Below are 72,089 nucleotides of genomic sequence, written 5' to 3'. Positions count from 1 at the left end.
TTTGTACACGTTAACTAGCCATTATTTATACTTCTACCTTTTCTATACGTTAGTTGTCTGTAAGAGATTGCCTTGTGTGATAAGACCGCTCTTTGTACTTTTTTGTATGTAATTGTGAAACTATTTAAATATATCCTAAAGTGTATAACAAAGAATGTTAAATAAATAAGTTAAATAAAAAAATAACTCTTGGCTACTACTGCTCGAAGTGAGCTACAAAAAGGGTTGTAAATATAAATGAAAGGAATAAAATAATTTGAGAAAGAAAAAGGTTAGAAATCAAATAGTAAAATATGTAAAAATAGTCCCCAAAAAAAACCAGATGTAAAAACCTTTCTAAGGCTTTTACTCATATAAGCAATCAACTTGCATAAAAACATAGGATGTAATATAAATTAGTTTATATTCTTTTATTTTATTTAATAACCCCTTTTTTGTTCACCATAGGATAAATAAAGGAAAAAAAAGAAACAATTAATATGGGACAAGGTGGTCTTATCGCTCGAGGCAATCTCTACTAGATAACCTTTGGACGGAGATGAGAGATATGAAGAAGAAGGCAGTTCTTGGTGTACATATAAGTACATACATTACTGTACAGACGCGGGGTGAACACCAACTGCAAGGGATACCTTCCGCCAAAGATATAGTAAGATATAACATAATCAGCACGCTTAACAAACTTGTTAGCAATCGCAGTGTAGTAAAAACAAAGCAGACGCAAACTTGTTTATGAGCAGGGACAATCCTTTATAATTAACACAAAAAGTTTTGATTATATATATATAAATATACATATTCACATATATATGTGTGTATGGGAATTTTATAAAGTAAAGAATGAAAATAACTTAGAGTTACAATTGTGTGAAGAGAGAAAAGTGTTTTCGTAGCCTGAATTGCGAAGAATTGTTAACACGTTCACTGCGGGCCCAATTTTGAAGAACTTTCAGCTGGTGCGGCTGAGGTCGAATCAGCCTCAAGCTGAACTTCCTAGTAGTGCGGTTGAGGCCTTTTCTGCCTCATGTTCATCGATATTTTTTTACAATATTGAGTCAATGCTTCGCAGACATAAAGAAAGCTATATTTGTCTTTGTCATACCTCATACGGTTGAGTGTAAACAGCTGCCGCACTAGAGAGAAAACACGAGTTTTACGCCGCACCAGTGCAAAGTCTACCATGAGGGTGTATCGACCTCAAGCCGCAGTGAACGTGTTAAATATATCAATTAGAAGTTCGACGCTAGTTGAAAAGAAAAATAGTAATGTGTTCCTTTCGACGTAAATGTAGCCCAGTTCGGTTTGGATTTCAGCCAAAATGGAAACCGCACAGGAGAACGCTCACAGACCGGAACATAAAAGATTTTGACCTCATTAATTTTTTCCTTTGTGACGCGACAAGTATAATGCAAATCTTTTACTCAAAGCATTCAATGTTTATGATTTTTTTTTGTGTTTTATAATTAAAATATTTATCACGATTTTTCATATTAATCTCGCGTGAAATAAGCCGGGCAAAACATATTTATAGGGATGTAACACCATCACCTCGTGCTCAATTACGAATAATGATAAATTTTAAAAAAATGTCAAAAGATAAAACGTAACTATAAAAAAAGATAGATGAAAACTTCGAGAATCTTGGATAAGGTAAGTGGTTTCAAATATATCTTATATCGGTTCCGAATGCCGGTTAGGCACTAAGATCAGCGAGGAAGCTATAGCCTTGCTTATCGAAAATGATGAGATGCGACCAGAGTTTCTTAGGTTATGCAGAAAAATTGTGATTAACGTAATAAAAAGAAATAAGAGTTAATAATCTAAGAAAAATGTAAATATAATAAAATTAACATAAGCATAATAATAAGTATATAAATAAAATACGTAAAAAAAAAAAAACTGAAAAATGAGGAGATGAATGAAAGGCATCGGAAAAGAGGGAAAATGTAATGAAAGAGCAAGACAGATGAAATGTAGAATGAAAGGAAGTAATGAAAGATCTTAAGATGCACGGTAGAAGAGCGAAAAATAAAAATATAAGTGAGAAGTGAGAAAATTATTAAAAAGAAATAAAAGTCGCCAACCCAGAAATAAGTTAGGGGTACGAGAAGCCTCCAATAGCGGGGGCCATTTAAATAATAATAAAATATGTCTATAAGTGACCCATTTAGATAACTTAGCAAAGAAATCTATAGTAAATTAAGTTACAATCGCAAATGTGAAGTTACACAAGAAATAAATCCAATAAAGAGAATTAACGTTTTTTTTTCCATAAAAAGAAAACAAGATTTCTCGCCGCAATTGAATTGGAAAATGTGGGTCACATTATACAAGTCGGCGATATCAAAAGGAGTTGGAAGTATTCTTTTGTTCCATTATTATTGTAGCAAAACGCTACATTTTAATATTTCGGTCGCAAATCGCAATGTCAACGTGTATTTCTACAATTCACGTCTTTAGAGATATCAACTGAATTACTATTAATTCTTGTATAAAGATTTTAATTACTTTATATTTTAGTTGTCATATTTTAACTATTTGAGTTAAACGCTATGAATATGGTAGATATTTTAAAATTAGAACTGAAGGTTTCTCGCGGTTGCATTTAAGTAATTAAACAGTTTTATTTAGTTCGACCCGTACGGAATTTGTTTATTTGGGTCAAAATTAGAAATTGAAATTTAAGCACCTTCCCGTTGTCAGATTGATCTGAAATTTGGTACACACATTTAATTTAGATGACAATACAATATAATAAAACCAATAACATTATAAATCTAAGATGGCCGCCGATACAAAATGCCGGATTACATATTTTTCCTTAACCCTCTCAATATGGGTATCAAATGAAAGGGCTACACTAGTAAAACACGATGATTATGTCAAAATTTAAAATTCAAGATGGACGCCGTTCCAATATGGCGGAGTAGGTACATATTTTTCCACAACCACCACAATATGGATATCAAAAAACCGTCTAATTTAAAAGTTTTTTAAATGTATTTATATGTTTACTCAGTTGCAACCGCACACAAAGTATATAAGTTAGTATATAAGATAAAGTAGATATAAAAGCCGTATAGATTTACACATTAGTGGAAGTTAGTCAAGGAGAAAATAATTACTACTTCTTCTTTTAGCCGATGGACGCATACTACAAGGCTTCAGCCTGCTCCAAAAATTGCCTCGATGACTGATCCTGCCCTCCTCGTATCGAGCTACTGGAGAGAGCTTGCCCTGTCTGCGTCTACCGGCTTGTGATCGCCCCTCGTGAACCTTTGGACCTCAACAGCTTTGACTTGTATAAAATAGTACAGAAAATTTAAAAAAAAGCAACAAAAATTGAAAATATTGAAATCGCTTATAACTGTATATTATTACGTATTTACCCAACGACATCTTGGACATGTACTAAGTTTTTAAAAATAAATAGATATATTGTATATGTTAGTGATATTGATATATTCTCGTGCTCTCTCGTATCTTTTAAAAAACAATTTCGTTCGTAAGTATTGAGTACATAAAATACAATTTAAACCATAATATAAATATATAAACCATAGTCTTTGATCCCTGTTTAGTAATGTTTTTATTTGTTTTTCCATTGTTTGACTATAAATCATTATATGTTCTCAGTGAGATAGTTATAAGGTAACAACTGTAACTAATTTTATATTTCTTAGCTTCTAAGTTTTTACTTTCTTACTGCCTTTTGTCACTGTTTATCTCCAATAAAGTAAATAAATAAATGAACACACGTTCAAAATATTTTCTGCCATCTTAAATTTGTCGTCTGTTTTAACAGATTAAAAAATTATAAGAACGCTTGTTTTATCTAAATACCTATATTATATTATAAAAACCTGAAAAAGTGTTCAATAAAAATGTTACGTATATCACGTACTGTACATATTACAAAAAATGTATTCACTTTATTTTCGTATTATTTACTCTCTCTTTTATTATCCGTCTCAATCTCTTACTCGTTTCTCTTTTCCTTGTTTTAACAAACGGAAAGAGAGGTCGGTGATCTAAAAAAAATTTTCAGCCACTTCCAGCTATCTTGATTATGTCATCTGCCACCAGCTTAAAACAAACCCAAGGTTGAACACAAAATACTAACAATAAGTTTAAGCTACTTCTCCCACAATGCCACCAGACATTCATATATTTTAAACAAAAAACAATTTTTATTATGTTCATGTGTATGTAGGCATTTAAATATATATATATATATATATATATATATATATATATGAGCAGGGGCGGCTCTAGCTCGTGTAGCGCCCGTGTACAATGAAACTCTGACGCCCCCTGGTCCTGACCTCCCCCCCCCCCCGCGGCTATAACTATTAACTTTGCCGTCGTAATAAGAAAGTTTTTTCATATTCCAACAAGCTATTTTATAAGTAAGTATAGCTTACAGTGTTGTATTAATTACGGCCTTTTTTCTGGAGCCGCCGTTCAGAGGACGGCGCCCGTATGCATTGCACACCCTGCACTATAGGTTAAACCGCCCCTGGATATGAGGTGGCAAGGCGGAGTGCGCCTAGCCTAAAGCCTTCTTTAAAGTACCTCGGGGGCCTCGGATCGGGACGCTACAAACTAAAATCACCGGATTAGAAAGCCGCCGAGCTTTTAGATAGCTTCGATGAAAGTTCCATGGAGTGACTAAGGTCAAGGGCCCCAACAAGGAGACCTCGGCTTATGCAGTCATTCATCGATAACACCAGTATCCGGCTATAAATATTGACAGATATGATAGGTAGTGTAGTAGTTACATGGGTAGTGTGCGCTCTACGAAGCCGCCATTAGTCGATTTTATCTTTTTTGACTCAGTCAATTTTATTCTAGTTTTTATATTTAGCCCTTTTAACATTATTTGTTCAACTAATTGACGTGAATGTATATAAGTGAATTACAATATGTACAAATGAATAAGCTCTATCAGAAATAGAACAGGAAAAACCAAATGTGAGCGTATCTCACATGAATTTCCAGACGAAACAAAGATAAGTCTCCGCTTTCCGCGTATGTTTTGTGTGCGGATTTTGTGAAAATCTCTTTGACTTTATTTGTTCGGTAACAACAAGACGTACACAAACAGAAAGTTGGTCGCTCCACAAACAAGGGTCGGCGTAGACAAAACCCTTGCTTTTTCACTTGATTACCTAAAGTTCCATTTTCGGCTGCGTGTGCAACGCTAGCTGCCGGTGATCCGAAAATCAAATTCGAAATTTAAATCTCTTCATTTTTGAAATTCGAATAATCTCTCGACCCTGTTTAACCGTTGCGCCGTTCAGATAACCTAAAAACTATTTATCGTTCTAGAATCGAAAATATCAAATTAAACAAAAATTCTCAATAAAATTAAAATGTAACTCCGGATTTTTGAATTTATATTCATTCGAATATTAATTTTTAGACGTTGGAAAATGATAACATAACTAATTGAATAAATATTTCACGAGAGTCCTCCAGTGGTTTGAGTCAATATAGACCAGAGATTCTCAAAGTGGTCGATTTCGACGCGTTGGTGTCAACATAAGCGAAAACTAAATTTAAGGTCGCTTAAAAAATATTAAAAATTTAGACGGTTTGTTAGAACAGAAAGGCATTATTTTATTTTTTATTTTTACTAATTTTCTTCACAATATCTTTCATTCCTTTCCATATATCACCTCACTTCCTTCGCCTTCGCCTCAGAGTTCTACAATTTCACGTTTATTATTTTTATCGTATGTTTAACAATTTTTTTTTTAATAATTGTTATTTACTCGTATTTTCTTACTATCTATATCGTACTTAATTTTCTTTTTTATTATTCTCATTATTAATGTTCTTTTTACTTTTTGTTTATTTATAGGTTTTTATTGTTTTTACTATTACCTTTTCACAGAACTCTAGGAAGATCAGAGATCAGAGAATTCTGGAACTTTAAAGTTTAGAGGCTTGAAATATAATAAAAAAATCCTTTTTCCGATTAGAGGTATGCTAAGATAAATTTTAAGTTAATTTCACCAACAATCGAAATAGCTCTAAATATAAAACTTAACCAGAATATATTTTTTGACATATTAAAGTTGTAAGCAATGGATTTTATAAAAAAATCTATTTTAGTAGCTCTTTTTTTATTAATTCTAATTAGTATCGCTAGTGTTTTTTTTACTTTATTTTTTTTTTTCGCTTTTGATACGGATCTTTCTTCTCCCAGCTGCGAGGCACGACAGCGTTTTTACAATTTTACTTACACAATTGTCTCTTATGGGTAAATACAGCTAAAATTTATACATATTAACAATACAATTTCGATGTTTTACTCAATTATATATTAGTTGGTACATTATTTTATTTTAAGTCGCTGCCCAAGCGCTACAGACCGTTAAATGCCTTGAAATTTAGGACAATGTGCCGGGCCGACTCATCAAAAGATTCTGCTGTAGATTTTTTCTTGAGAAGGTCCGGTAAGTTAAACGGAGGTATATTAAGCTTTTCACATAAGGTCACGTGGTGTTTTAGTGGCTAGCTGTCATTTCTTACATAGCTATTTATACAGTATCCCACATTGAACAAAAGGTCGAAAAATAAATTTCCTGTTTCATAATTTGTTACATATTTTAAAACACATTCAAGAAATAAGACACGAAGACGTTTTCAGGTTAAATAAACATCCAAATCACGAGTTAAATACCGCAAACGTATCAAATGTGTACTCGAGTACTTATACCCTTTCAATACGAAGGACCTTTAATCACTCTGAAATGGGGATTCCCAAACTAGTTCATATTGGATCCAAATCAGTTTTACAAGGATCGACATACACGAACACTGATTTTGGGTTTATACGACCTTTAAATATTATTCTCTATTAATTAAGAGAAGCACTTAAATATTAAAGATAGTGTACATATAGTGTTATGTGGATCAACTTATAAGAAATTTAATTGTTGTTTAATATACCTTATATAGGTATTTATATTAGTGGGATAGGAAAGTAATGTCGCTTACTTAAGTTAAATTCACACGACTACACTTTTTAACAAGTTTCAACAACCTTTAGCCATCTAATTTACAAATTTTAAATGCCAGAGCAGTATTATATCAATCGGTTTTTTTTAAAATATATCGACAGAAATGACAATTCTTTCCGGTCATCTTAATATATAAATATAAATATATACAAATATATCTTTTTAATATAAAATAATGCGGATTAAAACAACACTCAATAGTAGTACAGGGTAAGATAAGATCCTCAGGCAAGAAAATTTAGTAAAGCAGTAAATATAGTAAGAAAGAAATATGAAAATGATGCTAGTGAAAAGAAATACTATATTAAAAACGAGTCAGTGCTGTGATACCAAAATAAACCTGTGATATAAGAGTAAAGATGAAGGAAGCAAGGCGATAAAAGGCAGATGATTAAGCAATAAAAAGATAATGTAAAGCATGAAAGAATTTGTAAATAAGAAATAAAACTTTTAATTGCAAAAAATTATTTATGATGTTGATAATGATAATGTTCCTGTTCCACACAGGCAGGAGGAACATGGTGTCCACAAAAAGGGAGACCATTTAAAAGTACGGTCTTATTAGAAATATATGAAGGAGCGCTATTTCAAGTTATCAATATGAATATATATTTAAAAATTTGTTTAAATTATCAATTTTAACACCATAGGTTTCTTAACAAAGGTCTTTAAATAACATATTTTTATTTTACTTCTTTTAATAACTACACAACTGATATATACTGAATAATAGGTTAATTATTTTTATTTAATTTTTAATTGGGATTATTGCTAAGTTCACAAACTTAATCTTTTATAATGTTATCAAATTGTAAGGCTTTTACTTTACACTACTTAAAATGCTTTAAAGTGGTTTTTTGACAGGACTGCTATATGTCATTGTATTGATTTATCATAAAACTATTACATAATAAAATTGAAATTTAAAATAAACTTTAAATGACGTTTTATAAGACCTTTTCTGATCTCAAAATAAAACAATATAGCGTTGCTTCTGAAAACAAAGAAACAACAGTAAACAAATGTATTTTCTTTATAAATACATTATAGAAAATAGTTATATTATTCTATCTAAGCATACTACATTGTTTTTAATGTGTTTAGTTAAATATTTTTATTGCACACAGGAAACTACTTGCTTTAACAGCAAACTTTATATATTTAATGGAATCAGGCGTTACCTTGCGGAAGTCCATCATAAGTAAGAAAAGGACCAATTTTTAGCCACTTCCGCACATGCAGTGGTAGTCGTGCAACAAAGTGCACCGCCCGCCAGCCCGCTGATAAATACGTATGCGGCAAACAATACGAATCACACAACCGCCACCGCCAAATTACTCAACACGTGTTTCACCTCTCCACGGGACATCTTAAGGAGTTATGTCACACCGATTAGTGCCAAACACAGAGTCATCAAAAACAGAGACTTTGTTGCACGACTACCACTGCATGTGCGAAAGTGGCTAAATATTGGTCCTTTTGTTACTTAACACTTTATATCACTATTTGTGTAAAGAGCAACTGTTGAATATCTCACCGGCTCTCAGCAGAACTGTCATCCGAGCTGATGGTAGCTTCCTGTAGGAACAACAATGCCGACATTTGATGTTAATTGACGATTCGAAAGTGCCTCTAACAGCCTATATGAATAAAGAATATTTTTATTATAATTTAATAGAATCACTTGCTAGATAGTTTGAGTATCCCTGATATATATATTTAAGAACCACACGTATTTATTTAAGAATCATAAAAATAATTTTCATTTTACGTAATAATAATAATTCATGTTAAAATTAATTACTAAAAGTGATTTTAACCTTTATGAGGATCGTGTTATGTTAACATAATTTCTACGCGTGTGTATACGTTCAAAATATATTACATTTTTAAATAAATGCTAGCCTATTGTTAAAAAGGTTATATGGCAGATAAATCATTAAATTGTTACCACAATACAATGTTACATTATTAAACAAATATTCTTTGAAGTTTTCTTTTCATTTACGAAACGGAAAACAAGCGGAAACAGGGAACATAACAAGGAAAGTAATGTATTATTTAGGAAATTTATATACATGTCACGTAGCCTGTGGTATGTTGGAAGGAAAATGTAGAATGTTACGAACATTCATTGCTGATATTGAATTCAACGCGCCTTTAAATTATAACTCCAGTTAATAGTTTATTTATTTACTTTATTCGAGATAAACAGTAACAAAAGGCAGTAAGAAAGTACAAACTTCTAATATATGAAATTCTCGTGTTCGAACTTGAACTCCTCTGAAACGGCTCGACCGATTATTACCAAATTTTATATGCGTATTCAGTAGATCTGAGAATCGGCTACTATCTATTTTTCATACCCCTAAGTGATAAGGGTGGTCCACCCCTAAATTATTTTTTTTATTTTTTAGACAACTTTTTTGGTTTTTATTTTATTATGATACAGCATACAAAAATACATACAAACTTAAATTTTCACCCCTCTACGATCAACCCTTATTTTTTTTTGTTAATTAAAACCCTATTTTTTTTTTGCAAAACAACGTTTGCGAGAACAACTAGTAGAAATATAAAGTTAGTTACAATCGTTACCTTACAACTATCTCGCTAAGAACATTTAATGATTTAAAATCAAACAATGAGATTACAAATAAAAACATTACTAAACAATACTGCATATCACACCGCAATAATTACGATTCACAGCAAGTTGATACAAATATAGCATTACTATGTTTAAACTAGGGTATATACTACTAGCAACATCGGGAGATGGTCGATCCTGGTTGTAAAAGGCTCGTGGCTCCAACCTTTTAGCCCGGGGTCACTTAAGTTGAACTAAGATATCCCCTGCCTGTCGTAAAAGGAGTCTTAAAAAGCATTGGGTTCACAGGCATTGAATGTGGGGCCTTCATCTTCCAATCATTGCCAACCTGAGAAATACATACCGGTTCAGAATGAAGATTGACGAAGAAACAATGGCTTTTACTAATGAGAGATGAAGATGCAAGGCCTACATTCCTAAAACTGTGTAGAAAAACTGTAAAAGATATAATAAAACGAAACAGGACGAGAAAAAATTGTAAAATAAATAAAAAAATTATTGTAAACAAAATAAAACTAAGTAATAAGGTTACGGAAGAAAGGAATCGGAAAAGTCGGAAATGGAATGAAAGGGTAAGACAGAAGAAATGTGGAAAGTAAGAAAAAGAATGAGAGAACTTAAGATAAATGGATGTGGTGTAAAATAAGATGTGAACAAAATTATTAAACGACAAGAAATGACCCTGTCCTTCCACAAGATAGAGGAACAAGAGGCGCCTATTAACGGGGCCATAAAACACCTGAGAAATGCAGAAATTTGAAGTGGTCTAGTATTGTTGCGATACAGCGAGGATGTCAGTGGAGACTCAAACCAGGACTTGTGTTAGTTCTGAAGGAGATCCGGTGGCCTCTTCAAAGGTAGAGAAGACGACTAACGTCATAATTTTAGTTGCCAGAAATTCCACATAACCATATTCTTTCCCCAGAAGTCAGGGTATCTAGTGTACCTAGAAGATTTCCCCAAAAAAAGAATAGGTGGTGTAATAATCACAGTTGTCAAAATGCTTTCGCTTATCTGTCAATCCATCGGTCTGCGCATGCGCATAAACTAAGGACGCGCGGCGTATGTTTTGTAAAATTAATGTAATATAGTATTTAATTCAATATTCCATCAAGCACTAAATTTAATACAAATTTATAATCAATAACACATATGTCACTTGACGCCGTTCGCCATTATTATATCTCATAATATTTTTCGGCGTGCGACGCGGTTTTGACAGCCGCCTACAAATCATACGCCGCGCGTCCTTACATTTTGCGCATGCGCAGACCGATGGATTGACAGATAAGCGAAAGGATTTTGACAGCTGTGATTATTTCGCTACAGATCTGTACCAATCTACCTTAAACAAGTGCAAGTAGTTTAAAATGTGGTGAATGAAAAGTAAGTGGAAGTTGCCAAATACGGTCAATTACATTCAGATACAAGCCGCAAATTATATCGTTAAAAATTCGACTGATGTTTCGCAAACATTGTATTCGCCTGGCTCCGTGCGATTTTTGGCTATGCAGTAAACTCAAAAGGCCAATGCCGGAAAGCCTTTTCGACTTAAAGAAGTTATTGAAGGCTCTACCGGAAAAAGACTATACTTACTTTTTCCAGGACTATAAATGTACCTACCTAGTACCGACTTTACTTCTCCTTTGTAATACAAGCTATTCTCCTGAATACCCACCCTCTCGTTATTAGGATGATAAGGAATCGTCGCGCATTTAAAGCGAAGGCTCGATAGCTATTGGTTGACAGGATTTCATTATTTATTATATTTATAATATATTATGTAGTAACCATTAGTATATTTATATAAAGTGTTTTTAATTGATTATCTTCCTTTTCAATTTGAATTTACTTTTTTATATTTTATTTATCGTGTTTTATTATACTATTTTCACCTACTTTTATTACTTTATCTATGCACAGCCTAACGATTAACTGGTAGAGAATGCCTTCGGCTTTAAGTTCGCTGTTATAAAAAAAATATAAAAAGTTTTTAAATAAATAATTGGATAAACATCGTTGGTAAAAGTGCGTTTTATTAGACTGGAATTAATCTTAACGTGAAATCGATTTAAAAATTACAATAATCTAAACTATTTTAATTATAATTGCTTTATATTTATTAAAAATTTTGTAAAGTGACCACAAAAAGCCGTCTAAGATTGTTGTGGATTCTTTACAAATTAGAAAGCGTTTTGAATCCTCGTAGATTTAAAATGGATTCTATCACGTGCACAGTGGTATTAATGTTCGTATGTAGATAGTATATAGCAGTTTCTGTAGATATAGAATATAAGAGTCATTATTTAAGAGAACCTTTTCGGATTTGGTTAACAATAATACATGGGACGTGTTTAGTCAAGAACCATCAATCACACAGAAACAGGAAATTGCGATGCCGGATTTATATTTGTTATTAAAACTCTAACCTGAAGTATTATTTATTATGGCATTTCGAATATAAATTCTGCAAAATTCTATTATTAAATATCTTTGGTTATTGTGATCGGAACACACACACACACATATATATATATATATGTGTGTGTGTGTGTATGTGTATATATAGTGTTTCCTCATATGCCCCACGACCGACAGGAGTCATTTTTAATTTAGTTGACCGCCATCTTTGAAGGCTCTATCTTAGGTACACAGACTATTTTTATAAAATAATTAATTTCACACATTTTATTTCTCTGTTTGCTTTTTCATTTTTTTCTCTTTCTCAATATCATTCGTTCATTCGTCTTGTATTATTCACAAATCGTTTATTATTCAACACCTAACTACCAGAATACTACAATGTTTACATTTTATTCTGTTTTTCTATATAAATTTTATTGTTAAATGCCGCAATTACAAAATAAACTCTATACGATTTTAAACCTTTCTATTTGATATATAAATTATATATGTTATATAGGAGGCTGTAAGAATATTAGAAAGGCTTTAGTGGGACTTGGCAATAAAAAGGTTGGATTCCGGCTCAGAGGATTAGCAGGTTTATGTTGGAGTTGACAGGCTGCATATCAGAGCAGATGGTTGCAAGAACTTTAAGGTTCTGTAGTGCTAGTACCTCTATTTCAAGGTGGACAGGCGAATTTGTTTTAGCTGCATGTTTACCGAGATATTTTGACAAGAACATATAGAATCTTTTAAAGAAATCTCAAGTCTAATGAAGTATTTTAGTAATCAATTGTGTCGTTGTCGATTGGGACTAAAAAATCTATTTCTATAATACCTACAGGATGATCGGTTATGTGTTTATATTTTATAAGGGTCAACATATCTGATTAGTCAATAACAATCTTTGAAGCTTTAACACGTGTTTTCAATCAACCTGTATGACGTGATAACTCAGAAATGTTTCATTAATTTATTATTTCTACTAAAGCGATAGGTCGATAATTTCTTACAGTACAAACTGCCTGTACACAGATATAAAAAAAACATAACTTTTTAAATATGGTTATTCGAATTTTAAAAATTGTTTCTTACTTTGTTACAATATGCAGTTCTTTTTTTTTTCGTATGCATTGATTTTTGGATTGTTTGTACCGTCATTAGTTGAATTCTAATAAAAACTTTAAAATCTATTTCTAATCATCCTGTAGATTTATGCGTTGAAAATAGTCAACATATATTTTTGTATGAATATAACACAGACATATTAGCAGTATCGCTAACATGCTTTTAAAATAAATCAAAAACAAATTTAATTAACATTTATTGTAATTATTTTTAGAGCAAATACTTATACAAATCGAGCTGGGTTTTTAGCCCATCTGTTCCCTAGAGTACTAACCTGGTTCCACAACATTTACTTGATTAAAAATTTAACTTCACATCTCTGTTAAATTTTTATAATATTTTTGCAGATAGGTTAAAAATGATACAGGTGTTATTTTCAATTATTGCAATGTATATTATATGTATGTATATATATATATATATATATATATATATATATATATATATATATATATATATATATACACACACATATGTCAACATATAAAGACGCGACACGAGTTTAACCCTTTTTTCGCTTTTATATGTGTGCGTGTGTGCGTGTGTACGTGTGCGCGTGTGTGCGTGTGTGTGCGTGTGTACTCTCATTGTGTGTTGCAAGTGATATGGTCACTTACGACGGGCCTCATAAGATGGGTGAAAGTCACCCAGAGAGCGATAGAGAAGAATCAAACCAGAAATGAAGAACCAAGCAGAAGAACCAAGATTACTAACGAAGATTGAAAAATTGAACAGAAGTCGGGGCACATCGCTCAGGCTGGCATGTCTGCTGTGGCCGAAGGTCTTCGAGACAACTATATATATGTATATATACATATATAGAGAGAGAGAGGCAAACAGAGAGGGTATAGTAGTTCAAAAAGAGCTCTCATTTTTTGTTTTGTCACAAAAAGAAGTGTAACCTTTTAGCGTTTAATCTCAATTAAATATGGTTTCAATATGTTTGCACATAACCAATCTATACTGCTGTATACTAATAGCAAACTAAATTTTCCGTTTTAGTAATTTTACAAAATAAAGCTGTTAATTTATTGTTGCGATGCGATTCAACTATTGAATTACAAATTAGGAAGCCATTAAAATGATAGAATCAGTACAAAGCCTTACGTATCGATTGCAGCTCTAAAACATACAATCCTTGAAAATCTACCCTCTATTCTAACATGAAACGTGTAGTATTTTCCAATTAAATCAAACATTTATCACGGCGACTAGGAACCGGAAGATTTTTTTTTAATTCTCAACAGGCCAGTAAGTTCTGGCAATGCAAATGCCGCTGGAACAGATAATAAACAGTAATTTATGTGTTAGAAGTTGTGCTGCTAGGTGGTCTAGACTTTGTGCAGCTTCATAGAAATTGAGTCCGTGGAAACAGAGGTCCACGGACTAAAAATTTTACGCTGGGGATCGTACCTCAGTTACGACGAAGGCGTCCACACGCGGAGAACTATATCCGTGTAGGTGTATAGTGTAGTGAGTGGGGTGTAGTGTATGTAGCACGAAGACTACTCGGTGGTCGGGAGAGACATAGGCCTCTCCGGACCGCCCTCGCTTGAACGTGGGTTAGGCGGACGCGGCCGCCGTGTCATGTGTAAATGAGTAGTGCATGACATGTGCATCGAGATCACCGGGGCTCGATGTGAGGCGTGTGTCCTGGCGTTGATACAGGGGAGTGGATGTTATTTAAATTCCGCTTTAAGGGCGGCGAGAAGGACTCGAAGGATCGGAGGCTTTGCGGAATTTCGTGACAAGGATGCAGACCTCGTCGAGGTCTACATTGGCTTGGTATCGTGCGAGGGCTTTAAGTTCATTTTAATATATAATAGTTCGAATTTTGAAAACGTTTTTTCTTTTTTGTTATTTAAGATACTAGTGATTTTTATAGGGTGATATATACATTTTTCTTCTTTTCTTGGACTTCTCCATAGATCACGACTATAACTGGTGATGCACTGCCCGTATTCATCGATTTCTCGCGAAATCATGCTGTCGGAACCTACCTACGAAAATTAGTAATATATATTAAGACAGAAAATAGAATCAGATATACACATTCAGCTGACAGTCAATCATACTGTATATAAGATATTTATATATACGTATCAACGGAGTATTATCAGAGGGTTTGGTATGAGTAAATAACATAATTTTCTCTCGAGTCATTTGTGTTAACAATCGAACGGAATGAGAGCATTTGGACCATGCCTTATCTATATCCACAGCCAGTCACGCATAGATTCAGCCTGTCAGGGCCGGGATAGTTTATGACAGGATAGAAATGGATTAAAAGGAATATATCCTTCGAATGTACGGCTGTAATGATAGCTTCATATTACTTCGGAACCGAATGTTCCGTTTCAATTGTAGATCAATGAAGATTACGTCTTATTAGTTTAGTTATAGAAGTCATATTCGCAAATCAAAAATAAGTATATATGTAAGCATTTATGTTAGTAAAAATAAACAATAGATGGGAATCTTGACTCAATTATTTCCGTATGATAGGAAACGAGGCTTTTATAATCATTGGAAAGTAGTATATATATACATATACACACACACACACATACATATATTTATATATGTATATATATATATATATATTCGATGCTTTTATAACTGGACTTAAGTTTTGCTTGGAATTATTTGACGATATTTTTGTTATTTTATGAACATCGTTTGTCCTATTTAAAGATAAAAGAGATTTGTATCTCATATATCTATAAATCACAAAAAAATAGTTAAATTGAATGTTGTTTAGTTATATGTAAAGATAAGACAAATTTAAATTATTCAATTTAAATTATTTGTAAGGTGCTATAGTTTTGGAGAAGAAACAGAAAGAAACTCCACAACAACACATCTGTTAATAAAGTTTAACACAGATTTATACATATACACTTATATCATAAATATCCTAATGAAATCAATATAATCAGACGACATCACTGTCAAGGATTCATGTCATTTAAATATTCGTTTATTAAATAATATGCCTTTTACGCCGTGTTACGAATTTTATAAATGGTAGTCCAATAATGATTTGCGAAATTAAAAAAATCGCAATTTTAGTATAGCCAGTTTTTCACGGCTCCTTATAAATACACTTTGGACCTCTCTTCCAAAATATTATTATATATATGTCACAGTCAAATTATTGATTTCTTTAAACCGTATAGATATACAATATATGTCTTTGGAAGTTACACTAGATATAAACTATGTTACCCTCTCATATAGAAGCGAAATATAATTACATGATGTATTTAAATGTCAATGTAAATATCATACATACAATATATTTACCTTTTAGAACAGAAGTAGGATCTAAAATACTACAATATGTATAATATTTATATAAACATTAATATGTGCTTGTGTTTGTGTGTGTGAAGTATTGCATAAAATTTGCAACGTCGTGGGACCTGGTTTTTCATTCACTTAATTCTATAGAACGAAAGAGTATCGAGAATTAAATGCTATGTTATCTGGATTGTAAATATCCTATCTAATAAAATAGATCAAAAACTTTACAAATGATAATAGTGAAAATGATGTAGTTTACAGTTAAAAGAGTAATTTATATATGAAATATGTCATGTTTTATTTCGTAATTCTAAAATTAGCGTCAGAAAATTAAGATTTTTGACAAGAAGCATAAGTATTGAATAGTTTGTGCGCTTGTATATCTATTTTGGATAGGTTCCTCAAAATTTCTAACAGGACTGTTGGGAAAGGGCCTCCGGGATCTGAAGACCTTGACGAGCTCATCTGCTCATGTTATGAGGAACATCATACCTTACGTCAACAAGTTCGCCTCCATTCTAGAAACTTTTTTATTGCCCCTAATATTTGTTGCCAGTCGTGTCATCATCATCACATATATTGTTTGCGTGTGTGCGTGCATACGTGCATGCTTGCATGCGTGTGTGCTTACGTGTGTGTGCGTGTGCGTGCGCGTGTGATCATGTGCATGTGTGTGTGCATACGTACGTGCTTGCGTGCGTGTGTGCTTGCATGCGTGTATGGGTGCGTATGCGTGCGTGTGCGTGTGTGTGTATGAGTGTGCATATACATGTGTGCTTATGTGTGTGTATGATGACATTTTATATAAAATTCGTGCGTTCATTATTGACTTATATAAAGATAAAACACGAGGTTGATGAAACAAAAGAAGGTACTTTCTATATTAAACGGTAATAAAACGACTTAATAAGGCAATTTTGATCGAAGGTAATCAACCGACCGCTTACAAAAGGGCTACAATAAAGTCGAAATGTCTTACCGGTTCCGCTCTATTTAACAGATATCCTTTTGTAAGAATTACGCATTTTGCGGGTAATAAGCGTGGTTAAACCGTATATATTTAAAAAAAGAATTATTCTTAAATTCTATTGTTTTTTTTTTGTTACGTTTCATCTGTATCCTTTCAACATATTACTGGCCACTTTCAGCATGGTGCTCATCATCCATGAGGCTCAGAGACTAAAGAATCATCAGTCATCCTTGTCCGTCAAACAGCAGACACCCTCGGGCTGTATAACAAACTCCATCATGAGGCATCAATATCACGTCACACACGTGCGTGTATTGCACGGACGAGACTCAAGATGCGATCGCAAGATTCATCGATGTGGCGAATAAAACAACTACCACGCAGATACTGGCACACAACCTGAGGATAGCAATATGGAGTAGGTATGAGAAAGTGGTCGCATGACACGTAATTTTAAACTGCACATTGTTAAGGCGTCGTTAAAATAAATTGTAACATGCGAAAACGTAAGAAAAAATACGGACAGTAATATCTGTAGAATATAGAATATAGAATATATATATATATAAATAATATATATATACAATGATAATATTTTCCACACGATAAGCATATGACAAGCTATGAAACATTTGGTCAAAAATACCGCAATGTCTGAAGATGCCTCTCTATGCCACCGTTAATAACAGAGACACCAAAAACAATTGTGTTTGGCACTAATCGGTGTAACATAACTCCTGAAGATGTCCCGTGCAGGGGTGAAAAACGTGTTGAGTAATTTAACGGTGGCATTTATCAGCGGGCTGGCGAGCGGTGCACTTTGTTGCACGATTACCACTGCATGTGCGGAGGTGGCTAAATATTGGTCCTTTTCTTACTTAGGATGTACTTCCGCAAGGTAACGCCTGATTCCATTAAATATTTAAGATGCCTCTCTTTTCAGTGTGTGTTTGCCAGTTAAGATTTATGATTTAAGACGCGGTCGCTCACAATGGACTTTATAAGAAGATTCAAGTTCACTCATAAAGCAGTCGAAAGAGCGTCGCCAGGGCTTGACTGTCAGATTGAATCTAAAATGAGGGTATTCGTAGAAGAACATAGGTCACCTACGAAACTCGAAGAGTTGCACGTATGAAATAGCAATGGGCGAAACATAGCTAAGGATAAGGTTCTAGAGTAGACACATTATTCTAGCAACAGCTACTCTTATTGCTGAAGGTTTTTTTTTCTTTTTTAAATGGCCCCGCTATTGGGAGCCTCTCGTACCCCTGTTTTGTTTGGGACAGGGACTTTATTTACAAATAATTTTTTCATGGTTTTATCTGTAATCTACACTCACTTTCATTCTTCTCAATTTCTTTTATTCTTTCCTTTTATCCTTCACAATATCTTGCAATTTTTTTTGTTCTTTCATTCCTTCTTGCTTTCATCGCCTTTCTTTCCCCATCTTTTTTACTCTTAGGTGGCTAGGTACAATTTTATTTCTAATCTTTATTTTATTCTTACATTTCTATCATTATCTTTTGATATTACAGATTTGTTTAAATAGATTAGAATTTTTTTTTCATGTGTTTTATATGTGCATTTATGTTCAAGTTTCCCTATTTGGTTTTATTATTTTTTATTGCATTGTATTGCTAAAGGTTTACGAGTGGTGACCATAAACCAGTGACACGACGTAGGATGTCCCTGGATTCGAGTAATATAAGAAGGGTCGTCGTAGCGGCCTTGGCTCTCTTCAGGTAGACAGACGACTATAAGGTCGTCGGATCGTCATCTATCTTCTCATTCCTGTTATGTTTTTCCAGAGAAATCTTATACAAAACTCTATTCAGGTCTGGCTTCATGTACATAACTTTGCAAGCGAATAAAACAAGCTACTCTGTTCTACTTGTGGATAAACATCCTTCGCTGCACTTAAATTCATTTAAAATGACACAAAACTTATTTTTTTTAATTTTATTTTACAAAATTTTCCTCTAACATAGTCAGAGCCTTTATTTACTAAATTACAATTTCTAAACGGGGGGGGGGGGAACCCTCATTGGACGCCTGGGAATGGAGGGCCCAGGCAGTGTCAGACTTTTACTGACTAAAACCCCCCACCGTCGGCTCTGTTACAATTAGTTTCTAATTATTTTGCTTATTTCCTAATATTGTTATAGTATTAATTCCTATTTATATTACACTTATTATTTAAGCTAACTTAAGCTATTTACATGTTTTTATTAGTCTATTCTTATATATGAATTCTACGCTTAATACTATTTCCTATCTGTCTATCTTTATACAATATAAAACTTAGTGCTTATACTTATTCTTAACTTCTCTTATATCTATACATCCAATAATAACTTATCCTACTTGACTGCTTTGAGTCCGCTTGTTTCTATTTAGTCTTATTTCTACTGATTGAATTTTTAATTACTGTTGATGCGAATCGTAAAAATATGGGACGGCGTTGGACACAAAACTGATTACCAAAGATTGAATTCGGTACATAGTTTACTCCAGCATTGAAAATTTAATTTTCCGCGAAACAGGACCTCCCATTATTCGGGGAATAGTAAATCTTTTCTTCAAAGGTTCACCCTTCAACATCAAACCCGTAACAAAAGATTCAAACTTCAGTTAATTTGTAAACGTGTTCGTATCGAAATAGTTTTGGATTTCGACAATTTATTAGACAAGTTCCGACAGTACTGTGTGACGTGGGTTTACGGGAGTATGTACATTATCGTCATGATTTTTATGTTGTGTTGGGTATATTTCATCTGTTGGTGAAATATGTATAAATATGGGAATAGGTCTTTTTAAAATATCATCGATCACCTAATATTTCCTTTTTCACATCTACCTAAAATCCTCTTTCGCCAAATGACAGAGAACTTTGATATTGGAAGGCTATAAGTGTACTAGACTTAATACAATTATTACTTCTCTTTTTTTAATCGATTGTCATAGCGACCAGTTCTTGTATTATCATCTATTTCTTCTTATTCTTCTGAATTTATTCCACTATCCACATCTAGCGAATTCCCGCGATCGTAAATATGTCATCGGTCCAGGTTTTTCTGGGTCTATCTACATCACGTCACCAGCTCGTGATTGCCTTTCGAAAAACTTTCGGCTCAACCTTTAACAACCTTATTACATTCTTCACAAAACCTTTCATTTTTCACGTTCTGATCTTCTTTCACATGTCGCTATTCTTTCCTCATCTATATTCCTAATTATATCGGTTCGATTATTTCGAAGCATTTACATATTTGTTTTATTTATTTACACATCGAAGCATTCTATACCCTTTAATTGGTGTATAAAGAGTGAATCTATCGTGTTTACAGGGCTCCGAATTGATGCCGAATTCGAGATGTAAAAGGAAATAGAAGGAGGTAACATCGCATCTCTTATGGGAGACGACAAACTGCGTCAAACATTCCTACAGTTCTATAGAAAAATGGTACAGTTTACAATAAATTGTATAAGACTAGGATAAAGTAAATAAAAATAGGTTAAAGAGTCGTCATATCTTACTTCCTATTTCCTTAAAATGTTAAGATTTTAAGGAAATAGGAAGTAACTATTAGTATAAGAACGTATAAGAATGAATGGTTAACTGATAGAGAATGCCTACGGCATTAAATCGCCATTATACATAAGTTGTATAAGTGTTATACGTAAATAAATAACACAAATGTCAATTCATTACAAAAACGTGTAGAATACATCATCTACGTGTGTATACGGCAGTGGAGAAGCGCCCCAAATAACCACACAATGCTTGCGCCGGCGCAGCTCGGTGATTGATTTGTTGCAGGATCACCATTTATCTAACATGATCGCTCGTTATGTGGGTTATGTTGTACAAACAGGTAGAAGTCAAGTCAAGCTGTTTAGAATATCTATTACTGTGACTTCGAGCTATCAGCTCCAGACAGCAAGCAAACACTAGCACTTGCTGTCCGTTCTTAAACAGAAAGATAGTAGGTAAGACGGAAGGGCTACTTTAGGCCTATATCTATAGCTACTACCGCTATGTAGCAGTAGTCGTACAATGAAGTACACCGCCCACCAGCCTGCTGACAGTTAGATAGTAGATAGTCATTCTGTGTTGGGTATTAATCGGTGTAACATAACTCCTGAAGATGCCCCGTGGAGGGGCGAAACACGTGTTGAGTGATTTGGTGGTGGCAGTTGTGTGATTCGCATTATTTGCTGCATACGCATTTATCAGCGGGCTGGCGGGCGGTGCACTTTATTGCACGACTACTGCTGCATAGCGGAAGTGGCTAAATATTGGTCCTTTTCTTATTCAGAAATAGCACGTTAAAATTTATATAAATTTATTATTTTCTTTTAAAAAAAGCACAACACACTACGTAATTGAAACTGAACTTCAAAATTAGCAAAACAGATTGAAAATAAAACTGCATTAAAATTGCATTAATTTTTAGCCAGAAAGGGAATTCCCGAGTTTTGATGGCATGGCGCAATTAGAAACAAAAGTGTTGCCATCTTTTGGAAAAAAATAAAATTTCAAAAAATTAAAGACTTGTACCCAAAATAACGCAACCCCGAAAATCTATCGACGCATAGTGAAAATTAGTACTAATAAGCAGCGACGCAAATTCGAAAAAAACGCAGAACGAAACTACGCAAAGTGAAGTATTGGTGTATTACTAATGTTTATTTATTTTCTTACTATATATATCGCATTTAATTTACATTTCTATTATCAAAACTATTGTATCACTTGTTCTTTTTATTTATTTATCTATTGCTTCTTATGCAGAAGTCTAAAGTACGTCGAAAGTCTCTTTACTCACCAGTAAGGCGATGTTCTTCTTCTCTCTTTGAAAAGAGACTGGTATTTAGAATTTTATATGTTATGTTGTAAGTAAAAAAATAAAGATATTATTGCGTATGATTCGACCCTTACTGTTTAAATTAAAGACTTGAATACATTACGAGTAAACTAACCGAAGTGTGTTTAAATGAAGTGTCGGAAATGTCCGTAGTTGGTTGGAGAACTTTCTGGAATATTAATAACTGGTGTAGGGTAAAACATATGCCCGTTATAAAAGCGTTCGGAAACCGTGCTCCGGTTCCATGTCAGATAAAATATTATTCAACTATGTTTTATTTATATACAGGATGATTGTTTATACGCATGAATGCTTCATTCTGTAGCTTGTAGCAAAAAGTTGTTAAGATTTTACAAACAAGTGATCTTTTTGGAATGTAATACGTTTATTTATTTATTTTATTGGAAGCGATAGGCTTCATAATGGGTGCAGAGACATATAGTAAAAAATTTTAACACTTAAACACTTTTCTTTCTATTTTGATTCTAAAACCAAACGGTATTCTTTGGCACATGTTTACTTTTTCTTTTATGCGCCATGCCTCCCCTTTCAAAATTCTTATGCCTCCCTATGTAACATATATATTTTTTAACATTTAAATCAAAGAGATAACTTGTATCAATTCCTTTTTCGAATTGCTCCCCATGACAATCAAATTGTTCCCTTGTGTTGCGTGGTTCTCATATGTTACTTCCTATTTCCTTAAAATGTTAAGATTTTAAGGAAATAGAACGTAATAGGTTTATACGGTGCATTGATAAATTAATAAAAGTAAATGAAACAAGTTAATATCATAAAAAAACAAGAGTAAAATGAAATGGAAAAGAAAAATAATCACATATAAACGCCTTATACAATGGCTACTACTTACTATAATTATAAATAAATATAACATAACATATATATTTATTTATTGCATAGTGTAATAGAAATTTCATATATAAGTAAATATTATTTTAGTATTATATATATATTCGTATGAAATATGTCAAGTTGTCAACAAACTGAACATAAAACTAAGAAATTAAACAAAGACACCTTGTGTATTTCGAACAGTAAATAAATAGATAAAAATCAGCTGAAACCATCTTGATCGATCACTCCGTGCCACTTTATTAAACTGTAAAACAAAGACATCAGACCTGCAGTTTCAAGACCGTGAAGATTCAACCTAAGAGACTCTCGTGGTAGACTTAGGTTCAAACAATTAACGTAGTGAATCGAAGTCGAGTGCTTACCGGAATGAGATATCGGAATACCGTCTGAGATATTTATTGCACGGAATTTTCAATTAACAGCGCACTAGACGTAACCATATCGAAGAAATCATTGCGTATTTTCGAGAAAATTCATCAAATAACCACAATTGTGAATTGATTTACAACTTCAGTATATAAATGGCTTACTTAGCATTTCCTTATTTAGTATATCGCGTTATAGGAGGGACAAGGTACGGAGCTAGGGGTTGAAGCCCAATATAGCAAATTCCTTTTTTTTGGTTCGGGGGGGGGGGAATCTTACGGATGTTCAAGATGCCCCGCCTCTGGGGGAAGAAAAGGGGTATGTGGGATTCCTAACAACTAAAACCCCCTCGGTAATCTCCCTTTGCGCTATACGGGGGACCGCGGTATCTCCCAGTCAGGGATCGCCACACGGTCTTCCCTCGCAGGGTTCCCACAATCCACTCACCACACACCGCATGCTTCAGACACTCACTACACTGCAAGCGATCTCTCCAGCGACGAACTCACCAGCTACAGCAACCACTCCACTGGCGACCGATCACCGCACGAAAAAACGTGTGCGATGCTCAAAAATCATTCACCAAACTTCCTACCGTCCGTTACGTAAATGGCGTCGGCCTCCCGACGCCGCCGCCGCGAACAGCGTGGACGATCCGAGGTATGATCAGTATCCTTCTTTAGATTGCCAAGTGGACCACGCTGCCCTCCACACTTAACTCTTCATTCAGTACACTATCAGTAACACTGACTAGACAGACGTAATTACTTAGGCGCGCTAGCCGCGAGTTTGTGTCCTCGAGGACTGGCTGGGTGAGCCCCGCTGCTACTATCTCGCGGCCACTACCTTTGTGACTTCCTCGTCTTCCCGCCGAGTACTGATACGGGTTCGGAAATTCGAATCCTGTAATTTTATATAGTTCATGGACCCCTTCGTTCCGTGAACTCGTTTCCGATGAAGCTGTAAAAGCCGCAAGGTTAACAGCAAAAACTTCACATGAGACAATAGACAATGCGAATTACAGAACTACCACCGAAAAATCACTCAACACATGTATCACCCCTCCACGGGACATTCTCAGGAGTAATGTTACACTGATTAGTGCCAAACATAGAGTGCACAGTTGTGGTGCATTTATCAGCAGGCTGGCGGGCGGTGCACTTTATTGCACGACTACTACTGCATTGGCAGAAGTCTAGCTACTTCTACACATATTGGTCATTTTATTACTTAAGTTACTTTCCAGCAAATTGGCAGTAAGAATGCCATATAGTGCTGAGAAATAATGCCTACTTTGGCATTAAGATTCTAGAGTGAAGACCACGAATAGGCAAGCGCAGTGAAGTACATCGAGCCTCAAGTTCAACTGATAACTTTGTAAATGTTGTACAAAAACCTTGCATGTGGGCCACTTTGTACACTTTGATAACACTGGAAATCTGTACAAGAAGCCCAGCTGTGGACATTCTACAGCTACGAATCCGTACATTAGAACCAGTTTATTATTTACCATTAATTCCTGTCAACACATCTTCCATGCGTAGCTTTTCTTGACGCACAAACTTACAAACCTATATAGTAATAAATCAAAGAGGATTTTGATCATACCGCTAACATAATAAACTCTTATAATAAGATGTCAGATCATTGGTATATGATAAATGTTTTTGACTTGTTCCACTGTTGACAGACAAGTCTATTTCTGTTACAAGAAACACAATTTTTGGAACGATATATATGCTTCTGTATAGTGAAATTCTCGGCAAAATTTTATATTTATGGCGAAAGAAAATTAAAGCTTATAGTTTTAAAAGGTTTTTTTTATTATTAATTCTAATTAATATCGCTAGTTTTTTTTTCACAATATATAATTTTGCTTTAACTAAACGCAGACAGTTGGGAGAGCGTTGCCGCTATTTGATACGTTTTATAATTTTTTTCAATTTTTCTTACACAATTTTTTCTTATGGGCAAATACAACTAAAATTTATATATATTAACAATACAATTTGGAATACTCAATTATATATTAGTTGCTACATTTTTTTATTTTAAGTCGCTGCCCAAGCGCTACAGACCGTTTTTAAAAGGTTTATTAATATAGAAAGACCTGGGATTAACAACCTCATTGATATATGAAAAACAAAAAAAATACATACAAAAAGTAGGATCGTCTTTCTTGTCAGGTATTCTAAGTAAAATCAATTTACACACCTGGTAACCTATATATTACTGTGATCAAAAAGTAAGGTGAAATTTTCATTTAAAACTTCAGGGCAATTAGGCAGGTAATTTTTTTACCTAAGTTGGTAGGGCTGTCTATAACATTTAGATATTTATTTTAGAGTAGATTTGTCAAAACTTGGAACATTATTTACTTCAGTTCAAACCATTTTGAAGTATGTTTTGTGTCTTAAATACAACAAGTCTCGATTGCGACGACAACCTTCGCCCATCATTCCTATCGATTGCTAAGGGTGGTGAATGATACTGTCAAAAGAAATAAAACAATATAGATAAGTAGGTACAAAATAAACTGCAAAAATAACTAGTCAATTAATAATAGGAAAAATAATCTAAAAATAGAATTAGAAAAAAGTAGTATTGTATTAAAAATAAGAAAACTGTGATATAAAAAAATAGGATAAGTAATAAAATAAAGAATAAAAGAAATATACCTAGCCACCTAAGAGTAATAAGATGATGTAAGGAAGGCGATGAAAGCAAGAAGGAATGAAAGAACAAAATGAAAGATATTGTGAAGGAAAAAAGGTAAGGACAAAAGAAATTGGGAAGAATTAAAGTGAGTGAAGAATAAAGATAAAACGAGATACGAGAGGCCTCCAAAAGAAAATAAGCAACAAGTCTCGATTGGTGTCAAAATCGCTCAAGTTTTTTGAAAAAAAAACTTCTATAACTCGACTCACATCGTAAGCACTATATTATTCTGGCTATTCAACAAACCCAAGAGTCCAATGTGAGGACGTCATTTTGATAAGATTAAGGAGATACAGACAAAATCAAAGCTCAAAGATTATACCAGAATAATATTATCCTCACTGTTTCGCGGATTAGAAAAAGCGTTGGCAAAAGTATGTTTTATCTAACTGGGATTACTTTGAAGTGGATAAATTGATTTGGAATAATAAATAAATAATTTACTTTTTATATCACAAGCAACAAATTCACCTAATTTATTGATCACAGTATTGTTATAACAGTCATACGATATTACAAAAGAAAAATTCCATGTGATATCACTTAGATGTTCTAATGTGAAGACAGCTTTAAGCTCTATGACGTAAGGCCGTCAGTAACGAGTTATCCATCTATAATCAATCAACAAGTATAAATAAGCAACTTAATTTATATCCATATTACTTAATTTTACCTATACCATAAGTTTTCTCTTTTATCTTGCTTGACCTCTGTCTCTCTGGTATCATATTTCCGATTCCAAGTTATCCAACTCAAAATGTATCATTATTTGGTTCATATACTATTCAAGTAACCAGCATTTGGTATTAGCATCATTATAACGTCATTTTCAGTGTATGCTTTTAAGTCGCGAGTGTTTCCTGTTGCACTTTGAATATTTGATAACCCGTTGGCATGCTCGGAAACTTATAATTCATATTTCTCAAAGTAAAATTCATTTAAACAAGTTGCAAAGTAAATGAAGAGTTTGAAGTTCAATTTATGTAATATATCTAATCAAAAAAGGCTATATTAATTTTATCAGATGCTCTCTTACAGTTTACAAACACACGCCCCATTAAAGTAATTGTTGAAAATTAATTTTACTCTCTTTCATGTTTTTGCAACATGCTGTGGTTATACAAGTAATATTTATACAGGTTGTTCATATATCAGTGCAAATGTTTGACATCATCGTCATTATTTATTTCTATGCCCTCAAGATGGGTCAGAGGGTGTCCACTGTACGTCGCCATCCCGATCGGTCTTGAGCCTCGCGCTTTACTTCGCTCCACGTCATTTCAACTGCCTTCACTTATGCAGTGATCGTCCGCTGCCAGGTTTGCTTTAGGCGGCCACGTCTTTCCTTGAGGATTCCATTCTACGGCTTGCCTCGGTATGTGATCAGGGTCCCTTCGGAGCGTGTGGCCTATCCAGTTGCACTTGCGGCGTTTGATCTGCTAGTTGATCGGCATCTCACCGCAGCGTTTACGTAGATCTACGTTGGAGACTTTTTCAGGCCAGTATATACCGAGAATACGTCGAAGACAATTGTTAACGAAGACTTGGAGCCGATGCGAGATATCTTTGGTGACCTTCCATGTCTCGCATCCATATGACAACACAGTTTTTACATATATTTTAACATGCTACTCACATCAACCAATAATTAACCTGAGAATCTCTTCAATATATTCTCTTTTGAAAGGAGAAACGTTGATTTTTTTAATTGTTACCATAGTTAAATTCTATCCCCAGAGCGAATACGTAAACAACTGCGTTTTAAAGCCACATCTCCATCACCATATCAGCCGAAAGACACCCTCTGCAAGGGTTAAGCCTCTGTTAAAGCTGCTATTTTTAGTTTCCAACTTTCGACAAACGGACTCTTAGTCCTGCCAACCTAAGAAAAAAAATTACCAGCCTTTCTAATGCCCGTAAGTTTTAATTTACTACTTCACCTTACTTTTTAATTAGAGTACGTAAATATCCTTTTTAATTTAAATGATTTAAATATCTGTTGTTCTGAACTAAGTTTCTGATTCATTAAGAAAGTATTACTCGAATCTTGTCTGTAAAACCACAAATAAATATATGTGTCTTCTGCAAAAACTTTCAATATTTTAAGTATTTACTTAAAGAATAATAAATGTATACGAAAAATTCTAAATCCAATAACGTCTCTCCTTGCTACGTGTGGAATGTAGTCGAATTTATTGCGCATGGTGGAATTTAGAGACGGAAATATTTGTCGTCTCGACTATATAGAAATATTTTGTTTGTATGTCAATATTTTAGCTCGAAATTTGTATGGAATTTTGGAAAATATTTCTTGTATATGATGTATAAATCCTATATTAGAGAGAAAGCTAGGGTTTTCTTCAAGTCCAGCGGATTCCCGAGTTGAAGTGACAGTGGTCAGGCTACAGTTGCTAGAACTTGAATATTCTGGAGTAACGTCCAGAAGATCTTGTTGAAGTTCTTGGAAAGCAACCAATAGTTTGCTCAAGTTACCTGCTTGTCTTCAGACCACGTAGGCAAAATAACTTACAGTTCATTGGTAACATACTATGGAAGGCCTGATCTTAATTTTGATCAGCGTATATTAAACTTTTTAATTACTATCACCTTTCTTATTTCCAGAGAATCATAACTTAAGTTTCTTCAGGGTCAAATTAAGGTATCCAACCTACGGATTATTCGTGCTTAGTTTTTGACCTCATCGTCGCTTTCTATTAGACGAGTTGGTAGTCAAATACGACAAGAAATATTTAAAAATAGTTCTTTACTCGTTGAGTATGCGTAGTATTTATATAAAATAAAATATTTACTATAAATATTTGTATAAATACTTCGTTCATCATTTCAGTCCATAGACGGCTTTTATTTATTTATTTATTTATTTACTTTATTGGAGATAGACAGTAACAAAACGCAGTAAGAAAGTACAAACTTAGAAGCTTAGAAATATAAAATTAGTTACAATTGTTACCTTATAACTATCTCACTGAGAACTTATAATGATTTATAGTCAAACTATGTAAAAACAAATAAGAATAAAAACATTACTAAACAGGGATCAAAGCCTATGGTTTATATATTTATATTATGTTTGTTTATATATTTATATTGCAAGACATAGATCCCCATAAGATATCTATGAAGGGATATAACATAATAGCTACGCTTGGCAGGCGGGTTGGCGATCGCAGTGTGGTATTATGGTACGCAGAGGACGCTGCTTTCCATCCTCTGAAAACTTGTTTGTGAGCAGTGACAACCCTATATAATTAATGCAAGTGTGAAGATAAGACTTTATCCCAAGAATAAAACCCGCGACCTACTATCGCAAGGCACAACATCGCTTTAGTTTATTTGTATATAACTAAAGTACCTCTACAAAACTTTGAGGAAGTAGAAGATACAATAAAATATTTAAAATCTTTTGTGTTAGTAAAACATTTCACAAGACAATTTCGACGTGTAAAATCAAATAGGATAATATACCAATTGCTATACTTGTTCATGCGATATGTTACTTCCAAGTGGCTTAAACTGGATTTAGTGAAGAGGTATATGAAATTTATTTAACATACGCATTTATCAGCGGGCTGGCGGGCGGTGCACTTTGTTGCACGACTATGACTGCATGTGCGGAAGTAACTAAATATTGGTCCTTTTCTTACTTAGGATGGGCTTCCGCAAAATAACGCCTGATTTCTAAAATTTAAATAAATCGGTAATTGAAAACTGGATCCTTAACTGTTATTTTTAATTGTTTTTTTATTATCATTCTTTCTTCTGTTAAAAATTTTGGTAAATAGGCTTTTAAAAACGATAAAAATATGTAGCATATCCGCTCGACTTTATCCGAAATATCCATTAGTTGAGAAAAAGCTTATCAGAAAGCAATAAATCAAAACTCCACATCCGCCAAGACTTCCTATTGTAATGATAAAAGATGAGTAATGGATTTAACAAAAAAAAAATGTATTGCAGGCACAACTTCACGAGCTATTTAAGCTGTTTACAGAATCGGTATTTAAGTCAACCGATTTGAATATAGCCTTCGATTCATTTTGTATTATCGTTGTTTGTTGTACAAATAAGTCACAAGTTAGATTATCTTAGATAATGGGTTAGCAACATTTGAATTCAACGGGTCAATTAATATTGTTACAAAGCACGAGTTACAGAACCATCTATACAATAAACATTGAACCCTAGGATCAAGAACACGCGTGACCTAGAAGCTATTTATAATTTTTTGTGCAACGTTCTCGGAAATTCTAACCGAGTACTATCTCGAATTTACTAGAAACTTAACCGTAGTATAAATAAGTGTACTCGCCATGACGACAGCGCAGTATTATTTTTCACATATCAATATCACGTCACACACGTGCGTGTATTACACGGACGAGACTCAAGATGCGATCGCAAGGTGCGTGACGCACAACCTGAGGTTGCCAATATGGAGTAGGGATCTGAAAGTTCTCGCACGAACTGTTACGTAAATAAATACATTTAAAAAACTTTTAAGTTAAACAGTTTTTTGATACCCATATTGTGGTGGTTGTGGAAAAATATGTACCTAGTCCGCCATATTGGAACGGCGTCCATCTTGAATTTTAAATTTTGACATAATCATCGTGTTTTACTAGTGTAGCCCTTTCATTTGATACTCATATTGAGGGGGTCAAGGAAAAATATGTAATCCGCCATCTTAGATTTATAATGTCATAGATTTGTGTGTACCAAATTTCAGATCAATCGGACAAAGGGAAAGTGCTTAAATTTCAATTTCTAATTTTGACACAAATAAATAAACAAATAAATTCCGTACGGGTCGAACTAAATAAAACCGTTTAAAAACTAGACATAGTTACGGCGTTGTTAAAGAAATAAATAAGCGAAAAAGTAACCAAATAAATTCAAATACTGAAACATTATCTGATTTCGTAAAAACAAAGATATATTTATATATATATATATAGATATAGATATTTATAATATATATATATATACACATACGAAACAATGAAGACAGAACAAATTATATTTGAGTAGGAAGTATTTGCCAGGAAAATATTTCAAAAATAATATCGCATTAATCTTTTAATCAAACGCAGAGTTTATAAATTATTAAGTATTTTTTATCAAATCAAACGTAAAGCATTGCAGCCTTAAGCCTTTCGCCAGCAGATCATCTTTTTTCGTGTCGTGGCACTTCCGCTGATACTGCAACTTGCACATTCTCTGTGCCATATTAGTTACTTTCATTCTTATTATAATAAAAAGAATGAAACTAGGCTAATTAAACTAGAAATATATTCTCATGGGCACTCAAAGTGTTAAAATTATAACTCCGCAACCGTTCGTGGCCCCAGCTGACACGACCTTTTTTTTTTTCGTATTAAATTCTTTCAAAAGTACAACTCGATTCCGAAAGAATCCCCACCAGCTTTCTGCGCGAAGTTATAATGAAATATAAATTTTCCACACGATGCCGTTAAAAGTTCATGTTTTCCATTGTGCTTTCGTACGTTGATAGAATACGCTTACGGTATCGTTATTGTAAGTGCTTTTAGAAGTTTAATTAGAAAATTTAATTACTCGCTGCAGATATAACGTGTTTTATCGCATCAAAAGCTCTTCCGTTACCCGAACAATTAGAACATATACGTTATATGTTGTTTATTTTCGCTTCAGTTAAAATTAATAACTAATAAAATCCATACAACAACATACAAGACATAACGTGTATTGGATACACGTGAGGTCGAATCGAAATGCAGCCAGGTGCAAGGCTTTTTTTCCTACACCCCCAGCGACATTCAAATCTATCCTTATAATTACGTAGTTTTTTATATAAGCTTTCAGGTGAAGAAAAAACTTTTGTAAAATTGCTATAGATAAGAAAAATGTTATAAGTTAAAAAATTTACTTAAATATTGCATTTATGAATGCAAAATATTAATTTTTAAAATCCTGTACAACATTTTCGTTTCAGCCAGAGATATTTACGAGGAGATATATCATAATCGCCATGCATAGCAGGAGAATTGGCGATCATAGTTTGGTATTATGGTACGCAGATGACGCAACTACCCATTCTCTGGGATACTTTTTGTGAGCAGCGGCAATCATATATAATTCGTTCAAAAAGTGTGAATTATATAAGAATGTATTCTACGATCACAAATCTCGATCCTCTATTTCTGAGCTACAAGATTTTGAATTTTAAAATCCAATATAATAACCTTTTCGGCCTATAAACGCCCTTTACAAGGCATTGGCTTCCTCCAAACATATCTATGGGGAGATATACCATAATTGCCATACTTGGCAGGCGAATCAGCGATCGCACTGTGATATTATGGTATGCAAAGGACGCTGCTACCTATCCTCTAGGACAGTGATTCCCAAAAGGATCTATATCGACCCCTTGGGTTCTATGAAAACCTGCAAGGGGTCTACGTCAGCGAAAAAAATTTTGGGGTCCATGAAATGAAAATGGGGTCCACGATAGTAAATCTCAACACATACACTGATAGTACCTATTTACTTACATCATACTATCTTATAATATCAAAACATTTTCATATTTTTAAGTACCTATTAAGTAAAAAAAATATTATATATGTTTATAAAATTGTGTAAGTTGTAGGTTGTTGGTATTCGCTTTGTGGTCGCAATACATTTTGAAATTGTTAAAACCTGAGATTCGCAGTCTCAGAGCTTCGCTACCTTGCACTGGCTTGTTCAATTCGTCACTCTATAAATACGAATGTGGGACAAAAAAATAAATTTACAGGAAATCAATATCAGGTAAGTAGGGGGTCTACCCAACACGGAAAAACATGGCAAGGGGTCTACGACACAAAAAAGTTTGGGGAACTCTGCTCTAGAAGCTTGTTTGTTGGTAATCCTATATAATTAATTCAAAAATTATAATTATAAAAGAATGTATTCTGGAAATAGAACCTGCGACCTAATTTTGCAAGTCACCGTCCTCTACGACTGAGCTACGAGATTTTGAATTTCAAAATCCTGTATAATATCACATTTTAAACGCTCTTCACCTATCGCTTTATTCACCTTCATCATCATTTAAGTGGTAACTTTGTTCTCTTTGACGTTGGAGTACGTTTATAAATAATAAATTATTAATGTAGGTATGTAATATGCACAATGAAAACATTTTTTGTTAGTTTTGTATACATATATTTTTATACTATTTATACTTCCTTTTCTAGACTGACTGGCTTTAAAGTTCTATTATTTACAAAACAACATCTTGATCTAATCTTATAAATTATTTATCTCCTTCTCCACGCTTGCTTTTCACTCTATTGTGAAAAGCCATACAAATTTTATATCTACTTTATCATATATACTTTAATATAAATAGTTTTTTTATATAAGTATACATGTTAATTAAAATCACTGTTAAATATATATCCACCGATGTTTATCCAAGTACGATCATTTAAATGTCTAAACATGCCATCATATGAGAAGAACCCTTGATATCATCATTTCAGTAGAAAGTCCACGGATGGACATAGATTTCCCACATGGACTTCCAATCCGGTTGCAGGTAAGAAGCGTTTATCGATGACCTTAGAATTGTCATCTGTCAACTTTGTAAGATGTTCTATTTATTAGAATAATTTAAAAAAATATATATGTTTTAATTACGTATATCTATTATGTTTAGAATTCTTAACCCATCGACTAAGAGCATAGATCGAGAAATTCAATTAACGCTAAAAGAATTAAGGCTTTGTTTACATTTTCCCGGTTTTCTTAGAGCAAAAGTGTGCTTCCAATAAAATAATTCTAGAACATTCCAAATTGTTTTTGTGATACATTTTAAATGCTTCTATCTAATAAAGGTCGTGGAACCAAAAAGAATATAAAATAATATCATGTACAGTACCCGATAAATATTGCACATCGATCTTTGGAAAGAGACAATCGGCTAATTTCGGCTTCGTAGAGAGTTATCTTATTCATTCAACGTTAACGACAGTTTTTTGTACAAAGCGTGCCTGAAGGATGATAAGATTGCTGTTCATGTTCGGTGTACGAGAGTAGCACCCACAGGGCTAACCATCAAGGATTGCTGAAGTTCCTCTCCGAGATCGGCAACATCAGGGGTCTACTGCGATTTCTCGGGGAGTTGATTTGGTTCGATTCATACCAACGACGACGCAAAATTAGCGCATTCTTTACTTGCAGAAACCAGCTCGCTGAGATAATATATTACATAAGAAAAAGACCAATATTTAGCCACTTCCGCACATGCAAAGTGACTCTGTGTTTGGCACTAATCGGTGTAACATAACTCCTGAAGATGCCCCGTGGAGGGGTGAAACAGTGTTGAGTGATTTAACGGTGGCAGTTGTGTGATTCGCATTGTTTGCCGCATACGCATTTATCAGCGGGCTGGCGGGCGGTGTACTTTGTTGCACGACTACCACTGTATGTGCGGAAGTGGCTAAATATTGGTCCTTTTCTTACTTAGGATGGACTTCCGCAAGGTAACGCCTGATTCCTTTAAACAATATATATTATTATTACGTTAAGTAATTTACGAAACAATATTTTTTATAAAATATACTATATGTATTTGACAACAATGTTAGTGTTTTTACATTTATAACCGATCAAGCATTATTAAAATATACATAGAATCATTTAAGTTGTAAGAAAAAGTGGTTTGTGAATAAAAATATTACTACGTTTTTAGACACGAAAGGTGGTAAGTACCAGTGGCGTAGCTAGGGGGTGGCAAGGGGGGCGGCCGCACCAGGCACCACAAGCAGGGGGGGGGGGGCACCAAAGTTGAAAATAATTTTTTTGAAATGTTTTTTTTTTGAATGATGAATAATGAAATGTTAAAAGAAAAATGAAAACCATAATTTAAGGTAAATAACATAAAAAGAATATCGAATTATACTATTTTGTGCTAAAAAAGTTGTTGAATAATATGATCATTAAAAAAAGTAAACGGTTACAAAATATAATATACACAGTTTTTAAGCCTTTCATTCGCAAAACACATAGTGTTTTTTAAAAGGGCCCTAAATCATAAAAACACATATCTATGTTTCGAACTAGTCTAGATCTAATGTTATTTTACATACATTTATTATTATTTTGAACCAAAAAAAATATATATTAGCTACATTCTGTTCTGAATTTTGAAATTATTTAGACTCTTTGGGGGGGGGGGGGGAGCACCAAGCCCCAATCTGCCCCAGGCCCTAAATACCATAGCTACGCCACTGGTAAGTACGTTTTGATATTTTATTAAAGCTTTCTTATCTAAAGGTTATATTATTTATCACGAATAAATAAGGACTTAGTGTAAAAGGGATTTTATGCGGACGAAAGCTTGAGACTTCGATAACACAAATATAGAGAGATCTTAAATCTTGGTATATTCTCTTGAATATCTCGACTTAGACGCTTCGAGTAAATTGTCGCAGCTGAAAGGGACTCACAATTATAGTAAAAGCAAGAGCGCTTTACTTTTTATTGTTCCTTTACTAATTATTCTGAATCGCTATTGAACATAAATGTGACGCTGTTCAATTTAAATGTTTATTACTAACAGCACTACGTTTTTAAGATTTCGAACAATGTTGGCATCGCGGTAAGAACAGAGATTTGCGATTGATGATCCCGGATTCGATTTACAAAACACATTCTTAAATAATTTACACTTTTATAATTAATTATACAGAATTACCACTTTCTCACAAACTAATTTTAATAGCAAAAGACTTTTTAAGGCTATAATGATGATAGCTATGACTCATCGAGGTGTCTTTATGACCCTGTGAATATGTTGATGATAATAATTACCGATTTTACAATAAAAAACACACAACGGTATTTATATTAACAGATATATATCATAAATATTAACTCGTAATCTACTTTTATAGCACATGCTATAAAATATAGCTACTAAGTAGCTATATTTCGTTATAAGCTTATAGCCGTAGCCGTGTAATTTATTCGCTTTTTTTTAAAAGCCGATATAATAGTCCTTCTCAGGCTTGACATTAATAGCCCATTGAGAGGTATTTTCCTTAACGCCTTGATAAATCCGCTTTTGTAACGGAGAAATTGAATTTGATTTTATTTAAAACAGGCTGAAAAAAATTATCTTTTCATTTTATAATAAATTTTAAAGATTTTCGGTTTTGAAATAATAAAGAATTATTTATATCAATATATATTTACTCATGGCCGTAAATACTGTTATGAATAAAATAAACAAAATATTGCTTTTGAATTTCGAATATGTCATTTTAAAATTTTAATTATGTTTTCTTATTTACTCATCAATGTATTGTAAAATACTTTGTGATATTAAAATGTAGTGGGGTGACAAAGAGAACCGAATTGCTGTGATTGCATTATATAAAGTATTTATGGTGCCGAATATAAATTTTTAAATCCTACATACGCTTATTATTAGTCAAATGTTTGTGTACCAGGCTATTGGTAGGTACAATGAAACATTCTTTGTTTGTCATAGACAAGATCCACACGTTAGTTCAAAAAAGGCAATCAAAGCAGTGCGGAAAATAATTCGAATAAATCATGTCCGAAAGTTTAAGATTTTATCTAGAAAGATGAAGGTATCAAAATCAAGTTGCGCATTTTAAAAAATGTCTAAGAAATTGTATCTTATAAGAGGGGCACTGATCATTTCTTTACAGGTAATTTTAAAACCCATATTCCTTTTTGTTATATATACAGGCTACTATCCACCCTCTGGGAACCTCTTTCTGAGCAATAACAATCCTGTATAACACAAAGTGTGAATTATATAAGAATAAATCCCGGGAAAAATTTTTTTTATGTTAAAAAATATTTTTGTGTAGAAAAAAGAAACTCTTCATAATCATCTCAGTTCGATCACCCACAGCTGGACATATGCATCTCATATATATTTACAGCAAAAGTAGTTGAAAGCAGATGAATCTATCGTGTTCCGATGACTTTGACCAGGGAGTTTGTTCAACTTGTAGGTGGACGTCTTTCACTGGAATTTCCTGTCCGTGGGCTTTAGTTTAAAATGTTAAGGCTCCAGCAATCCTCTGGCCTGACTACCACCTTAACTCACATATACTGTTCTATTCAAAAATGATTTGCTGGTAGTTTGAAAGAGTCTGTGTTTATTTAAGCAACATTACGTCATTGCCAGCGGAGCATCGAAAAGGGGAATCCTACAGAAATGTAATTCTTTATTTAAATCGGTTTCACAGTAACAACATTACCTCATCGTCAGCGGCGCATCGAAAAAGGGAATTTCACGGAAAAATAATTTTTAATTTAAATCATTGCCAATGGCGCATCGAGAAGAGGAATTCCACAGAAACTCTTTATTTAAATCGGTATTTAAAGAGCAACATTACCTCATCGTCATCGGCACATCGAAAAGGGGAATTCCACAGAAATACAATTCTTTATTTCAATCGCTATTATAGGAGCAACATAACTTCATTGTTAGTGGCGCATGGAAAATTGAAATTCTACAGAAATATAATTAATTTAAATCGACGCATCGAAAAGGGGAATTGCACAAAAATCAACACACTTATATCGGCCCTAGGAAGAATACCACATTGGTGACCACGACGTGATGGTCAAGTCAAAATGATCATGAATGATAGACGTCATTCTTTTCACACACAAATTTCTTATGCTAATTTTAAACCAAAAAAAATCTATTTGATATATACCGTCTGATATAGTATTTAAACAAGTACTTGTGTTTGGTCGAAATGCGTACTAAATGTAATATTCATGAAACGTCCCAAGGAGGGGTTTCTTGTTAATTCTCAAATGTCTTCGCAGCCGTTACCGGAGCACCTCAAGGAGCTCCGGCAAATAGTACAATTCCTTTGTGATTTTATTACAGCAATTAATGAAAGGTCCAATTAACATCTTACCTCGGGTCGATCACTGCAAGAAATACAGTTGAGTATAACAAAGAAGAATTGTTCTTCACGAACTGTGTTAGCATTGTTATAATTATTTTAATTTCATTCGCTTCTAACTTTTATTTATTGAAGGGACGCTATAGAATAAAATAGTAATTTTATTCGTCATTTTATGGCATCAGGCGTTATTTTACGAAAGTCCATCCTAAGTAAGAAAAGGACCAATATTTAGCCACTTCCGCACATGCAGTGGTAGTCGTGCAACAAAGTGCACCGCCCGCCAGCCCGCTGATAAATGCGTATGCGGCAAACAATGCGAATTACACAACTGCCAACGTTAAATCACTCAACACGTGTTTCACTCCTCCACGGGGAGTCCAGGAGTTATGTTACACCGATTAGTGTCAAACACAGAGTATCTGTCTTTCCGAGTTGGTCAAATAATTCAATTGAAATTTTCCGCTATATTTCTTGTAAAACTTTAGATAATTTTAATAAAACTATAAAGAGTTTTCTATTTTATTAATATATAGCGATTGTCAATTTGAATGAAAATATATTTCTCTAGAAGCTAATTTGCAAAAGGTACATGAGTTCCTTTGTAATGCTAATGATGAAGTCTGATCTAAAACAAGATGTAAAATAACGAACACGAGGAACAAACGAAGAATTTCATTTATTTATTTCGTATGAAAAAGTAATAGACGCTTAGAGATAATTTGAAATGAGTTTATTCCTATATTGTGCCTCCAGCCGTATTCCCAAGCGCCTTCACTTGAATATTTATTGGACTATAGCATGACATGAGAGATTCGCTCCCAAAAGAAACTTGCAGTAATCATAATAATACTTTAAATCAGAGTTCCCCAAACTTTTTTGTGTCGTAAACCCCTTGCCATATTTTTCCGTGTTGGGTAGACCCCCTACTTACCTGATATTGATTTCCTGTAATTTTCTAACTGTAGTGAAATTTAGTGTTAAAAACTTAAAGTAAAAACACATGTTAATTTATACATTTACTAATTGATTTTAAATTAAAACTACTCAATATAAAATTTTGTATCTGTTATGTAAAATATACGTAACATTAAATAAACATAAAATAAACTATAAATAAAATAAAATAAGCAATATTTTTTTTACTTCATAGGTACTTTTATAAATAATGTAAATGTTTCGATATTATAAGATAGTATGATGTAAGTAAATACGTACTATCAGAGTATGTGTTGAGATCCACTATCGTGGACCCCCATTTTCATTTCATGGAGACCCAAATTTTTTTTCGCTGACGTAGACCCCTTGTAGGTTGTCATAGACCCCTAGGGGTCGATTTAGACGACTTTGGGAATCACTGCTTTAAATATTAACTTAAACTAATATGCACAACTAACTATACTATGTTATGAGGTACCTTATCTGAGAGAGAGTGCGCGTAAACAAGTCTCTACTTTCATTAATTCGTGCCTGTGTGCTGTTGGGAGAAATCGCCATCTGCTCATTTCGGCGAATCTCTCAAGGCACGCTCCGTGCAGACCTATGTACGGGATGCGGGGGTGTTCATAATACTATATATATGAAATAAATTGTATATGATATCTGTCATTTACTGTGTGACTGCCAAAGATTGGTTTATAAATATAAAGCTAGACTAAAGCTTCGGACAACGCAAAGAGAAAAAGAACAGAAAATTAAGTTCACTATTAAACGGTTTAATTTAGAATTAAGTACAGTATAGGTAGTAAGAGATAGAAACTAATTTTAGTAAAAAAAAAAACATTAAATATCAGAAATTCGATTTTACGGTAAAGCGAAAGAATATAATGCAAGATTTATTACGTTGCAAATGAATGTGCAAAAATCGCGGTAGCAAGAGGCGAGCGGCGGCCGGAGATAGCCGAAGTTGACCGATGCGCCGGCGCAGACAATAAGCGCTCGCGTAATGTAGGTGCGATCTTTGCGTTGCTAAAGATATGACCATTTTATGTGTTTTTATTTACTTTTAAGTAATATAAATACAAAAAATGTAAACATCACATTAAAAATAAGGCAATTGAAATGTTGATGGGCGTGGCAAATGATAAGATGCAATGATAAATGGTAAGGAAGGTAAAAGGAAGAGACCCAGATGGTGATGATTACATCAAGTGGTGGTAGTGACCTGGAACAGAGTGACTTAATACAAGACGGAATGAATGCGGTAATAGGAGGATTCTGTAATGGTTTTAGTTGTCTCCAGAAATGTTTTTGCAAGAGCTTAATGTACAGCTTTTCTTAAAAAAAAAATAAAAACAAATTATTTTTATTTTTAACTTATATATAAGTATAGAGTAAATAGTGCCTTATACTTCTATTCCTTAAAAGCCTGGATGTACCAGGACTTCGTCTCGATAACTAAATCAAATGAGGTTGTGACAGAAATCTTTACAGAATTGAATTATACAAACGCAGTCTACTCTGCTGTACAACACTTCTCAGTTTCAGCGGTTTTCAGCCAGCGGAAGCAATTTCCCGGCAAACAGTTTGAAATTGGAGCAGCGATTGAGCTTTTATAACGGCTTAATAGTAGCAGAAGAGGTTATCGGAGTAACTTTTGTTGCGGAAGAAACTTTCGACTGCAATATAAGAAGTGGTCGTATTGCATTTTGAACGTCGGTGAAAATTGAATAAAATGATTTTTCGTGGTGTGTTTATACCTTAGTGAAATTTTCTATATTCGAGGATTATTTTGAATGTAAATTATAAATGAATATATTTTATTGTAATGATTGAAAATTAAAAAATAATTGTATTGTATTTAAAACGTCAGTAAAAATCTTATAATTAAAATTTTTTTAATGATAAAAAAGTGATAGTAGGTTGTTTCAATTGAGAGATAAAATTTAAATTAAGAATAGGTCATAATGTATTTTAAAGGTTTAAACACGTGTTTCACCCCTCCACGGATCATCCTCAGGAGTAATGATACACCGATTAATATCAAACACCAAGTGAGTGATTTAACGGTAGTAGTTGTGCTTCGCATTGTTTGCCGCATGCGCATTTATCAGCGGGCTATGCACTTTATTGCACGACTACTGCTACATAGCGGAAGTAGCTGTACATTAGTCCTTTTCTTACTTGTTCTTATTTATTACCATAACATAAACCACATTCAATTCACTATAATTATTTTGTTAATGTCAAAGAGAAGAATGAAGAATTATATTACGGAGGATTGGTCGTCTGAATTAGCAGTGGGCGGGTCACATCGACGTCCACTGGTGCTGAAAGGTTCTTGAGTGCTGACCCTGAGTCAGCGTGAGTACTACCTCCACTAGGGAGACAAACGACATAGTCAAGATGGAAGCACGTCCACATGAAGCGGGTAGCGCAAGACTGGTGATCGTGATGATCTATGTGGAGGCCTATATCTTGCAGTGAGAATCCATCATCAGCTTAAAAGAAGAAGAACACTAATAAAATAGAGAAGCGCTAAGAGAAAAAGTATATAGATAGATGTAGATAAAACTGTCCATCGTATTTTTTATTTACTACGCATTAAAATATGTATTTATTTTCTAACATATACAATTAAGAGTATCAAATCAAGAAATACGCTATCATTACATTATATTTAATACAAAGTTATATAGAGCTCAAACTAACCGCCGGCGATATAGCTATCCGATGTTTCATTAAAAGTTGGACAGTACAGCAAGTACTTGCTAGCTATATCGACTATATTTATTACTTCCGTAGTAGCGATGCCGATCCTCGAAGTTTCATTTGATACATATTTATATAAACACGTTAATGACTTCATCAGGTTGAAATCACTCCAAGCTCTCTTTCGTTTGTCTTATCATCCGCAACCAAGCTGCTTTGTGCACATTTTGAGCTGTTTGCTTTAATCAAGTCAACTCCTGGGGACATCACAGCAGATTCTTCATGGCGAACTAAGCTAGGATACCATCCCCGTACACTTAAAGTATAGGCATGAAGATCCGCGAGGATACTATAGCCTTATTAATAAATGATGAAGATAAGAGACCAACATTCTTACAATTTTGTCGGGAAATCGCGGCGAAAGTAATAAATAGAAATTTAAGTTGAAATGTAAAAATAAATGTTAATAGTAAAGAAGCAAAGAAAGTAAAATAAAAAGAGATGTAAATAAAACAAAATGTAAAAATAATAAAAGAAATGTATAATTAAGGAATGAAAGAATGGAATAAAATAGAAAGAAAATATGAAAGAACATAAGATAGAATGAAAGAAAAGCGCAGAAATAAAAGTATCATATGGAAAAATATTGAAGGAAAATGAAAGTCCTTATCCCAAAAAGAAGAAACGTAAACATTTAAAACATTAACAAAGTAAACATTTAACAAAAGTAAACATTTAAAGAACAAAAATAATATAACTGCCAATAAATAAATTGGCATAAATATTTACCTTTTTTGAAACCAGAAACAACATGTAAAAATTTATATAATTTTATTATTCTCTTTTAAAAAAAGCACAACACGCTACATTACAATACACAACGTTATTGAAACTGAACTCTAAAATTAGCAAAACAAAGTGAAAATAAAACTATGTTCAAATGCGTTGTTTTTAGTTAGAAAAGGAATCCCCGAGTTTTGACGGCATGGCGCAATAAGAAACAAATGTGTTGCTATCTTTAAAAAAAAGGAAGTATCAAAAAAATTTAAAGACTGGAACCCAAAACCACGCAACCTCGAAAATCTAACGACGCACAGTGAAAATTAGTACTAATTAAGCAGCGACGCAACTTAGAGAAAATGCAAAACGAAACGATATTGGTGTAACAAAATTATATTTTTATCATCATTCGACACGTTTAATATCCAAATAATTTCCAATCCATAAACAGGGTGTTTTTAAAAATGATCAAGTATTATATAATTTCATATCTAAAACTAAACCAACTAATAATCATGTACTTTGTGGGAATTATAAAAATATAGTAAATAGAAATGAAACCATGAATACTTAATTATAACTTTATTGAATTAAAAGTAATAAGAAAGAGGAATAACTTTTCTCACCGAGCCGCATCTGAATTTAACCGCCGACTCATGTTTTTCAGAAAGCTTTTCGGAAAGTTCGCCTGTGGTATTGAAATCGTTATATAAAAAGCTCGCTGAATCTTACGAAGTATAGGGTATAAAATGAAAACATAAATTATTTTTTACATAGCTTTTTTAGATACTTTGTGTTACGGAATATTATCTCCAACTATTAGTGCTTTTTATTTATTTACTGAAAATTTTTAATTTTCTGTTTTTACTTAATGGTACCTACCAATGGTGTCATTTTGGTGCCAACCGCGCCTAACGTGGTTGCAGAAAAGAATAGATGAAGACAGCATCGCCATGATGATAGATGAAGAAGACGCAAATCTTAGAGTATTGCAAAAAGGTTATGAATGGCGTAATTAAAAGAAATAAATAATAGTCGTAAAGGTAAAGTAAAGGTGTATATTGTAAGACTATGGAATATATAAAACAAAATAAAATAGGAAAAATGTAAAGTAAAAGTTTAAATGCAAAAATAAACAAAAATATACGTTACGAAGTAAAAATGGCGATGTAGGAAAGGAGAATAAAAAATGAAAATAAATGATAGATTTTTGTGACGAATGAACGAAAGATGTGTGTGTAAAAAAAAACATGATTACGTGATTATGAAAAGGGTTATTTTTGGCAGTTTGGAGGGCGTGTTGTCGATTGCTCTTCTAGCTTGCTTCGCAAAATATTACAAATGTAATCTTTATTTGTAATTAAAATATAATCAGTACTGTTCAATTGTTTATTCGCCTGTTAATCTACGGATTACCGTGACGCATGGAAATAGACGGATCTAAAATAAGATTATTTAATGGAATCAGGTGTTACCTTGCGGAAGTCCATCCTAAGTAAGAAAAGGACCAATATTTAGCCACTTCCGCACATGCCACAACAACAAACAATGCGAACTACACAACTGCCACCGTGACAGTTGTGTAGTTCGCATTGTTTGCCGCATGCACATTTGTCAGCGGGCTGGCGGGCGGTGCACTTTTTTGCACGACTACCACTGCATGTATATATATATATATATATATATATATATATATATGGATAGGATGCGGGGATTGAATTTTAAAGTCTTTTGTGGGGCACAAATATTTATTTAAAAAAATAAATCCTAATCCAAACCGCGCACGCTCCTTCGTCGTTCAAACATCGTCCCTCTCCCTTCCTCTCACGCTCCTCTCGCTCGCACCATCTGACATACTTATTCACGCAGGCTCTAATGTTCTTATACATATGTATATGTGTGTGTGTGTGTGTATGCGTTTATACATGTATGTTCTATCGTCTACGATAAAGACTTTCGAATAAGTAAATAATTCGAATTTTAAAAACGCCTTTTTAGTGTTACGTTATATAAAATTTTCGACGACATTCATTTTTGCATAGGATACATCCTATTTAAAAGTCTGTTACAATATTTATATACAAATATTACAACATATATTAATTGTCAGTTACTGTGCTATACATTCACACCTTTGAAGCCTTTAAATCTATAACCAATAACCCTGTACGTTGTAATAAATAAATTTACTTTACTTTTTTTAAAAAATAAACGTGGCCGAATATTTCTTTCTCTTTTAACAATTACCGTTAAATCAACTGTATTTTCATCTGCTAGGATGGCCCGTAAAACAGATATTTCTCTCCGAAAAGCGCCGCAGAAAAGTTTTCCCCGCCTTAAATCTACTCAGAGATGTAAATAGGCTCGTTAAAACCGGTAAACCGAGTGCGGTTTTCTTTTTTTTTTTCGTTACAGAACAAAGTAAAATTGAAGACGGTAAAGAATTTTGAAATTCCTCTCAACAAAGTGCCTTTGGAGACGAATTGTCATTAAGTATTCAGTTGTTACAATTATTTATAACTGGCTGCCAATCAAAATAAATGATTAAAATGTATTTCAGAAACATTTCATTTATTTTATTTTATTATACACGCTAGTAACATACATAGTTGCATAATAGTAAAGAAAAAAGTACAATGTGCCGTCTTATTACACGAGGCAATTTCTTCCATACAATCAGGTTTAGGTAAAGTGTACACATATACTTATAATAAATATATACAGTATAATACATTATTATAAATACAATAATAAATAAAAACATCAAATTATCTTAGATTGCACTTGCCTCAGAAAGAATAAACAGAGAAAAATAAATTATTTAAATCACAACCAATGGTCTAGTAAATATTTTTAACGGTTTTTTTAAAATTAGAAAGTTAGTTAGCACGTATTATATTCAGCGGTAAATTATTCCACAATCGAACTGGCTGTGTGGCAATAAATTTGGCCATGAACGAAGACGAATGCGCCAGCATATATAATTTCAATTTCTCCGATGATCTTCCAGACCCCACATGTGTTTCTAGATTTGAAAAATAAGGGGGTGAAAGAATAGAAAAGAACATATTAAAAAGAAAAGAAGAGTTTATAAATAATTATTTCTTACATAAAAGAACGATTTTTATGTCCATTCATTTATATATATTATTACTCACATAGGATCATTTACAAAGAAGTAAGAAAAGGACCAATATTTAGCCACTTCCGCACATCTAGTAGTAGTCGTGCAATAAAATGCACCGCCCGCCAGCCCGCTGATAATAGCGTATGCGGCAAACAATGCGAAAACACAACCGCCACCGCCAAATTACTCAACACGTGTTTCACCCCTCCACGGGGCATCTTCAGGAGCCATGTTACACCGATTAGTGCCAAACACAGAACGAAGATTTACGCAGAAGATTTACGCTTTGTGGCATTGGTTGTTTCAGCCCAAAGACGCAGACGGTTAGGCTTCTCTCACAGATATAGGGGATTCACCATTATCGCTACGCTTGGCAGGAAGATTAGCGATCGCAGTGTGACATAAAACGCGTAATTATTTTATTAGAATGGTATTAATTTTTGTTATTAAATTGGTTATTTTAGTCAATTTATTTTTACATAAAATGAATAACCCGTTAAACTTAAATAAAAGGTAGGTGAGCGGTGAGGTACTGACTCCTGCGATTGTAGATCGCAGGTTTAATTCCCGGTATACAATTTCATATAATCCACACTTTGTGCATTAAAGATATAGGATTTTCACTGCTCAATTTTTTAATGATGTTTATACATATATATGTGTGCGTGTGTATCTGTGGGACCGGAAAGTAATGTCGTTTCTGTCGACATATTTTACAGAAAAAAACGATTGATTATTTACCGCACCGCCATTGAAAATTTGTATACTAGATGTAAAAAGGTTGTTGATAACGAAGTTGAAATATTTTGTTGATTAGAAAAGAAAACTTGTTAAAAATGTAGTAGTGTGAATTTAACTTAAGAAAGCGACATTACTTTCCGGTCCCCCTGATGTATATGTACATAAATATATTTATATCAATTAAAAAAATTGTGATTTAAGAAAGAAATATAAATAAATTTGTAAATAGCTTTTACCCTGTATTATTAATATCATTCGTGAACCCTTGTCAGAGTAGTACTGGCCATGCCCTGGTCAGTTCTGGTGCCCCCCCTCCCCCTTCTCCCTCTCCCCCTCTCCCCTTCTCCCCTCTCCCCCTTCTCCCATCTCCCTTCTCCCCCCCTTCTCCCCCTCTCCCCTTCTCCCCCTCTCCCCCTCTCCCCTTCTCCCCTCAACCCTCTCCCCCCTCTCCCCCTCTCCCCCTCTCCTCCGCCTCTACTCTAGCTATGCGTCGCTATAGCTCGGTGTTTGGTAGAGTAAGACCATTCATTTACATACTTAGTAGTGACAGTTTTGATGCTGTCTGTCTATTGTGCTGAAGAGCGTTCACTAAATCGCTTGCCTCCTATGCCTTGCACCACCAAACATTTCGTTGAGTTCTCATTACGTGTGACATGTTCAAATAACACGAGGATTCATATTAGCACAGGATAAATTCTATTTCACGTTGGATTCTTTGTTAAAAGAGTTAAAAAAGCATGTCGTATGCTTTATTTGAATTTTAATAAAGTAATGCTTTTGCATGTAATTATGTAATATCATAGCCGGGCTTTGTTCACTGCGTCGCATAAATTACCCAGGGCCGGATGTGTATGAATAAATTCATGTTTGCAATCCATGCAACGTACCCTATATTGTTATATATAGGTGATTATTCCATTGCCGTGATAAAGGTAACTTTTTATACGATCTTAAAATAAAAAAGTTGTTTAGTTTAGTGTATTAAATTACAAGTAATTATTGCAACAGTGAGCGGTGTTCGGAGTTTCGTTATGACTAAAAAAGGAGCTCCAGAACTTGTCTAAATTGGCAATAGATAGTGCACATTGTTCGTGCAATCGATGGCTGTTGTTGCCGAACGGACTCTACCAAAACACCGCAATGTCAATGTGCCTTATAAGAAGGTAACCCAGAAAGCAACAGATAGAGATATGCTAGTAGTTTAGCTCAGAAATCAGATATATGGAATTTCACAGAAGAACTAAAATCACCTACGTAGATCTAACAATTGCATGTCCAAAGTGACAGTGAGCGGGAAACAGATACTCATATATTCAAGCCTTCAGACACTCTACCCACTCTACCCAAGTCTGGTAGAGTTCCCACTATAAGTACCGAAGATGTATGTCACAGAAAGTAGCTGGATACAGGCAGCGCAGGATTCGTCATAGCGATCTTTGGATCTTGCAGTGGCGTCCATCGATCGAAAAAAATAATAGCAGAAAAATTACATTTCAATTCAAACGCTATATAAAGACGCGAATTGAAATTGCACGTGGCGCTTTCAACGCGATGAAGAAAGTGCTATGTAGTCGCAGCATCAACATCAAGCTGCGAACCCGTTTGCTTCACTGTTACATCTGGCCTATTATATTGTACGGATGTGAGGCCTGAACCATAAAGGAAGACCTTCGTAAGCCTATAGAGGCTTTCGAAATGTGGACATACAGACGCATGCTGTCCATAAGCTGGACTCAGAAGGTGACCAACGTCGAAGTTCTGAAACGAATCGGCCATATACGCGCACTAATGCTCACAGTAAAACGAAGGAAAATCGCTTACTTGGGACACGTTCTTCGACACCAACGATACAATCTCCTTCAACTTATCATGATGGGAAAGGTCGCTGGTAAAAGGAAGGTTGGTAGGAGAAAGAAGTCGTGGCTTCGTAATATTAGAGAGTGGACCGAAATCGCCAGCGCTGCTGAGCTATTACGCAGAACCAAAAATAAGGAAGAGAGCAGGAAGCTGATAACCAACCTGCACTAGTTGGAGAGGCACTTCAAGAAGACGAAGAAGTTATATATGTGTGATATTATTAAAACGCCTCTGAAACACACACAATCTATTACAATTAATATAGGTACATTACAAAATTACAATGCAGATATCAGTGTATAATATTGGTTATACTTGTAAAGCCTTAAAAGATATGAATGAATGGCTGACATGTTTGTCGTGAAATATTCACACTGTCCAAATTAGAAACCATTCTATATTTTGTATTACTATATTTTTAAAATGATAATAATTAACTTAGTACTGATCTGTCGCATTGGTAAATAATACATTAATTATTATAATATATTTCAGAGTGATTATCTTTTTTTTGGGCAGTGAAACACGTGTTGAGTGATTTGGTGGTGACGGTTGTGTGGTTCGCATTGTTTGTCGCATGCGCATTTATCAGCGGGCTGGCGGGCGGTGCATTTCATTGCACGACTACCACTGCATGTGCGGAAGTGGCTAAATATTGGTCCTTTTCTTACTTAGGATGGACTTCCGCGAAGTAACGCCTGATTCCATTAAATACAGTGGAATTCCATCGGTAAATGTCTGATAACTCGCACTTTGTATATATTAATTATATAAGATTATCAGCTCGTATCCAAGCTTCCAGAGGATAGGCAGCAGCGTCTTCTGCATGCTGTAATACCACACAGCGATCGCCAAACCACATGCCAAGCGTGGCGATTATGGTACATCTCTCCATAGATATCTTTAAAGGGAGATATATACCTTGATGAAGCGCTAAAAAAAACTTTAAAGTTTATTACTGATAAACAAGATAAACACAAACACTTTTCTTTTTAACCGAACAAATTTCACTGCAAGGTATACCTTGGCCTATAGGCCTTCCAAAAATATGACGATTACCTGTGCTACTAGCATCGACAACCCGCAAACTAAACTATGTCGTTGGTCTACCTAGTGGAGCCTCAAGAACCTTTCCGCCCTAACGACAATCAGTTGCACAAGCGATATGCCCCGCCCATATTCACTTAGACTATACATTGACACCTTTAAAAGTTTTACACAGATCATATATATAAGGTTTTCTCACGCCAATATATATATATACACTACAGAGCTTAAACATTTAATATCTAATGGAATCAGGCGTTATTTCGTGGAAGTCCATCCTAAGTAAGAAAAGGACCAATATTTAGCCACTTCCGCACATACAGTGGTAATCGTGCAATGAAATGCACCGCCCGCCAGCCCTCTGATAAATGCGCATGCGGCAAACACACACACAACCGCCACCACCAAATTACTCAACACGTGTTTCACCCCTCCACGGGGCATCTTCAGGAGCTATGTTACACCGATTAGTGCCAAACACAGACTCTGTGCATTTCATTGCACGACTACCACAGCATGTGCGGAAGTGGCTAAATATTGGTCCTTTTCTTACATTTAATATCTTTTTAATATATTAAATCAAATCAAATCGCTATATTTCATATCCTAAAAGTAATTTCGTACTATTTAATTACAAGGATAACGTAATAAATCTAAAGGAAGGCAATGTCTTCACTGAAATTAAATATAGAAACAGTGACGAAACTTTATGTGTGGTAATTCGGGACAAAGAGCGGAGGAGTCGTAAATTTGCATATCGCTCGCAATTTTAGGACATTCACGCGACTATGTGAAGAAGGGGGAAGTTGACTGTACCATTTTTACATTTTACTTCAACGTCTTTGTCTCGAACATATATATATATATATATATATGTTCGAGACTATATATTTTGACTATATATATTCGATTATATATATATATATATATATATATATATATAATCTATTTTTTTATATGGCCCCCGCTATTTGGGGCCTCTCGTACCCCTAACTTTTTGGGATTAGGGACTTTATAATAATTTTTTTTTCAGTCTTTTCTTTATTTATCACTCTCTTTCACGCGTCACAATATCTTTCATTCTTTACTTTTGTCCTTCACAATATCTTTCGTTTTGCTCTTTGATACCTTCTTCCTTTCCTCGCCTTTCTTCCATCATCTTCTTACTCTAAGGTGGCTAGGTACATTTTATTATAATACATGATGTATATAACCAAATATATTATTAAGTATATTAATATAGATAATCACGTAGGTTTGTAAGGTTATCAAGTGAAAACCACGTAGCGACAAGCCCAGCGTTGGACATCTTTACCTTGTTAAGGTTCGTCGGAAGACGCTGAATGCAGACCGCTTCTAACCGTTCCTTTCGTAAAACTATGTCGTAAACCCATGTCCATCACTCCTGAAACATCTATTAATGCTTTTATCACAACTCTGATGAAGAATGACTTCAGTTAATACGCCTTAAGGAATCGGAATTAATTTGGGAAGACGTGAAAAACGTAACGTTTACTTTTTTTATTAATAGTTCGGTTTTGTCCGCGCACATATATATATATATATATATCACATATTTCCACCGATGTGGGCAACCCCAAATATTTCAGCTGAATATATGCAATACTATAATAGTGTTTATTTAAATATGAGATATCACATAAAACGCGTCGACGCATGTAGATGCTTTGCGGTCGACATGTTTTTCAGACTAATTAATTTTAATATAATACCTATTATATATATTCAGGTGAAATATGTCGGGCTATCCACACATACCTTTAACACTGGCAGCGTTCTAAAATGTATATTATTTTCAAATTTTTGCTTTACTATTACAATGAGAATATAAATATTTTAATAGATTTAAACTAACAAAACGATATCTACAATTTTATTTCTTTAATGAACCACTAAGTTGTTTTTAAATGGTTTTATTTAGTTCGACCCGTACGGAATTTATTTATTTAAGTCAAAATTAAAAATTGAAATTTAAGCACCTTCCCGTTGTCAGATTTATCTGAAATTTGGTACACACATTTTATTTAGATGACAATACAATATAATAAAATCAATAACATTATAAATCTACGATGGCCGCCGATACAAAATGGCGGATTACGTATTTTTCTTTAACTCCCTCAATATGGGTATCAAATGAAAGGGCTACACTAGCAAAACACGATGATTATGTCAAAATTAAAATTCCAGATGGACGCCGTTCCAATATGGCGGACTAGGTATATATTTTTCCGCAACTACCACAATATGGGTATTAAATAAAACCGTTTAAAAAACCGTTTAACTTAAAAGTTTTTTTTACCGATTTTTATGTATATGTCTATCGGCTGAGAAGAAAGTATAAGAATGAGTCAGATGAAAATGACATTTTATGGACCTTTTTCAACAATTTTATTATAACTGAGATCTTAGTATAATCGACTCAGTTCCAATGATATAGTCATATCCCGAATTTCCTACTCAAGTATAATATGCCACTGCTCACTTAACATCTTATTTTTTATTATTTGGGACCATTTTTACCCTATTTTTGGGTACCCCTTATAGGTGGTATGGTACAGTCACGATAAAATATGAACCTTAATTTATTTCTAGTTTTTTTTTTATCTTTAATTTGTTTTCTAGTTTTTTTTTTCAAAATATTGTCTGAAATTATCCTGAATACTTATATTGATAATCTCAATTGTAAAATTGGTAACATGAATGTTCCGTATAAAATTTCGTAAAGGAATAATTTTCTTTTTCTTCCCATGGTGCTACAATCCTCTATGACTTTTGGACTTCTTCACGATCTTTTTCCATCTCGCTGTATCCTTTATCGTTGTTTGCCAAAATGTCTTCTTTCCGATACTCCTGTAACCTTCCTCTGCACACTTCAGCCTCTTTCGGAAACAAAGGAATAATATTCCTTGTATTCCTAGGTCATAAATTATCTAACGAATACGGTGGGTTAGCATTTAAAAAAATGATGACAAACTCAGTTTTTTTTTTTTGTGATAACAATGTCATCGGAATGTTTAATCTTCTTCTTGCGTCGTGATCCTCATAGCTGAAGATACATAAGTACACCAGAGGTTTTCTTGGTACATTGATTGGTGGATTCTCGCGTCCTTCAACTCCCAGATTTTTAGAACCATTCAACTCCTGTATCTCCTGGAGCCAGTTCGTGCTTTAAACAGAGACTGCTTCCGATTTTCCGACAGTGAATTGTATCATACTAAATTCAAATCTCAACTCTTGGTCGTTCAGTCCAGAGCCTTCCTAAAATAGCTATATTAGCTGCCAAAAATCAGGGTATTCTGGTAAAAGGTTCTGTAGTATTTTACACCAGGAATTCACCTGGGTAGCACAAGTCCGGTCATGTGTAGAAAACTGTTGCCATTTTTGGTAGAGATCAGCAAATTATCAGCTCAAGGCTTCAGATTCCATACGAGTCAAATACTTCATTAGTTAGTGTTTACAGTGTTACATCAATTATTCCCCCATCATCTCCCTTCCATTGAATAATAAGACGCTCTGGTTCACCACATACATACGGTCGAAATCGCTTCTTCGCACGTAGTGGAAACAGCCAAGGTATGAAACAACCTACCGTCTTGGTTGTTTCCAGCTAAATATAACTTGGAAGTCTTCAAGACAAAGGTAAATGGGTTTATTCTGGACAAATATGTACCATCGTAAATCTCGTCATTGCTTAATATCAGGTGATACAGAGGTCAAATTCTTAGTCGGTTTAAAAAAAAATTGATTGACCCTCAACCTTACCATTCTCTCCTATCAGGACTTGGTGTAAAATATCCCATGAAAAAAGGGAGTGGTGGAATTCATGTTAGGCCTAAAACCACACGTACCTGTTCAATAGATAATTAAAAATATTTTATTCGTCCACGTAAACGTTGAATACATAAATTTATAATTTAATAAAACAGTTGATGGTCTGGCCGCATAAATTCCAACTAAAGCCTCCCACGGGTGCTATATGCCGACACGATGTTGTACTAAATCCTCCACACCCATAGATCATTCCAAATCTCAAAAGGTTTTTGGTAATTTAGCGAAATTCTTACTTGGCAAACATTTTATAATAAATATTATGTCAAATTAAATATAATACGGTAAAACTTTATATATCTAATATATAAAATTCTCGTGTCACGGTGTTCGAACTTGAACTCCTCTGAAACGGCTCGACCGATTTTTACCAAATTTAATATGCGTATTCAGTAGGCCTGAGAATCGGCTACTATCTATTTTCTATACCGGTAAGTGATAAAGGTTGTTCACACTAAAAAAAATTATTTTTTAACGAAATTTTTTGTTTTTATTTTTTTATAATACAGCATACAAGAATACATACAACCATAAAGTTTCACCCCTCTACGATCAACCCTTATTTTTTATTTGTAAATTAAAATATAATTTTTTTTTTTTGCAAAACAACGTTTGCGGGATCAGCTAGTATATATATATATATAATATCAAGATGACTTGAGAAGTCATGCGCTGCCTACATTCAGTGAAATCTCAACACCTTGATTAAGTCATTGGTCCACCTGATGTTGAACCCAAAGATTTCAACAGTCGTCACCTGCGCGATGTTCTCCGCCTCCCACTTCAGACTTCAACTGCGGGTACAACAACAAAACTTTTCCACCTTTTTAATAGTTTTTGATACGTTATTACCTAGTAGAAGACAAGCTGCAAGTGATGTATTTTTAAACGGTTTTATTTAGATCGACCCGTACGGAATTTATTTGTTTATTTGGGTCAAAATGAGAAATTTAAATTTAAGCACCTTCTCGTCGTCAGATTGATCTGAAATTTGGTACACACATTTAATTTAGATGACAATACAATATAATAAAATCAATAACATTATAAATCTAAGATGGCCGCCGATACAAAATGGCGGATTACATATTTTTCCTTAACCCCCTCAATATGGGTATCAAATGAAAGGGCTACACTAGTAAACACGATGATTATGTCAAAATTTAAATTTCAAGATGGACGCCGTTCCAATATGGCGGACTAGGTACATATTTTTCCACAACCACCAAAATATGGGTATCAAAAAACCGTTTAACTTAAAAGTTTTTTAAGTGTATTTATTTATTAACTACATGCATTTTACCTTTGTCGCTAAGCTATAGCTGAAAAAATGAAGCTGATAGTTCATTCCATACACTGGTTAAGGAGGAAGAAGTGGAACATTTTGTGTCGGATGAAAAGAAATAAAAAGAACAAAAGATACTGTTAAGGAAAAAAAGGGAAAACTGTAAATAGAGAAATAAATTAAAAAATTATGCCCATATAAGGTCAATGTTCCAACAACGTGAGGTCATACAAGGTCCAGGTTAGTTTTTTCTTCGCTTATTTTATATCTGTGACTATTTAACATCCATACACGTGGTAGACTCAACTTCGATAAGAGATCTATTTCGTCATATGTTGAAAGAACATTTTAATTTTTGAATGTAAACTATAAGACTTGACGATGTTTCTGTAAAACCTGTACTACTTATAAATTTGGCCACGTCTCCGTAACCACGTCGTAGTGTTAAAAACTAACTATTTTAATACAGAACAGTGTGAACTTACGCAAAAAGTAATTCTGGCAGCGGTGGGATTCGAACCCACGCCTCCGAAGAGACTGGTGCCTTAAACCAGCGCCTTGGACCGCTCGGCCACGCTACCTGATGCCTCCAGGTCCTTAACAAGTGTATATATATTTTTAATATCAATATTAAAATCTAATGTAAATAAACAATTAAAAAACATTTTATTTAAAATAAATTTATTACATATTGTATTATTTTTCCGTAGAAAGCTTAGTGAACACCGCTCTTAATAGGTAGGCAACCTTCGTTAGAAGGTGTTGTATGCAGTCCGCTTCTAACCAGTCCTTTTTAATTTATTGGGGAAGCCTTTGTCCAACTGTGGATGTCCTAGGGCTTAAATCTATATGAAATTTTTTATTATTTTCCTATCATATTTCTAAAGACAGTTCCACACCTGCCTAATAGTCTTATCTTCCGAACTGTTAAACCAGTACCGATTGAATTGTAAAGAATGTAAGGAATTAAATCTTCCATTGCACAAAGCGTAACCCCCCGTTGGGAGTGATGCACCTAACATGCATTACACAAATACTAACGGCACCGATTGGTCCTCGCTTTGCTCACCTACACTACAGTGACAACACTATACATCTACACATGTATAGTCCCTCTTCGTGCAAACGTCTTCGTTGTAACTGGGATACGATATCATCATTTATTCCTATGTCCCCAAAATTGAGCAGAGGGCGTCCACAGTACGTCACCATCCTGAGCGGTCTTGAGCTTCACCCTTTACTTCGCTCCACGTCATTCCAACTGCCTTCACTTCTGCAGTGATAGTCCGCTGCCAGGTTTTCTTTGGGCGCCCACGTCGCTTTCCTTGAGGATTCCATTCTAGGGCTTGCCTTGGTTTGTGATCAGGGTACCTTCGGAGCGTGTGGCTTATCCAGTTACACTTTCAGCGTTTGATCTGCTAGTTAATTCGATATGATCTGTCAGAGTAAAAAATTTTAGTTTGGACCTCCTGTTTTTGTAGGCTTAAAAACTATCAAGTCGCACAAACCCAAAAAGGTTAGCACCAAAAACATCAAACAGTAACAATATGTAAAGTGTAAATAAACAGATGAACACGAATGAACTTTATACCAGAGTATATAGTAATTGTAAGCAATTCTATAAATCCAAGAAATACAAGCGCTAACAAGTTGTAACTTAATCAAGATGTAAAGTTCAAGTTAAGTTGAAGCTAAGTACAGTTCTGTCTGAAAATGGTGATTAATTACTTTATATTAGCATCCACTCAGACAGGTGCTACTGAGATGGTTTATTCAACCTGTCTGCACAGTTATATTGCAGACATCTTACAGAGTTATAATTAAAATACATTTTTCTTGCGTTGATATATGAATAGTTTAAACGAGTGATTCCCAAAGTGGTCTATATCGACCCCTAGGGGTCTGTGACAACCTGCAAAGGGTCTACGTCAGCGAAAAAAAATTTGAGGGTCCATGAAATGAAAATGGGGGTCCGCGATAGTGCATCTCAACACATACACTGATAGTACGTATTTACTTACATCATACTATCTTATAATATCAAAACACTTACATTATTTATAAAAGTACCTATGAAGTAAAAAAAATATTATATATGTTAATAAAATTATGTAAGTTGTAGGATGTTAGTATTCGCTTTTTGGTCGCAATACATTTTGAACTTGTAAAATTAAAAATAAGTTAAATTCAATTAATAAATGTATAAATTAACATGTGTTTTTACTTCAATTTTTTAACACTAAATTTCACTACAGTTAGAAATGTACAGAAAATCAATATCAGGAACTGGTGGTCTACCCAAAACGAAAAAACATGGCAAGGGGTCTACGACACAAAAAAGTTTGGGGAACTCTGGTTTAAACTAAAATTTTCAACAGTTTTAGCCCAGCGTTAGGTGATTACTACTTGCGATCTCAGGTAGCGGGTTACATTTATACAATCTTATAAATAGTTTGCACTTTGTGTATTAACACGTTCACTGCGGGCCCAATTTTGAAGAACTTTCAGCTGGTGCGGCTGAGGTCGAATCAGCCTCAAGCTGAACTTCCTATTAGTGCGGTAGAGGCCTTTTCTGCCTCATGTTCATCAATACTTTTTTACAAATTTGAGTCAATGCTTCGCAGACATAAAGAAAGCTATATTTGTCTTTGCCATACCTCATACGGTTGAGTGTAAACAGCCGCCGCACTACAGAGAAAACACGAGTTTTACGCGCCGCACTAGTGCAAAGTCTACCATGAGGCTGAATCGACCTCAAGCCGCAGTGAACGTGTTAATTGTGAAGGATTAGTCTTTGCCAAGCATGTTCCATTGCCTGTCGTAAGTGACAACATCTCGGATCCGTATGTCATCATCAGCGACACACATTGGTCAAAGACCTTCTTCAGAAGTTGCGGTATCTTGGACTAGAAGAGGTTACGGAGCTATGAAAGGTTAAATAAAAAAATATTTCTCCCATATAAAAAATCTCTGTTGTTGCATGACAAAGAATTTCAAGTTACTTAACAATTTTTTTATGTCAACTTATACATTATTTATCTTCTTTCTACATATTGCCACTTTGCCAAACTACTGAACTATGTCGATTTGAACTCTTACAAAAGTCCCAGCATAACCATCTTCATATGTCTTTGAGGTAACTTGAGACCAATTGGATACGGAATCTATGAAGCCTATGTGAAAACAATGATGCGTAGACTATCGTTAAACATATATGTGATATAGATATATATATTCTATTTCTTTTCAGCAAATAAACCCTCACAATAATACATATAGATATATAGTCGATCTATATCTGTAGATAAAAAAAGGTTCCGACGAAAAAGCCAATTTTATATATGAAATGTTTATGAGGTATTGCAACAGTTTTAATTAAACTTTGACCCGTCTACGTATGCTTATCCTGATTAAATCTGCACCATATGGTTATTGCATGAATTTGTTTCTAACAAGTTTCATAATAAGGTGCTAGAAAGGGGCGAAGCTATTTAACAAGATTTTATCGAACCTTTTTATACATACACTTGTTAGTGTGTTCCAAATTCTATGAATTTATTTTAACCTTTATATTTATTTATTTATTACTTATAACTCATATATACGCGCACACACACACACACACACGAACATACGTGCGCACACGCATAAACACGCACACATATATTTATATATACGTATATATATCTTCTTTTAGATGATGGACACCCACTACAAAGAACAGGTCTTCTCCAAAGATCACCATGTCAGACCCTGCGCTGCCGGCATCTGGCGATCTTGGCTGTGTCGTTGGTCCACCCAGTGGGGGACCACCCACGCATTTACCGGCTATATAGTTAATAGTATATATATGAGTAAATTACATGTATATAGCACCTTGATTCGAGTGACTGTCACACCCTCAGTATCATCACCATATTTTTTAATTTATTAACACTTTTTACATGCACATATTCTACACCCATAAAACAAGCGTGGTGAAGAGGTAACAAGAACGACAGTAACAAGTGTCGTGATAAAATATAGAGTCGTAAAAAAGGAAGGAATAGAACCTTCGTAGTCCAGCGGATTGGTAAGATTAAGTACACAGGGTGGGCTACGTAGCGAGAGAAACAGTTTCTAAAGTTGAGACCACAGTAAAGCAGACTAAATATGCGCCCACAAATGAAAAGGCAAGGATTTGATATTCTGGAATGAAGACCGTGGGCTGGCAAATATTAATATTGTAACCTCGGTAGACTTTTTAAGTCGTTATATATAAATAGATATATATGTACACAATTATTATATATGTGAATCTCTCCAGTGGCAGATCTGAAATTAATTGTGGAATTTGATTGTACATACATATACTTTGTGCATTAAATGATTTATTTAATTTATAAAGAGGAAACTTAGATGTTTATATATAATATATATATATATAAATTTTGCATACATCACATCACATTGCATGGCAGATCTGAAATTGATTAGAATACAATCACTTTCAGATCTGCCATTGGAGAGATTTAAAATCAAAATAGTATAATGTTATATCCATGAATATTTAAAAGTTGTCGATGGTAACTCAAGAAGCTAATTATTGTCGCGGACTATTTATAAAACTATATTTGTAAAGAGCAACTGTCGATTTTCTCACCGGCTCTTAGCTGAACTGCCTTCCGACGGTAGCTTCCTGTAGGGAAATAACAATGCCAACATTTTATGTTGATCGACGATTCGAAAGCGCTTGTTCGAATAAAGAATATTTTGATTCGACAGACACAAAACTCATGATAGCAGATTTTAACGAATGTGTTAACAATTGATAAAACAATCTTTAATATTTATGGACGCAGTAGTTATTTATTACTTTTTATAATTACCAATTCTTATTACATCTAAAACAGTAAAATTTTGTAATCTTTATAAATGATTACAAACACATTTTAATATGAAAACCAAAATTATAATTGAAAAATTTATTACTAATTTTCATATTTGTTCTGATATTGTCTAAGAACAAATATAGATATTGATAAAGTAATTCTGGCAGCGGTGGGATTCGAACCCACGCCTCCGAAGAGACTGGTGCCTTAAACCAGCGCCTTGGACCGCTCGGCCATGCTACCTGATGCTTACCATTTAATGTATGCTATCTATTTCTAAAAACGAATTAACGCGCCTTGGAATCGTCTATTATATAATAACATTATTAGCAATAAGCTTCTACCAGCTAGACACTCAACAGATGCTCTATTTAAATGTAATTTAGCAATATTACATATATTATAATATTAACCATGTAAAGGTGTCCATAAATCAAGTTTCACACATTTCTTTCAACTAGAAACTTTTGAATGCTATAGTAAGATTATTTAAATAATATAATTTTAATTTTAATTTGGCGAAAATAAAGCTCAACGAATCCGCTGGCTTGGTCACTTGGAGCGAATGGGATCGGATCGGAGCGTGAAGGTAGCGTACCTGGAAAAACCGAGGGGTCGAAGACCAGTGGGTAGACCCAGGTATCGCTGGATCGATCGCGTTGAGGCAGACTTGCGCGAATTGAATGTCAGCCAATGGCAGACGATGGCGCAAGATAGAGGAAAGTGGAAGTCTCTCGCTTCGGAGGCCAAGACCCACTTTGGGTCACTGAGCTAGCGGAGTAGTAGTAGTAGTAGTAGTAGTAATTTTAATTTTAGATTTAAAACTGTGAAAGGTTATTTTATTATATACGTGTACGCTCAGACCCGTGAAGGCTTTGTTAACTTTTTGAAAATGAAATTCAGGTGCTATGAGTTTATTTCTGTTTCTTGTGTAATATCAATGATTGTTAGTGTTTTTAGTTTTCTTTCCATTTATAAACGTGACTACTAATGCCGACTTTCGACACAAATACTTTATTTTTCATTCATATATTATATCTGACGTATGTTTTAATACAGTGATTCCCAAAGTGGTCTATATCGACCCCTAGGGGTCTATGACAACCTGCAAAGGGTCTAGGTGAGCGAAAAAATATTTGAGGGCCCATGAAATGAAAATGGGGGTCCACGATAGTGGATCTCAACACATACACTGATGGGACGTATTTACTTACATCATACTATCTTATAATATCAAAACATTTACATTATTTGTAAAAGTACCTATGAAGTAAAAAAAATATTATATATGTTTATAAAGTTTCGTAAGTTGTAGGATGTTGGTATTCGCTTTTTGTCGCAATACATTTTGAACTTGTAAAATTAAAAATAAGTTAAATTCAATTAATAAATGTTTAAATTAACATGTGTTTCTACTTTACGTTTTTAACACTAAACTTCACTACAGTTAGAAATTTACAAAAAATCAATATCAGGTAAGTAAGGGGTCTACCCAACACGGAAAAACATGGCAAGGGGTCTACGACACAAAAAAGTTAGGGGGAAACCTTTTTTAATATGTTCTATATTAAAATATAATACAGTTTTAGAAAAATAGATCGTATTGAAAATATATTCGGTGATAAATATGAGAGTGTATAGATACACTTTAATTTCCGTGAATGTTAAATCGCAGGGATTTGCGGTCGAAACCGCACCACACGCTTCCGTCGGAAATGTTTCCCAGGTTTTACAGACGCGGCGACTCGATACGAACCCATAGAGGGTACTTTTGCGAATCGATATGCATAAAAACGGTAGAGTTACTTGAAATTTTCCGAATCATTTTTATTCGCGCTACAGTTATATACCATCTTGTACGTGTCGAAAAAATGTTCCACTGCTTTTTATGTTAAATAAGAAAAGGACCAATATATTGCTACTACCGCACATGCAGAGCTGCCAACACAGCGTTGGCACTAATCGGTGTAACATTACTCCTGAAGATGCCCCGTGGAGGGTTGAAACACGTGTCTTTGGGTTGAAATGATAATGATGATACTCTTATATATAGATCAAACTTTAACATAAAATATTTAATGGAATCAGGCGTTACCTTGCGGAAGTCAATCCTAAGTAAGAAAAGGACCAATATTTAGCCACTTCCGCACATGCAGTGGTAGTCGTGCGACAAAGTGCACCGCCCACCAGCCCGCTGATAAATGCGTATGCGGCAAACAATGCGAATTACATAGAGAGGGCAGAGACCGATTAATGCCAAATGCAGAGTGCTTGGCACTAATCGGTGTAACATAACTACTGAAGATGCCCCGTGGAGGGGTGAAACACGTGTTGAGTGGAAAAACGGTGGCAGATGAAATGAAGTTGGCATTTAAAATGAGCTATTCCTTAATTTAATTTTTCAAAAATTTAATTTCTATTTAGCCATTTTGTTTACTCTTTTAGATGTACAATTATAAACGAAATAAAAATAAATGTATTTGAATACTTACAAAAGCAATGAGTGAAATAGGATGTACCAGTTGAGGTAGATTGACACGGGTTCCATACAATTCGACAACTTTCCGAGTTATTACTTACGGAAATAGATATTTAGATTGAAATTTGTTACTACGTACGAATATTGAAAGGAAGAATAAGCAGTTTTTCTGATTGAATTATCTGACAAAACCGTTTTCTGGTTATTTTTTGGTCCGAAAATAAATCTATTTCATATCCAAAATTTATTTTTATTCGTTTTATATATTTTTTTTTTATCTTACATCAACTCTTCGCACATATACAGATCCTAGTAGGTTTGTGCTTGGATGTAGTGAAGGTGTTGTGTTCTTCTTCTTATTTTCAGCAGAAGGAAGCCCATGAATAACCATGAGCAGGGAGGAAATAGCCACGAAGACCATTCCTGCGCTGCCTGTATCTGGTCTTGTATTATCTTTTGTCAAATATGGTATCTCATTTTTATAAAATGAATATATATTGTACGATAAGGTAATGCAAATACAATTTGGTATAATACTTTATAAGTAAATAGATTCTTTAATCTAGGCTCCAAAATAAGTAAAAGGCAGCATTTGAGAGCTAGAAGTTGTTGAGAAACTCCAGGTGCGCTTTTATGTAGTGTTATCGGCTGGCTATATATATACGGCTACACATGGTTTCTGACAAAATAGGTTGGTTAACGAATGAGTTATAAGTATGCTGGAGATAAATCAAATATACATGGAGAAACGAGTCGAAAGAAACCTTCCTAATAGAACACAGCCTTCTTGACAGGTGATCCATGTAACAAAGTATATATCAAACGGAACAATTGTAATATTTATAATTTGTTAAAGTAAAAAGTATAAGAAAAAAACATTTGACAGCAACCCACCGGGATGGGGATTCACAAATTTTCATTCTTTGGTGCTTCAATTCATTTTTTTTAAATCACCTGAAGCTTTCATAGTCAAATTTGAAAAAAAAAGTAATTCTAGAGCCTATTAAATTATAAGAAAATTAAAAAAGAGTAAGGGATATAAGAAAGTACACATACACCTTCCGTATTTCCTTTTGAAATTGCTTTTCGTAATGATATTTTAAATACGTACCAAAAATCTTTTTGTTTTAGTTCAATATATATAGCGCTATTAAAGGTTTATGTTCGTTTTATATATATATATATATATATATACGATTAATAACACAAAAACGATTTTGGACATATGTAGTTTCAATTTATAGAAGTAAATAAATTTCATACAAAATGGCAGCGGTGGGATTCGAACCCACGCCTCCGAAGAGACTGGTGCCTTAAACCAGCGCCTTAGACCGCTCGGCCACGCTACCTGATGCTATGTACTTTAATATATACCTTCTATTCCTTGGGTATATCCCATGATAACTAGTTTAAATTATTGTAAATAAATTTCTTTTATAGCTAAAGTTATTCTATGTACAGGGGATATACATTAATTGACACCAAAATAGTTGTAGCTCACACCCAAATCTTAAAAGCTTTTAAAATAACTATAAATAATTATATATAGCTGTCAGTCTGCGTATAGATAAATAAATAACACAAAAATTTATTTATAATTGTTATATAAATAAATTATCTAAATAGATAGATATGTAGTATAGTTAAATGTGTTTTATTATGTCTCAAAATGATGGTATTAATGAGGTTTTTAAATTAATTTTTTTTTTTATTTAAACTAATTGCACGATTAAAAAAGTTAGCGGCTTAATTTCGTAAAATGAAGCGATAAATGTGATTATATCATCATCAGCATCTAGATCATAGAAATTCTGTTAGACATAAAATTAGTTACGACACAGATAAAAAATAAAATTAATTTATTTAAAATTGGAACTTTTAACAGAACTCTTATTGATTGTCACCTTTTTTTTAATCTATTTTATTTTAAACTCTACTCTGCTTCAAAGGTGTTATAGATGTGAAGAATAAGCAGGGAGAAACTCCTCAACAACATATATTTGAATAAAGTTTAACACATATGTACATAGTTCAATAAAGTTTAACAATTCAATTTTATACATATACACTTTGTCAGATATAGCCTAAATGAAATCAAAATGATCAGGCGACATCACTGCCAAAGATTCTTCATATAAATATTCGTTTATTGAATAATAAGCCGTTTTCGTCAATTTACTTTAGATAATGCGTTTTGAATTCAGTAAATGGTGATGTTATGCGGAATTTTATGAAAAAAATTGATTTCGATTTGTAATAAAATGAATAAGAAACTTTTTGCATTCGAAACTTTGGCACAGTCAATATTTCACGGTGTCTTGTAAATACAATATGGAAGTCGCCTATTTTTTTAATTTATCATAAATATTATCGTAAATATATTGTGAGGCCACTGTATGAATATTTTTTTTCTTTAAACCGCTTTCTCGAGGAGATTCTCGAACCTATTCTGTAAATAGCTGGGATGGCTGTCTTTTTCAAAATATTTTGAATATCCGCACCTTTACCTCGAAGCAACAGTCCATAGGTCATACCGCTACATATATATACACTATCCTAACAGTATCAATATCAGAGCAGGGTTTTATCTTCCTAACGGCATAAGCTGCAGCACTAAGCCTGACCGCAAGACAATTTAAAGCCTCCATTGAAGTTTAGAATCCATTCTGACACCCGGAAAAACCATAAAGTTTAAACTGTTTAAAATAACATCCTTTATTATTAGATTATAAAGGGTATTCGACTTAACATGCGATAGATTAGATTTTATTACAGATGAATTAGAGATATTATTTTTATCGAAACTATGATACAGACAGTTTTTCTTGGTGCCTTTTTAATACAATATAGAAGGATCCACACGTTTGAATTTATTATAATTATTGTAAACGGACAAAATACTGAAATATATATATATATATATATATATATATATATATATATATATATACAATCTCTGGAACTTCAAAGTTTAGAGGTATACTAAGATGAATTTTAAATTAATTTCCAATTCCAATTACCACAATATATTTTTGACACAAAGTTGTAAGTTATGTATTTTATAAAATTACACTCAATAAAGGCTGCGCGGGCCTTGCGAATCGAGGAGAGAACAGCTCATATATATATATATATATATATATATATATATATATATATATTGAGGGACAGAGATACAGAGTAACATTTATGTAGTTACTGTAAATGTAATATCTATAAATTATATAATTCATTCATTTTTAATAATTTACTTGCACTTTATTGTGCACCATAGATAATAACTAAAAAAGAAACAATGTAGAGGTACAAGAGGCAGTCTTATCACTCGAGGCGATCTATACCAGACAACCTTTGGACGGTGATGAGAGAGATGCAGGAGAAGGCAGTTTAGGGTGTATATACATGCAAGTACATACTACTCTATTGTTTATATGTCCGTCAGTGACAATTATATGTGAATAAAGAACTATATGTTAAAAAAATCTTGTTAGTTACATTGATATAGTATTTTATAAAATATATTCATTCTGTTTTGTTACAAATACGACACGAAATCTCTAGCACAGCGCATAATTTGCGTGAAAAGGAAATGGCGTTTTACTGCTTCATAGCATGCGATATAAATGCATACATAAGCGAGTGGTAGAAATGCAACATTGATTTGAATATCTTTGAAGTCGTATCTGAATTTGTTCGCTTGGAAATTTCTTTTACACACTTCGTATATTTATACCCCGCTTTACGCGACCCCGTTATACGCGGTTTCACTATAACGCGAATTGCAAATTTCAAACCATATGTCAAACAATTAAAAACAGTGTTGAGTGTTATGAACGTAAACAAAACGTTACCATAAAGACCAAGATGTATTTTTCCGTAAAAAATAAGAGTATGTATTGCCTAAAGTGTTCCTAGAATTAAAGTGATTGATTAAAATGATTTGTATTTTTTTGTAATAATTTTAATCATAAACCTCGTTATACCCGAATTTCAGTTAACGCCATTTTTTTTGGAACGTATCCCTCGCGTAAAGCGGGGTATTCTATTTTAAAATATTCCTTTATATATAAACAATAAGGTTATGTTTAAGTTTTTTGTTTAAGATTGCGATTTGAGAGTTTAGGATAAACTTTTTTTGTGATGAGGATATAGGCAAACGAAAACATTTATTAATAAATCATATGACTATTATATCTAGAAGCATACAGCTAAAGTTTTCTGACAATCTTGTGGTGGAGTTAAACAAATTCTGTAGGCAAAGTTAGAGACAACATCTAGAGAGCTGAAGCACAAAAATTTAAACGAATGAAAGATAGACAGTTTATTTTAAAATAATATAAGATAGTCTTTAATTCAATATACCATCAAGCACTAAAAATTTAATACAATTCGCAAACAACAACACATACGTCACATGACGCCGTTCGCCATTATTATATTTCATAATATTTTTCGGCGTGAGACGCGGTTTTGACAACCGCCTACAAATCATACGCCGCGCGTCCTTAGTTTTTGCGCATGCGTAGACCGATGGATTGACAGATAAGCGAAAGCATTTTGACAACTGTGATTATTTCGCTACAATCTAAACGGTGCACATTGCCAAACGAATTGGCAAATTGAATTGGCATCGAGTCACTTTGCATACATAAAGGATAACTGAAGCCTTAGATTCTAGAAGTGTTGTACGGCAATAAGAATGAAAGAAAATTTGAAAGGTAGAACTAAGATAAAATACCAGATATGGTGACGGTCGAAGGAAGAAATATAAATAAAACTTTAGTGGAGAATTTAACCGAACTCAATGCCCCTGTCTCAAAAAATAATAGTAGAACGAGAAGTCCCAAAAACCGGAGGTCATTTAAAAAAACTTTTGTCGTATTTAATGGAATCAGGTGTTACCTCGCGGAAGTCCATCCTAAGTAAGAAAAGGACCAATATTTAGCTACTTCCGCACATACAGTGGTAGTCATGCAATGAAGTGCACCAATGCGAATCACACAACCGCCACCGCCAAATTACTCAACACATGTTTCACCCCTCTACGGGGCATCTTCAGGAGTTATGTTACACCGATTAGTGCCAACTCTGTGTTTGACGCATACGCATTTGTCAGCGGGCTGGCGGGCGGTGCACTTTATTACATGACTACCACTGCATGTGCGGAAATGGCTAAACTTCTGTCGATTAAGCAGAAAAACAGATGACTTTGCTAAAGACGTCGAAAAACGTTGGATACTTCCTCCAAAAGGTCCTGAAGGAAATATATCTGGGAAACCTATATAGAGTAGTGGACATATGACTAAAATGTTGTTGATAATAAAACTATATTTGTATAGTACAAATATTTAATATCTTTCATCAATGAAGGTACGAATTGAACACAATGGATAGGAAACGTCATTTACGAAATTCGTTCTATATTTTTGACCCATATTACACGCGCAGTTGTAATGGCTGCTCATATATGCGTTATGGAAGAATCTATCTATTGTTTCTTCTTGACTTCGATATATATTTGCTATTCGATAAACTCAAAAATAAATTCTGAATACATTGAGTTCTGTATCAGTATAAACATGTTTATAAAACTTGTTTGCGGAAGAAAATCATGATTTTTTTATCATTATTACGATCTATATTCCAAAGATATTAGCATGTACACCTTTGTTGTTAACATTTACGTTTCATATTCCCTATTTTCTTTTAGTTTTTGCATGTGTTTACTTAGCTAAGTTATTCTAGTCTCAAGTTTAATTATTTCATAACTTAAAATTTAAACTATTTTTTTTCAACACTCCATAGCAAAGTCTAGTTTTAAAGTCACAATTCGGGCGACTACTTCCTCATCCCTACTCTGTATTGCCATCCCCAGGCTTTTTTTAAATAATTCTAATTTGTATCGCTAGTGTTTTTTTTTAAATAAATTTTTATTTCGTTTTTACTAACCGCAGAACACGGGGCGACATTTTCCATCGTCCATGAGAGAAGCGATACTGTCTATATAAATCCTTAATAATACTATATATAATTTAGAATCTTAATACCAGACGGGTGTAAGAGATATCACAAAAGTAGAAATTAGCTGATATTCGAGCAAATACGGAGAAGCCATGATTAAATAAGCCAGGGACATGATCACCCTTGATTGATTTGATGTTTGGTTGGAAATGACTCCAGTCGGTCGTATTATTAGGTAAGGCTTTGAATTGATCGGATGTGAAAACTTATTTATTTTCCTGTTTACTATACACACTAATAAGGAAAATATGTACAAAGAACGAAAGGTGATCATCGGAGAGTAATTTGGATCTTCTACAAGTCACCAAAGAGGTTTCACCATTCCATGGTTAGTTGGGTGGTGTAGCGTTCATTTAAGAAAGTTTCGAGTTACTGACAACTACGGTAAAATATTATTTATGTAAAAACTTCTTTGTAAAAAGTTCTAATTCGCACACTATCTCCACTCTTTCGAAATGATGACTCTACCATCGACGCTCAACTATGGAAACTACCTGGAGTCTATGACCATTAGCTGATAAAAACCTGGGTGTTTTGGATAAGGCCTGGTGGTATTTTGCACCGAGACAGTTACTGGTGTAGTATACTGCTGCTTTAGGATACCTCAGCTAAATACCAGCTCGAAGCTCTTGACTCGCTACGACAGCATGTTGTTCGTCTTATACTTGATAATTTGTTAGTTCCTAAGAAATTTCTCAGCCTTGAACATTGCCGGAGAGTTGCATGTCTGTCAATTGTATTTAGGATTCATTTTTGGAAATGCGCTATGGAACTCCTCGACCTTATCCCACCATCTCCGTTTCTCTTTAAGGCGAGTAGGAGGTAACTATACTACTATTCTTACACGTTGGAAGCCTTGCTCAGCCTGAGTATGAAACAATCTGCCGGCTTTATTATTTGCTGAGAAATATAGCCCAGGTCTCTACAAGGTGTTTTGACCAGGTGCCTACCAAGTTTGCATCTTTCATAACTACATTGTCGCTTCCTAACAGGTAATTTAATGGTCGAAGGCGGACCAGCAAGTATTAAAGAAATAGTATGAAAAGCCTTTTTTACACAAACTCTACACCCGTTCTTTGAGGTTGGCTATCCGCTCTCTACCCGCAAAAAGCGTGAGCAAACCGAGGCATGATCCGGATCCATCCTTGGCTCCCCTGTGATGTGCTGTACCAAGCCGCATATACACTTTAACACTACACAGCTCTACTCTGGTAGAGCGGTTTACTACGTTCAAAGCTCATCGTACAACTGGAATGTGTCTCTCCAGCTTTTATCTTAAAGTTCACGGCCCCTTCCTCTCCATGAAGCCACTTCCAATGAAGCTGTAAAAGCCTCCGGAAACAGAACAGAACACTTCTGTTTCGATATATGCTGTTATGCAAATGTATTCCTTTGTATTGTAATTATTTCGTTTCACATGTTACATCGTGCCTGCATTTAACAGCGGTTGTATAATACATTTGTATTCGGGTAATAATATCCCTTGTAATCCTTGATCTCATTAAAATTCGGGTGCGAAACATGAAATATTAATTAGCTTCTGAACCATAAATGTATTTCATGTATTGATTGTAATTACTTATTTATATTGACAGAACGATATATGTTTTTTTTAATTATCAAAAAACGCTTTACTTATGCCGTTACTCGTCGGTCCTGTTGGAAGTTTCAGGAGAAGGCTTATATCCAACAATGGATTATTTACAGCTGAAATAATGATGAAACTGTATATACTACTTCTTGTCAGCAGATAGACACCACGCAAATCATACATGCTTTATGCAGCAACGTACAAACGAAATATAATATGTCTAATGCCATAAACCCGGTAAATTCGACCAGGATATATAGACTAACGATTATATACACCTTACGAATCAGAGTAGAATCAAATAAAAATATATAAATAAACAAATAAATAATAAGTTGACGATCATTAAGAGTTCTGTTAATTTTATCTTACACTTATACTTCGGGTAAATAAAGAAATATATTTCTGTGGAATTCCCCTTTTCGATACGCCACTGGTGATGACGTAATATTGCTGCCATAATGCCGGTGTGAGTAAGGAATTGTATTTCTGTGGAATTTCCCTTTTTTATGCGCAGCTAGGGATGACGTAATGTTGTTGCCATAACGCCGGTGTAAGTAAGGAATTATATTTCTGTGGAATTTCTCTTTTCGGTGCACCGCTAATGATGATATAATGTTGCTGCCATAACGCCGGTGTAAATAAAGAATGATTTTCTGTGGAATTCCCCTTTTCGATGCGCCGCTGACGATAACGTAATGTTGCTGCCATGATGCCGATGTAAATAAAGAATTATAACTTTGTGGAATTCCCTTTTTTCTAAAAGTATAAATATAAGATAAAATTCGCTAATTCAGTATTGGAACTTTTAACAGAACTCTTAATGATCGTCAACATTTTATCTATTCGTTTATTTAGTCTATTTTATATATGATTCTACTTTTCTTCGCAAGGTGTGTATAGTCGTCAGCCTTATCCTAGTCAAATTTACCAGGTTTATGACTAGACGTATTATATTTAGTATATCTAAACATATCTAGATATAACCGGAAACTACACTATATGTTTAAGTATTTATAAAATGATTTATCAAATATAAACGCTATTTGTTTTTGAAAATAATAGTCTGTTTAAATATATGTTTATCATCTGCAAGTTTTAGAATTTAAAATCTGCTCACAAATAAAGAAATAAATTACGCGAATGATTTTCCGTTCAAAAAATAACAATTTGAAGAGGTCTCGTAAGAGCTTATTCCTATTATTATTATTAGGATTAATGCTAGGTTAGGATTTGGTTTTCTAGAACTAAGAATAAAAGCTAAGAATCAAATAAAGGCTTATGTCGGAGACCACTGCCTTTATTCCATAATCTCACACACACACATATTTATATATATATATATATATATATATATATATATATATATATATATATGTATGTATATATATATATATATATATATATATATATATATATGTTTACAATTTCATCCCAATCACCACGCAAAAGGTGTTGTGTATAAGATATCTTTTAAAATTGTATGTCGACAGACGAATCACTTTGCACAATTAAAAAAAAAACTGTATAGTAATATGAAACTTGGAAACTACTTTTTTAACTATATTATTATGACGGTATTTATTATTTCTGAAACAATCAATATTTTGATACTAATTTCGTCATACACTTAATAAATCAATGGATAAATAAATCGCTTTCTCTCGGCTAACAACGAACTCTATCTGAGCTTGTCAACACGGAAGTATCGGCTACATCATAAGCTCATCTCACCTGCTCAAGCCTCTCCCCATGAACTACTAAAATGGTTTTAAAATACACCGCCCTTGTGCGCGGACATGATGTACTACCACACTCACCGGAGACTCAAAACGATCTTCAGCTAAAATAACTTCATAGAAAAGGTTCAAACCTTTCTCCTGAAACCGAGTAGATATCAATTAGTCAACACAATACTTCAGACGAGTCCTGAATCATTAAGAAGCTACAAAGGCCAGAAAAGCTAACAACGTCGTGCACCAATCGAATATAGCAAGTTACTATACTATAGTAGTACTAAACATGAAGTGACAACAAATTATACATTCACCGATTTCAAGCCTTTACACCTATAACCAATCATCCTGTATACAGTGTATAAATGTGGAAGAAAAGAAACTAAACTTCAATCTAACCACTATACGGATATAATGCATCTAAATGGAGAAATCATGTTGCTTTCCAAATTCTCTTAACTACGAATACATTTGAACTAACTAAATTTGCATTATAACCGCAATAATATTCCGATAACAAATACAAAATTCACTAACTGACGAGTTATAAAATTAATAGTTTATTAATAAAATCTTTTATTAAATCTATAACGAGAATACACTGGAAAAACAATCTCATACCCTGTAATTTATTAGACATTTACTCACTTAAAGTCATTGAAGAAAACGTTGACCACGTTACCTATGAACTGATTTATATCAATGACTTATTAACATACTAACTCTACATAAAACTATTGACTAATTACTAGTTCAACTCCCAATCACCTTTTCAGTCAGTCGATAACTGACTAACTCGTTCTTTCATTCACTTAACAAATCAATG

The 72,089-nt window shown here is 33.9% G+C and overlaps 3 non-coding genes across 3 annotated transcripts; all 3 read right to left on the bottom strand.

Moving 5' to 3' along the window:
• Window positions 1-55,064: 55,064 nt before the first annotated feature.
• Window positions 55,065-55,146, bottom strand: TRNAL-AAG (transfer RNA leucine (anticodon AAG)). The gene has a single exon. It is a non-coding gene; the product is annotated as a tRNA-Leu (tRNA).
• A 4,451-nt stretch (window positions 55,147-59,597) lies between these two features.
• Window positions 59,598-59,679, bottom strand: TRNAL-AAG (transfer RNA leucine (anticodon AAG)). Its single transcript has one exon. It is a non-coding gene; the product is annotated as a tRNA-Leu (tRNA).
• A 3,503-nt stretch (window positions 59,680-63,182) lies between these two features.
• TRNAL-AAG (transfer RNA leucine (anticodon AAG)) lies at window positions 63,183-63,264 on the bottom strand. The gene has a single exon. It is a non-coding gene; the product is annotated as a tRNA-Leu (tRNA).
• Between the last annotated feature and the right edge of the window lie 8,825 nt (window positions 63,265-72,089).

Source organism: Battus philenor, unplaced genomic scaffold (assembly GCF_028537555.1).
Source record: "Battus philenor isolate CCGP_79_NKW_IND1 unplaced genomic scaffold, ilBatPhil1.0.hap1 SCAF_19, whole genome shotgun sequence".
NCBI lineage: Eukaryota > Metazoa > Arthropoda > Insecta > Lepidoptera > Papilionidae > Battus > Battus philenor.
Note: the sequence above shows the minus strand (reverse complement) of the source record. Positions and strands in the feature narration are given on the sequence as shown.